The sequence below is a fragment of the Salmo trutta genome, unplaced genomic scaffold, assembly GCF_901001165.1.
Source record: "Salmo trutta unplaced genomic scaffold, fSalTru1.1, whole genome shotgun sequence".
Taxonomy (NCBI): Eukaryota; Metazoa; Chordata; class Actinopteri; order Salmoniformes; family Salmonidae; genus Salmo; species Salmo trutta.
The window spans coordinates 1,550-73,638 of NW_021822985.1; the positions used below are offsets into that span (position 1 = coordinate 1,550).

General features: G+C 45.0%; 1 protein-coding gene, 1 non-coding gene and 1 pseudogene across 5 annotated transcripts; 1 reads left to right on the forward strand and 2 right to left on the reverse strand.

The window, feature by feature from the left end:
* Positions 1-10,645: 10,645 nt before the first annotated feature.
* trnaa-ugc (transfer RNA alanine (anticodon UGC)) lies at positions 10,646-10,719 on the reverse strand. The gene has a single exon. It is a non-coding gene; the product is annotated as a tRNA-Ala (tRNA).
* A 935-nt stretch (positions 10,720-11,654) lies between these two features.
* Positions 11,655-54,246, forward strand: LOC115187863 (AP-5 complex subunit zeta-1). 4 transcript variants are annotated; one of them, XM_029746895.1, is made up of 18 exons: positions 11,655-11,783; positions 19,506-19,643; positions 20,476-20,728; positions 23,253-23,397; positions 25,773-25,885; positions 26,187-26,361; positions 27,531-27,671; positions 28,066-28,103; positions 28,759-28,921; positions 29,089-29,267; positions 31,763-31,905; positions 32,732-32,811; positions 33,220-33,258; positions 34,074-34,201; positions 34,398-34,495; positions 49,385-49,517; positions 50,705-50,901; positions 53,944-54,246. In XM_029746895.1, exons 1-18 carry the CDS (start codon positions 11,743-11,745, stop codon positions 54,185-54,187), a joined length of 2,448 nt encoding a protein of 815 aa, XP_029602755.1. In that variant the 5' UTR covers positions 11,655-11,742; the 3' UTR covers positions 54,188-54,246. The 4 variants fall into 4 exon arrangements, with proteins under 4 accessions (XP_029602755.1, XP_029602754.1, XP_029602756.1 ...); XM_029746894.1 differs by lacking the exon at positions 33,220-33,258 and having other exon boundaries at positions 32,732-32,850; XM_029746896.1 differs by lacking the exons at positions 11,655-11,783; positions 19,506-19,643; positions 33,220-33,258 and adding an exon at positions 19,659-19,787 and having other exon boundaries at positions 32,732-32,850.
* Positions 54,247-61,864: 7,618 nt separating this feature from the next.
* On the reverse strand, positions 61,865-62,789 carry LOC115187864 (monocyte to macrophage differentiation factor 2-like; annotated as a pseudogene).
* Between the last annotated feature and the right edge of the window lie 9,300 nt (positions 62,790-72,089).

A 72,089-nucleotide genomic window follows, 5' to 3' on the forward strand; every position in this document is an offset into this window, starting at 1 on the left:
TGAAGAGGGCGCGACAAAGCCTATTCCCCCTCAGGAAACTAAAAAGATTTGGCATGGGTCCTCAGATCCTCAAAAGGTTCTACAGCTGCAACATCGAGAGCATCCTGACCGGTTACATCACTGCCTGGTACGGCAACTGCTCAGCCTCCGACCGCAAGGCACTTCAGAGGGTAGTGCGTACGGCCCAGTACATCACTGGGGCTAAACTGCCTGCCATCCAGGACCTCTACACCAGGCGGTGTCAGAGGAAGGCCCTGAAAATTGTCATAAACCCCAGTCATAAACTGTTCTCTCTACTACCGTATGGCAAGCGGTACCGGAGTGCCAAGTCTAGGACAAAAAGGCTTCTCAAAAAGTTTTCACCCCCAAGCCATAAGACTCCTGAACAGGTACCCGGACTATTTGCATTGTGTGCCCAAAGCACTGTCAACTGTGGGAACTTATATAGAGAGGCGTGTGCCGTTCCAAATCGTTGAATTTACGCACAGGTGGACTTCTAGAAACATCTCACGGATTATCCGGGTCTGAATACTTATGTAGAATAGGTATTTCTGTTTTTATTTTTAATACATTTGCAAAAATGTCTAAAAAAAACTGTTTCACTTCGTCATTATGGGGTATTGTGATGTCATTATTGGGGTATTGTGATGTCATCATGGGGTATTGTGATTTCATCATGGGGTATTGGATGTCATCGATTGGGGTATTGTGCTGTCATCAATGGGTATTGTGATGTCATATTGGGGTATGTGATGTCATCATGGGGTATTGTGATGTCATCATGGGTAGTGTGATGTCATCATGGGGTTTGTGAGGTCATGATGGGGTATTCTGATGTCATTATTGGTGTATTGTGTGTCATCATGGGGTATTGTGATGTCATCATGGGGTATTGTGTGTAGATTGATGGCTGTTGTATTGATTCATCCATTTTGGAATAAGGCTGTAAGGTAACAACATGTTGTATTGATTTCATCCATTTTAGAATAAGGCTGTAAACATGTTGTATTGATTTCATCCATTTTAGAATAAGGCTGTAAACATGTTGTATTGATTTAATCCATTTTAGAATAAGGCTGTAAACATGTTGTATTGATTTCATCCATTTTAGAATAAGGCTGTAAGGTAACAACATGTTGTATTGATTTCATCCATTTTAGAATAAGGCTGTAAGGTAACAACATGTGGCTAAAAGGGGGTCTGAATACTTTCTTGCATTTCACTTGATAAGCAAACTAATGTCGTGCCTTTTCACAAAAACAATCTATGTCCACAAATAAAAGGGTTGATTTCCTCCCAGGAATTGCATTGGTTTATTGACCTCAGCTACTACTTCCTGAGACGTGATGGATGTACAATTCAGCCAATAGCTGTGGTTTTGGTAGAGCGAAATGATTGGGTCAGGAGTTAAAGGTCCGGCCCCCAGAGCTGCTCAAATCAAATTTTTACTTGCGAATCTTTCTACAAATTTACAAAACTTTACGAATCTCTTGATACATGACAACAGGGACATAACTCAGAGTCCGAGCATATCAGACCTGTATATAATTCTAAATGAGGCTTGTTGAATGTATTCAGATGTTACAGGTCTGAGACCGGAAACATTCTCTCTGTGTGTGTGTGTTGTGTGTGTGTGTGTGTGTGTGTGTTGTGTGTGTTGTGTGTTGTGTGTGTTGTGTGTGTGTGTGTGGTGTGGGTGGTGTGGGTGCAAACATGAGATATAAAAGCTCCATTGTTCAGTGAAGTCTGGAGGCATATGATATCTGGGTTAAACCGTGGGAAGAGAAAACAATAGAGGTAGGCGAGAGAGAGCCAGAGAGAGTTGGTGGTGGAGTGGAGACAAAACACATCCCTGAGGAGAGCCTGTGTTGGTGTTGAGTGGGGGACAAAATACATCCCTGGAGGAGAGCCTGTGTTGGTGGTGGAGTGGGGACAAAACACATCCCTGAGGAGAGCCTGTGTTGGTGGTGGAGTGGGGACAAAACACATCCTGAGGAGAGCCTGTGTTGGTGGTGGAGTGGAGACAAACACATCCCTGAGGAGAGTCTGTGTTGCTGGTGGAAGTGGGGACAAAACACATCCCTGAGGAGAGCCTGTGTTGGTGGTGGAGTGGGGACAAAACACATCCCTGAGGAGAGCCTGTGTTGGAGTGGGGGCAAAACACATCCCTGAGGAGAGCCTGTGTTGGTGTTGGAGTGGGGACAAAACACATCCCTGAGGAGAGCCTGTGTTGGTGGGTGGCGTGGGACAAAACACATCCCTGAGGAGAGCCTGTGTTGGTGGTGGAGTGGAGACAAAACACATCCCTGAGGAGAGCCTGTGTTGGTGGTGGAGTGGAGACAAAACACATCCTGAGGAGAGTCTGTGTTGCTGGGTGGAGTGGGGACAACAACACATCCCTGAGGAGAGCCTGTGTTTGGTGGTGGAGTGGGGACAAAACACATCCCTGAGGAGAGCCTGTGTTGGAGTGGGGACAAAACACATCCCTGAGGAGAGCCTGTGTTGGTGTTGGAGTGGGGGACAAAACACATCCCTGAGGAGAGCCCTGTGTTGGTGGTGGCGTGGGGGACAAAACACATCCCTGAGGAGAGCCTGTGTTGGTGGTGGAGGTGGAGACAAAACACATCCCTGAGGAGAGCCTGTGTTGGTGTTGGAGTGGGGACAAAACACATCCCTGAGGAGAGCCTGTGTTGGAGTGGGGCCAAAACACATCCCTGAGGAGAGCCTGTGTTGGTGTTGGAGTGGGGACAAAACACATCCCTGAGGAGAGCCTGTGTTGGAGTGGAGACAAACACATCCCTGAGAGAGCCTGTGTTGGTGGTGCGTATGTCCGACACGTGGGGACCTATTCTGACTCGGCTGGTGACCGTTGGCTCAGGAAGTCCAACAGCCACAAACCAGCCCCAATCTAAGGAGACAAACACATCCCTGAGGAGAACCAGCCCCCATCTAAGGAGACAAAACACATCCCTGAGGAGAACCAGCCCCCATCTAAGGAGTAGTTCCCGAATGAGTCTCTGTGCCAGAATGTAGGGCTACGATCTGTAACTATACTGACTATATACACTATATACTTACTGTACTATACTATACTGTACTATACTGACTATATACACTATATACTTACTGTACTATACTATACTGTACTATACTGACTGTATACACTATATACTTACTGTACTATACTATACTGTACTATACTGACTGTATACACTATATACTTACTGTACTATACTATACTGTACCTATACTGACTGTATACACTATATACTTACTGTACTATACTATACTGTACTATACTGACTGTATACACTATATACTTACTGTACTATACTATACTGTACTATACTGACTGTATACACTATATACTTACTGTAACTATACTATACTGTACTATACTGACTGTATACACTATATACTTACTGTACTATTACTGTACTATACTATTCTGACTGTATACACTATATACTTACTGTACTATACTATACTGTACTATACTGACTGTATACACTATATACTTACTGTACTATACTATACTGTACTATACTGATTGTATACACTATACTTACTGTACTATACTATACTGTACTATACTGACGGTATACACTATATACTTACTGTACTATACTATACTATCTGGACTGACTGACTGTATATACTATATACTTACTGTACTATACTATACTATACTATTCTGACTGTATATACTATGTGCTTACTGTACTATAGTATACTGTAACTAATACTGACTGTATACACTATATACTTACTGTACTATACTGACTGTATACACTGTAGACTTACTGTACTATCTATAACTATACTATACTGACTGTATATACTATATACTTACTGTACTATACTGTACTATACTGACTGACTGTATATATTATATACTTACTGTACTATACTATACTATACTGACTGTATACACTGTATACTTACTGTACTATACTGTACTATACTATTCTGACTGTATATACTATATACTTACTGTACTATATCGTACTGTCCTATACTGACTGTATACACCGTATACTTACTGTACTATACTTACTGTATATACTATATACTTACTGTACTATACTATACTGTACTATACTGACTGTATATACTATATACTTACTGTACTATACTATACTGTACTATACTGACTGTATATACTATATACTTACTGTACTGTACTATACTGACTGTATATACTATGTGCTTACTGTACTATACTGGCTGTATATACTAACTATATACTATACTACAATATACTAACTGTATATACTATATACTGACTGTATGTACTATACTATACTGTACTGACTGCATGTACTATATACTTACTGTACAGTACTACAATGTACTATACTGACTGTATGTACTATATACTTACTGTACTGTACTATACTATACTGTACTGACTGCATGTACTATATACTTACTGTACAGTACTACACTGTACTATACTGACTGTATGTACTATATACTTACAGTACTGTACTGTACTGACTATGTACTATATACTTACAGTACTGTACTATACTGACTCAGTATTAGTATCACTTTGGAACTTTCACTGAACATGTAGAAAACCTGAATGGGCCTTCAGTTGGTAGAGCAACGCCAGCATGGTGTGTTATATATACTGGCCTTCCCTGTGGTTCAGTTGGTAGAGCAATGCCAGCATGGTGTGTTATACATACTGGCCTTCCCTGTGGTTCAGTTGGAAGAGCAACGCCAGCATGGTGTGTTATACATACTGGCCTTCCCTGTGGCTCAGTTGGTAGAGCAACGCCAGCATGGTGTGTTATATATACTGGCCTTCCCTGTGGTTCATTTGGTAGAGCAACGCCAGCATGGTGTGTTATATATACTGGCCTTCCCTGTGGTTCAGTTGGTAGAGCAACGCCAGCATGGTGTGTTATATATACTGGCCTTCCCTGTGGTTCAGTTGATAGAGCAACGCCAGCATGGTGTGTTATATATACTGGCCTTCCCTGTGGTTCAGTTGGTAGAGCAACGCCAGCATGGTGTGTTATATATACTGGCCTTCCCTGTGGTTCAGTTGGTAGAGCAACGCCAGCATGGTGTGTTTATGATATACTGGGCCTTCCCTGTGGTTCAGTTGGTAGAGCAAACGGCCAGCATGGTGTGTTATATATACTGGCCTTCCCTGTGGTTCAGTTGGTAGAGCAACGCCAGCATGGTGTGTATATATACTGGCCTTCCCTGTGGTTCAGTTGGTAGAGCAACGCCAGCATGGTTGTTATATATACTGGCCTTCCTGTGTTCAGTTGGTAGAGCAACGCCAGCATGGTGTGTTATATATACTGGCCTTCCCTGTGGCTCAGTTGGTAGAGCAACGCCAGCATGGTGTGTTATATATACTGGCCTTCCCTGTGGTTCAGTTGGTAGAGCAACGCCAGCATGGTGTGTTATATATACTGGCCTTCCCTGTGGTGCAGTTGGTAGAGCAACGCCAGCATGGTGTGTTATATATACTGGCCTTCCCTGTGGTTCAGTTGGTAGAGCAACGCCAGCATGGTGTGTTATACATACTGGCCTTCCCTGTGGTTCAGTTGGTAGAGCAACGCCAGCATGGTGTGTTATACATACTGGCCTTCCCTGTGGTTCAGTTGGTAGAGCAACGCCAGCATGGTGTGTTATACATACTGGCCTTCCCTGTGGTTCAGTTGGTAGAGCACCACGCCAGCATGGTGTGTTATACATACTGGCCTTCCCTGTGTTCAGTTGGTAGAGCAACGCCAGCATGGTGTGTTATACATACTGGCCTTCCCTGTGGTTCAGTTGGTAGAGCACGCCAGCATGGTGTGTTATATATACTGGCCTTCCCTGTGTTCAGTTGGTAGCAACGCCAGCATGGTGTGTTATACATACTGGCCCTCCCTGTGGTTCAGTTGGTAGAGCAACGCCAGCATGGTGTGTTATATATACTACTGGCCTTCCCTGTGGTTCAGTTGGTAAGCACGCCATGGTGTTATATACGGCCTTCCCTGTGGCTCATTGGTAGACAACGCCACATGGTGTGTTATATAACTGGCTTTCCCTGTGGTTCAGTTGGTAGATCAGGTGTTTACACGCCAGCATGGTGTTTACAACGCCACATGGTGTGTATATATACTGGCTTCCCTGTGTTCAGTTGGTAGAGCATGGTGTTTTACAACGCCAGCATGGTGTTTCAACGCCAGCATGGTGTTTACAACACCAGCATGGTGTGTTATACATACTGGCCTTCCCCGTGGCTCAGTTGGTAGAGCATGGTGTTTACAATGCCAGGGTTGTGGGTTCGATTCCCACGGGGGGGGGGCCAGTGCAAAAAAATGTTTTTTTAAATGCATGAAATGAAATGTATGCATTCACTTCTGTACGTCGCTCTGAATAAGAGCGTCTGCTAAATGACTAAAATGCAAAACCAGCAGATAGTCCTCCAGTTCACTATCTCTCTGTTTTCTCTTCTCTCCTCTCCATCGTTTTGGTTAAACTGAGACACATTAACTATTAGATAATTAAACTATTTAATCATTACATCGTTACCCAGCTGTTTGCTTAGCAGGTTAAACAGAAATGATGAAAGTTATTTACCTGACAAGACGACGAACTGACTGTAGAGAGTCGCTGACAACCCATGCATCTAATGCTGCTCTGAGAGAGAGAGAGAGAGAGAGAGAGAGAGAGGTGTAGAGAGAGAGACATAGAGAGACAGAGAGAGACAGAGAGAGAGAGAGAGAGAGAGAGACAGAAGAGAGAGAGAGGAGAGAGAGAGAGAGAGAGAGAGAGAGAGGAGAGAGACAGAGAGAGAGAGAGAGAGAGAGAGAGAGAGGTGTAGAGAGAGAGAGAGGTTTACTCCATTCTAAGCAAACTGATGTTTATCTGAGGACAGATCAGCTGGACTGAGAAGTGAATTCATACTAACCGAAATGTCACCTGCCACAGACACAGAAAGAGCGGGGCGGGGTGAGGGTGAAAATAACAGTGCATCACGCTGAGCGGCAGGTGTGAAAGAACGCAATAAAAACGCCCCTTTGAACTGAGATAGAGAGAGGGGGGAGGGAGGGAGAGAGAGAGAGAGAGAGAGAGAGAGAGAGAGAGAGAGAGGAATAGGGGGAGGGGGAGAGAGAGAGAGGAGAGAGAGAAAAATAGAGGGAGGGGGAGAGAGAGAGAGAGAGAGAGAGAGAGAGAGAGGAGAGAGAGAGAGGAAGAGAGAGACAGAGAGAGACGGGAGGGAGAGAGAGGAGAGGAGACAGAGAGAGAGAGAGAGAGGTAGAGAGAGAGAAATAGAGGGAGGGGGAGAGAGGAGAGAGAGAGAGAGAGAGAATCAATTGTTCTTAAATTTTATTTCCCATATTTGTCACCATTTCCATTTGACATGAAGTTTGGTTCAGAAGTTACAGCTCTCTCTAGACTCCCCAGTCTATTCAGCGGATCTGGAAGGGACCCTGCGGAGGGTAGTTTGGCTCTACCTCGTTCCGTTTTGCATAGACTGTGACGTCATCGTGGCGAGCCCACTGAGGCCCTGCAGTGGCTCCATAATCTACCCATAAAACCTAGCAGACAAACAGGGAAATGGTTACAATGGTTTTTCCACCATTCATTTCTCCCATAGGGATTTAAGAAACACTTTAATGTTTTATTTATTTATCCTTTATTTAACTAGACAAGTCAGTTAAGAACAATTTCTTATTTTCAATGACGGCCTACTGGGGAACAGTGGGTTAAATGCCTTGTTCAGGGGGCAGAACGACAGATTTGTACCTTGTCAGCTCAGGGATTCGAACGTTCAGTTACTAGTCCAACGCTCTAACCACTAGGCTACGCTGTGTTTACCCTGGCGATGGTAACCATGGAGACTGACCCTGGCCTGACGTTTTGGTAACCATGGAGGCTGACCCTGGCGATGGTAACCATGGAGGCTGACCCTGGCCTGATGTTTTGGTAACCATGGAGGCTGGCCCTCCTGGCCTGACGTTTTGGTAACCATGGAGGCCGACCCTGGCCTGACGTTTTGGTAACCATGGAGGCTGACCCTCCTGGCCTGACGTTTTGGTAACCATGGAGGCTGACCCTGGCCTGATGTTTTGGTAACCATGGAGGCTGACCATGGCCTGATGTTTTGGTAACCATGGAGGCTGACCCTCCTGGCCTGACGTTTTGGTAACCATGGAGGCTGACCCTGGCCTGACGTTTTGGTAACCATGGAGGCTGACCATGGCCTGACGTTTTGGTAACCATGGAGGCTGACCCTCCTGGCCTGACGTTTTGGTAACCATGGAGGCTGACCCTGGCGTGACGTTTTGGTAACCATGGAGGCTGACCCTGGCCTGACGTTTTGGTAACCATGGAAATCTGCACCTCATCTCTAGCTGACACCTTTGTTAACAGGTATTGATCCTGCAGGTTCATCTCTAACAGGTATTGATCCTGCAGGCCATCTCTAACAGGTATTGATCCTGCAGGTCATCTCTAACAGGTATTGATCCTGCAGGTCATCACCTTTACTAACAGGTATTGATCCTGCAGGTCATCTCTAACAAGTATTGATCCTGCAGGTCATCTCTAACAGGTATTGATCCTACAGGTCATCTCTAACAGGTATTGATCCTACATGTCATCTCTAACAGGTATTGATCCTACAGGTCATCTCTAACAGGTATTGATCCTGCAGGTCATCTCTAACAGGTATTGCTCCTACAGGTCATCTCTAACAGGTATTGATCCTACAGGTCATCTCTAACAGGTATTGATCCTGCAGGTCATCTCTAACAGGTATTGATCCTACAGGTTCATCTCTAACAGGTATTGATCCTACAGGTTCATCTCTAACAGGTATTGATCCTACAGGTCATCTCTAACAGGTATTGATCCTACAGGTCATCTCTAACAGGTATTGATCCTGCAGGTCATCTCTAACAGGTATTGATCCTACAGGTCATCTCTAACAGGTATTGATCCTACAGGTCATCTCTAACAGGTATTGATCCTGCAGGTCATCACCTTTACTAACAGGTATTGATCCTACAGGTCATCTCATCTCTAACAGGCATTGATCCTGCAGGTCATCTCTAACAGGTATTGATCCTGCAGGTCATCACCTTTACTAACAGGTATTGATCCTGCAGGTCATCTCTAACAAGTATTGATCCTGCAGGTCATCTCTAACAGGTATTGATCCTACAGGTCATCTCTAACAGGTATTGATCCTACAGGTCATCTCTATCAGGTATTGATCCAGCAGGTCATCTCTAACAGGTATTGATCCTACAGGTCATCTCTAACAGGTATTGATCCTACAGGTCATCTCTAACAGGTATTGATCCTGCAGGTCATCTCTAACAGGTATTGATCCTACAGGTCATCTCTAACAGGTATTGATCCTACAGGTCATCTCTAACAGGTATTGATCCTGCAGGTCATCTCTAACAGGTATTGATCCTACAGGTTCATCTCTAACAGGTATTGATCCTACAGGTCATCTCTAACAGGTATTGATCCTACAGGTCATCTCTAACAGGTATTGATCCTACAGGTCATCTCTAACAGGTATTGATCCTGCAGGTCATCTCTAACAGGTATTGATCCTACAGATCATCTCTAACAGGTATTGATCCTGCAGGTCATCACCTTTACTAACAGGTATTGATCCTACAGGTCATCTCATCTCTAACAGGCATTGATCCTGCAGGTCATCTCTATCAGGTATTGATCCAGCAGGTCATCTCTAACAGGTATTGATCCTACAGGTCATCTCTAACAGGTATTGATCCTGCAGGTCATCTCTAACAGGTATTGATCCTGCAGGTCATCTCTAACAGGTATTGATCCTGCAGGTCATCTCTAACAGGTATTGATCCTGCAGGTCATCTCTAACAGGTATTGATCCTGCAGGTCATCTCGAACAGGTATTGATCCAGCAGGTCATCTCTAACAGGTATTGATCCTACAGGTCATCTCTAACAGGTATTGATCCTACAGGTCATCTCTAACAGGTATTGATCCTGCAGGTCATCTCTAACAGGTATTGATCCTGCAGGTCATCACCTTTACTAACAGGTATTGATCCTGCAGGTCATCTCTAACAAGTATTGTGTCAATTTAAAAGTTGCACAAGACAGTTAAAACTTGCCAGTTGACAGAATTGTCCATTTAAAACGTATTCGGGATCGGTGTTCCTTCCACGGGACGGTTGAGCCAACAAAGGCTAATGCGATTAGCATGAGATTGTAAGTAACAAGAAAATTTACCAGGACAAAGACATATCTGATATGGGCAGAAAGCATAAATTCTTTTAATCTGACCGTACTGTCCAATTTACAGTAGCTGTTACAGTGAAATAATACCATGCTATTGTTTGAAGAGAGTGCAGAATTTTGAACGTGAAAAGTTATTAATAAACAAATATTTGGCCAGTATTGATACAACATTTTGAACAGAAATACAAGGGTTCATTGGATCAGTCTAAAACTTTGCACATACACTGCTGCCATCTAGTGGCCAGAATCTAAATTGCACCTGGGCTGGAATATGGCCTTTCTCTTGCATTTCACATTTTAGTCATTTAGCAGACGCTGTTATTCAGAGCGACTTACAGTAGTGAATGCATACATTTCCATACATTTCATAGATTTTTTTCTGTGCTGGCCCCCTGTGGGAATCGAACCCACAACCCTGGCGTTGCAAACACCATGCTCTACCAGCTGAGCTACAGGGGGCATTTCAAAGATGATGGTACAACATTTTTTTACAAAAGAACAGTTTTTTTTTTGTATTATCTTTTATCAGATCTAATGTGTTATATTCTACTACATTCCTTTCACATTTCCACAAACTTCAAAGTGTTTCCTTTCAAATGGTACCAAGAATATGCATATCCTTGCTTCAGGGCCTGAGATACAGGAAGTTAGATTTGGGTCATTTTAGGAGGAAATTGAAAAAAGGGGGCTGATCCTTATTATATTATGGAGAGATGTACTGCAGGGATTCTTTACTTATTATAGAAAGAAGTTGAAACTATTTTATGTAATTCATTTCATTATTCTTTTGACCAAATTTCATATTCACAACTGTACATTTACAAACAAAACATTTTATTACCTTGCAAAAATAAATTGAACATTATTTTAAGAATGAAATACTCTGGTGACTAAAAAGCTGTTAGAATTATCAATGTGCCCCTTTAAGGTCCGTGTGTAATGTGATATTGTTCCCCTTAGCCCAAATGTCCTTTGTATATTCTTTATATATACTTGTGTTCCCCATATACTTTTTGTATTGATTTGATGTTAATAAAATAATAATACAAAATAATATATATATTTTTGTAATTCGTTGGCAGCCATATTGGATTTTCTATGATGTCCCTGGACCAGTGACCACGTCCGTGAAGATGGCCGAGTGGCGCAGCGGTCTAAGGCACTGCATCTCAGTGCAAGAGGCATTACTACAGTCCCTGGTTCAAATCCAGGCTGTATCACATCCGGCCATGATTGGGAGTCCCCATAGGGCGGCGCACAATTGACCCAGCGCCATCCGGTTTTTCCCGGGGTAGACCGTCATTGTAAATAAGTATTTGTTCTGACTTGCCTCGTTAAATACTGGTTAAAAACTACAGCGTAATGAAATACGTCATTAACGGGGCAGACTCGCTGACAACGCGGAACTAGAGGAGGATTCACGTGATTGTCAGTCGGACATGTTTCCCGAGCGGACAATTTACAAATTGTTTGGACGGCTACGATGTATTCAGCAGGAACAGAGAGTTTGATCAAACAAGCCAGGTAAGACCCGGCAGTTAGCGGTGTTCAGAACAGAGTCAAGCCGAGGAAAGGACACTGTTCTCCGCCTGCTTCTGTCCGTCGTACCCCACTGCTGTCATGTTGTTTGGTGTGAGTTTGCTCTTGTCACCTCGCAACCACAAACCCGAGTTGTAAGGTACACTGAACAAAAATATAAACGCAACATTTTCTAAGATTTTTAGTGAGTTCATTTTCTAAGATTTTTTGTGAGTTCATATAAGGAAATCAGTCAATTGAAATAAATTATTTTAGGCCTTAATCAATAGATTTCACATGACTGAGAATACAGATATGGATCTGTTGGTAACAGATACAAAAAAAAAAAGGGGGGCAGGGGCGAAAATCTGATATCCACTTTGGAGGGGACAATTACATGACATTTTCTCAAGAGCAATTCCTGAGGGGGACACCAAAAGTAGTGCTGTAACACAGCCTACATTGTAATATGGTAAATGTATATTGAGGAACCAAAGAAATAAGGTGTTTGCCGTACTCCTAACTACCGGTACCCAAAACTACACAACTAATCGCAACAGCAATACCATTGCCTTTAACAAATCTTAGTTCAGTCACCAGTTTAAGTTGAGAGTGGGGGTATCCATGGCATTTTCCAATTAAATGGAGAACCTTTCATAATGTTGCCAAACAAAGACTCAACAAACTTACCTGAGACTCCCTGTCTCTGCCAGTCTGTCCCCAACTCTGCTGTCTGTGTGCCATCTGTTGCCTGCTCTGCCTAATGACATCATTGTGAAACATTTCCATTAGAATTTCATTTCTTTCTTATGAACATTTTATCAACTAGTCTTTGAGATATTAGGCTACTAGGGTTCTTACTTTGCGTTTTGGTGTACTGAAAAATACTCTGATGTCCGTCTTTTATTTTTCTGCCATTTTTCTACCTGGCTGGCTACACACACACACAGTGTGTAGGTTATTTACAGTAGGAGATGGGCTTCTATCATCTTCAATCATTCTATTTGGGCTTCGATCTAAAAGGTAGCTAGCAAATGTGAAACGGATTAAAATGACAAGAGTTGACAGCTGTATGAGTTCACCATTTACACAACATATGCTGCAACCTTTTGTAATTTTAATAGTTTGTTTCATATTGGCTGGCTTCCAACAATAGCTGAATTTGCAAAGCTAGCGAGCACCAATTCAGTTTCAGTGGTGTTTGCTATAATCTTTGCTACCCGTGTTAAATAAAGGTGAAATAAAATAAATAAATAAAAGTTCCCTTGCGACAATTTAGCTTTTGCAACGAGACCATTAAATATATTTAAGACAATGGTAGAAGAGAGTGTAGTTCTGTTCAGTTTATCTCTAACCTTATCACAGGGACTTTGAAGCACTAACTTACATCATCTGCATGCTGATTCCATCTTTGATGACGAAATGGAATAGGTACTAGCTAGCTTAATAGTTAATATTTGTGCGCTAGCTCTGCATATTCAGCTAGTGTGCGTGATTGACTGGATGAACCTCACGTCAGTTACGTAGCAAGCTAAGGAACTGGCAGTGGATCAAACCATTGTGAGGCAAAGGGCGGGGGGTCGCAATCTTTGAAACTTAAAAACGCACTATTAAGTGTCTATAATCAGCACAATTGCTTTCATTGCGTATTATTAATATTATTTAAATTACATAGTTATGTTTCAGTGATATATTGGGGGGGACAAATCATATTTTTCCCAGGATGGGGGGGGTCGTGTCCCCCCCGGGATTTCCGCCCCTGGGTAGGGGTGTGGATCAGAAAACCAGTCAGTATCTGTTGTGACCACAATTGTCCTCATGCAGCTCATCTCCTTCACATAGAGTTGATCAGGCTGTTGATTGTGGAATGTTGTCCCACTCTTCAATATTAAATAAAATACAAATGGCTGTGAGAAGTGGCTGGATATTGGCGGGAACTGGAACACGCTGTCAAACATGTCGATCCAGAGCATCCCAAACATGCTCAGTGGGTGACATGTCTGGTGAGTATGCAGGCCATGGAAGAACAGGGACATTTTCAGCTGCCAGGAATTGTGTTCATATTGTCGTGTCTTTGGCTATGCCGGATTAAGTGATATGACATGCTATTCTATAAAATCCTTTTTCTGTAATTAATATCACCTGATTGAGCTAATCATGTAAATGTAATTAACTAGAAAGTCGGGGCACCACGAAAGAGTGTTTATAGAGCTGTTATCTTCCGAATAAACTCTGAAAGACTTAATAGCAGTCAATATTAATCGTCACCTTATTTCAGTCTCATCTGAAAGTTGTAAATTCTTAGTTATCTTCACGAACTCTGGCTAACAAGTTGAATCATCAATACAAAATTGGGTTTAATTATTTATTTCCTAAATACCTAACTAATCACACAGAATTACATATACACAGAATGCAAATTATGTCCAAATTATGTCATACAGAAAACGTCCCTGGTGGACAGAACCTGTATGACGGCTTGTTACACAAAGAGAGGGGTTGGGCTTGAGTGAAAGAGCGGGAAGACTGAGGAACAAAGGGAGAAGCTAAACTTTCGTAAATACAGTATCTTATGCATTCTAAATTACCGCCCATTTGGAAAAGGAAAATGCAATAAATATTTACTCTGAGCTGCGCTTCGGTAGATTGGTCGTAGATGCTGGTCGTGTTGGCCAACAGAGATCTTGCTGTCCTCGGAAGAATGTCTCTGGTGGTAAATTGGATACGTTGTAGTATCTTCGTTGTGTGTTAGACTGCATACGTCGTCCGTCCTTTCCTAGCCCACGTTTACAGCTGCTGTTGCTAACTCAACGGTTAGGATGTCTCACTTCTTTAGTGAATAAGAGTTCAAAGTTCATACCATTCACAACCAAAGCTCACGCTGAGGTTGGCTTAGTTCTGTAGTTGACATGTTAGTCCTTTTTAACGTATGGACCGTCGTCCTATCGTCCTTGGAACAGGAGGTTACATTTTCATCAAGGGCTTATATAGTGGAGGGAGAAAAGGGTGTGTTTCATAGTTTATAACCCATGTCTCTTCACAGGGGCGGGCCACTGATTGAGCAGGGCTCTAACCTTATGAAAACCCAATTCTCTCATTTGGAAGCTAAAATTACATTTAATCTTTTCACAAATAGTTTCATTTAAATTGCATTTAAATTTCACAACAATTCCATGTGAATCTGATAACTATAATGTGTAGACTTTCCCAGATACAGTTTATGTCGTCCTGTCATCAGTCATAATGTCTCAGATGACAACTGATCTGGCATCATATTCATTAAGTACCAATGCATATTTTCAGCTGGTTCTATTACCGAAATATGGTTCCTTTCCCCCCCACTTGTTTGATGTTCCCAGACTCTCTATGTTTAACAAAGGCTATTCAAGAGTCCTTCAGTAGAGTGCAGAGTGAGAGAGTCAGAGAGAGAGAGAGAGAGAGAGAGAGAGAGAGAGAGAGAGAGAGAGAGAGAGAGAGAGAGAGAGAGAGAGAGAGAGAGAGAGAGAGAGAGAGAGAGAGAGAGAGAGAGAGAGAGAGAGAGAGAGAGAGAGAGAGAGAGAGAGAGAGAGAGAGAGAGAGAGAGAGAGAGAGAGAGAGAGAGAGAGAGAGAGAGAGAGAGAGAGAGAGAGAGAGAGAGAGAGAGAGAGAGAGAGAGAGAGAGAGAAAGGTATTTATGGGGGGTCATAAACCTTACCCACAGGCCAACCTCATGACATTATCCTTGCGACATGGGGCCGTGCATTATCATGCTGAAACATGAGGTGATGGCAGTGGATGAATTTTGGCTCCCGAGTGGCGCAGCGGTCTAAGGCACTGCATATCAGTGCAAGAGGCGCCACTACAGTCCCTGGTTTGAATCCAGGCTGTATCACATCCGGCTGTGATTGGGAGTCCCATAGGGCGGCGCACAATTGGCCCAGCATCGTCCGGGTTTGGCCCAGGGTAGGCCGTCATTGTAAATAAGAATTAGTTCTTAACTGACTTGCCTAGTTAAATAAATAAAAAATTAAATGATTGGCACGACGATGGGCCACGGTATCTCTGTACATTAAAATTGCCATTGATAAAATGCAATTGTGTTTGTTGTCGGTAGCTTATGTCCGCCCGTACCATAACCCCACCGCCACCATGGGGAACTCTGTTCACAGTATTGACATCAGCAAACCGTTCGCCATCAGCCCGGTGCAGTAGAAACGTGGATTAATCCGTGGAGAGCTTCTCCAGTGTGCCAGTGGCCATCGAAGGTGAGTCGGTCACGACCCTGGTGAGGATGAAGAGCACACTTCTCCAGTGTGCCAGTGGCCATCGAAGGTGAATCGGTCACGACCCTGGTGAGGATGAAGAGCACACTTCTCCAGTGTGCCAGTGGCCATCGAAGGTGAATCGGTCACGACCCTGGTGAGGATGAAGAGCACACTTCTCCAGTGTGCCAGTGGCCATCGAAGGTGAGTCGGTCACGACCCTGGTGAGGATGAAGAGCTCCTCCAGTCGGTCACGTGGATTAATCCGTGGAGAGCTTCTCCAGTGTGCCAGTGGCCATCGAAGGTGAGTCGGTCACGACCCTGGGGATGGATGACGACGACACACGAATGAGCTTCCCTGAGACTGTTTCTGACAGTTTGCGCAGGAAATTATTTGGTTGTGCAAACCCAGTTTCATCAGCTTGTACTGTATTTACATAGTACTATGTAGTAACCAAAAAAGAGTTAAACAAATCAAAATATTTTATATTTCATATTTTTCAAAGTAGCCACCCTTTGCCTTAATGACAGCTTTGCACGCTCTTGGCATTCTCTCAACCAGCTTCATGAGGTAGTCACCTGGAATGCATTTCAATTAACTGGTGTGCCTTGTTAAAAGTTAATTTGTGGAATTTCTTTCCTTCTTAATGTGTTTGAGCCAATCAGTTGTGTTGTGACAAGGTAGGAGTGGTATACAGAAGATAGCCATATCTGGTAAAAGACCAAGTCCATATTATGGCGAGAACAGCTGAAATCAGCAACAGGAACAGCGGTGCACGACAAGCGGGAGCGAAGGGCACTGGGCCCTGTTGTGTTACCGGATAGCAGCTCAAACTCTCCCCATTGAGCTGTAGACTGGATCACGGTCACATCCAGATGTTTACTACCAATATTCCACGTTATTTCTAGTGTTGGCTGCTATCCTACTCAAAATAACATGAAGGGGGATGGAACAAATCGGCCACGTTAGCTACTTCCGGGGACGTGATGCAACTGCCCGGTGGGAAGCAACTCGCATCAGCAAGCACCTTGATACAGCACCCTGATACAGCACCCTGATACAGCACCCTGATACAGCACCTTGATACAGCACCTTGATACAGCACCTTGATACAGCACCCTGATACAGCACCCTGAAACAGCACCCTGATACAGCACCTTGATACAGCACCTTGATACAGCACCTTGATACAGCACCTTGATACAGCACCTTGATACAGCACCCTGATACAGCACCCTGATACAGCACCTTGATACGTCCAAGTTTTAACTAGGCATCAACAGGATGACTGACTGAACCCAGTTCAGCCTCTCCCTTGTAACTGCGCGTCCATGTCACACGTGGCTCGTCAAACTGCGAACTCTTTGTTGATACGATGCTGAAACATCAATCCATGGGTGAGTCAGTGACAGTTTTATTGGTGCCGAAATGTAAATAGTCCTGGTGGCCATTTTATTAGTTTAGATGTTCAGCAGTTTTATGGCTTGGGGGTAGAAGCTGTTAAGGAGCCTTTGGGTCCTAGACTTGGCGCTCCGGTACCGCTTGCAGTGTGGTAGCAGAGAGAACAGTCTGACTTGGGGGGTAGAAGCTGTTAAGGAGCCTTTGGGTCCTAGACTTGGCGCTCCGGTACCGCTTGCAGTGTGGTAGCAGAGAGAACAGTCTGACTTGGGGGGATAGAAGCTGTTAAGGAGCCTTTGGGTCCTAGACTTGGCGCTCCGGTACCGCTTGCAGTGCGGTAGCAGAGAGAACAGTCTGACTTGGGTGACTGGAGTCTTTGACAACTTTTTTAATTGTATTACTTACCGTTCATTTGGTCTGCTTTTCAATGCAGAAGTACCTTTTTACCCCCACTCCATCAATAAAATAATACAAGTTTTCCTTACACAAGTTGATTAGTGGACCAATCACCCAGTTTATATTAGTGGACCAATCACCCAGTTTATATTAGTGTGACCAATCACCCAGTTTATATTAGTGTGACCAATCACCCAGTTTATATTAGTGTGACCAATCACCCAGTTTATATTAGTGTGACCAATCACCCAGTTTATATTAGTGTGACCAATCACCCACTTTGTATTAGCGTGGACCAATCACCCACTTTGTTTTAGCGTGGACCAATCACCCACTTTGTATTAGCGTGGACCAATCACCCAGTTGGTTTTAGCCTCTTGTCGTGTTCAGTGGATGAACTGGCCGTTTTCTCAGTCTTTTCTTCTTCTCCTGAGTAGTAACAGCAGTTCCGGCGCTAGCTGTTCCGGCGCTAGCTGTTCAGGCTCTAGCTGTTCAGGCTCTAGCTGTTCAGGCTCTAGCTGCCCAGGCTCTAGCTGCCCAGGCTCTAGCTGCCCAGGCTCTAGCTGCCCAGGCTCTAGCTGCCCAGGCTCTAGCTGTTCAGGCTCTAGCTGTTCAGGCTCTAGCTGTTCAGGCTCTAGCTGTCCAGGCTCTAGCTGCCCAGGCTCTAGCTGCCCAGGCTCTAGCTGCCCAGGCTCTAGCTGCCCAGGCTCTAGCTGCTCAGGCTCTAGCTGTTCAGGCTCTAGCTGTTCAGGCTCTAGCTGTTCAGGCTCTAGCTGTTGCAATTCAAAAAGAGACACGTTTGCTTATGTGAGTAAAATGTAGTGTCATAAAGCATAGAACACCAGACTAGCCTGACATGTAGCTAGCATCTGTAAACGGGGCATATAACACCAGACTAGCCTGACATGTAGCTAGCATCTGTAAACGGGGCATATAACACCGGACTAGCCTGACATGTAGCTAGCATCTGTAAACGGGCATATAACACCAGACTAGCCTGACATGTAGCTAGCATCTGTAAACGGGGCATATAACACCAGACTAGCCTGACATGTAGCTAGCATCTGTAAACGGGCATATAACACCAGACTACCCTGACATGTAGCTAGCATCTGTTAACGGGGCATATAACACCAGACTAGCCTGACATGTAGCTAGCATCTGTAAACGGGGCATATAACGCCGGACTAGCCTGACATGTAGCTAGCATCTGTAAACGGAGCATATAACACCAGACTAGCCTGACATGTAGCTAGCATCTGTTAACGGGCATATAACACCGGACTAGCCTGACATGTAGCTAGCATCTGTAAACGGGCATATAACACCAGACTAGCCTGACATGTAGCTAGCATCTGTAAACGGGGCATATAACACCAGACTAGCCTGACATGTAGCTAGCATCTGTAAACGGGCATATAACACCAGACTAGCCTGACATGCAGCTAGCATCTGTAAACGGGGCATATAACACCAGACTAGCCTGACATGTAGCTAGCATCTGTAAACGGGCATATAACACCAGACTAGCCTGACATGTAGCTAGCATCTGTAAACGGGGCATAATAAGACCAGACTAGCCTGACATGTAGCTAGCATCTGTTAACGGGCATATCGTCGTTAGCTAGAGTCTAACAGAGTGCCTCGGCTACTCATTGACCCTGTAAGTGACGGCTGTGATGTTGTTTCCAGGGAGATCGGGGAGGTGGAGCTCCAGAAGTTCTACAGCCGGATCACCAAGCAGCTGGCGGGTAAAGAACACGGCCATGATGTCATCGACTCACTCCAGAGACTACACCTGATCATGGCCTCAACCAAGTACACTAGGAGGTACCCTACACCCTAAACCCTACACCCTAACTGACTACACCTGATCATGGCCTCAACCAAGTACACTAGGAGGTACCCTACACCCTAAACCCTACACCCTAACTGACTACACCTGATCATGGCCTCAACCAAGTACACTAGGAGGTACCCTACACCCTAAACCCTACACCCTAACTGACTACACCTGATCATGACCTCAACCAAGTACACTAGGAGGTACCCTACACCCTAAACCCTACACCCTAACTGACTACACCTGATCATGACCTCAACCAAGTACACTAGGTGGTACCCTTCACCCTAAACCCTAACTGACTACACCTGATCATGACCTCAACCAAGTACACTAGGAGGTACCCTACACCCTACACCCTAAACCCTAACTGACTACACCTGATCATGGCCTCCACCTAGTACACTAGGAGGTACCCTACACCCTAAACCCTACACCCTAAACCCTAGCACCAAGTACACTAGGAGGTACCCTAAACCCTACACCCTAAACCCTACACCCTACACCCTAAACCCTAGCACCAAGTACACCTGGATGTAAGACTGTGTCTCTCTGGTCCTGGAGAGGGTTGTCATATCTGTAAAGAATGGAAGACCATAGTTTCATTCTCATGTGTATTATAGCTGGGCTGGAACAAAAACCTGCACACTTGCCTTCCCCATGCTATTGGGTGGTCGCAGGAGCCTGTTGTCATGGTAGCCTGTTGTCGTGGTAGCGTGTTGTCGTGATAGCGTGTTGTCATGGTAGCGTGTTGTCGTGGTAGCGTGTTGTCGTGGTAGCGTGTTGTCATGGTAACCCGTGTGTATGCGTTGTCCACAGGCTGCCAGTGGAGCTGCATCAACGTCTGCTGTCGTTTTGTGTGTCTTCCTCTGTGGAGCAGCTGACTGTGTTGACCTCAGCAGTACTCAGAGAAACACTGCCCCCCTCTGGCCCGGAGCAGATCTACACCCTCCATGACTACAGCCCATTAACCAGTCAGAGAAACACTGCCCCCTCTGGCCCGGAGGAGATCTACACTCTCCATGACCACAGCCCATTAACCAGTCATACTGCTGCGTTAGTACTGTCACAGGTACACACATCCATACTGAATTAGGCTCGTGCCAATTCCCCATAAATGGTTAACCTCTCTAGGATATGTGGGACGAAATCGTCCCACCTAGTCAACAGCCAGTGGAATCGAGTGGCGCGATATTCAAATACCTTAGAAATGCTATTACTTCAATTTCTCAAACATATGACTATTTTACACCATTTTAAAGACAAGGCTCTCGTTAATCTAACCACATTGTCCGATTTCAAAAAGGCTTTACAACGAAAGCAAAACATTAGATTATGTCAGGAGAGTACCCAGCCAGAAATAATCAGACACCCATTTTTCAAGCTAGCATATAATGTCACAAAAACCAAAACCACAGCTAAATGCAGCACTAATCTTTGATGATCTTCATCAGATGACACTCCTAGGACATTATGTTATACAATACATGCATGTTTTGTTCAATCAAGTTCATATTTATATCAAAAACCAGCTTTTTACATTAGCATGTGACGTTCAGAACTAGCAAACATACCGAAAACTTCCGGTGAATTTACTAAATTACTCACGATAAACGTTCACAAAAAACATAACAATTATTTTAAGAATTATAGATACAGAACTCCTTTATGCAATCGCGGTGTCCGATTTTAAAATAGCTTTTCGGCAAAAGCACATTTTGCAATATTCTGAGTAGATAGCTCGGCCATCACGGGCTAGCTAATTTGACACCCACCAAGTTTGGCGTTCACTAAACTCAGAATTACTATTAGAAAAATTGGATTACCTTTGCTGTTCTTCGTCAGAATGCACTCCCAGGACTTCTACTTCAATAACAAATGTTGTTTTGGTTCAAAATAATCCATAGTTATGTTCAAATATCCTCTGTTTTGTTCTTGCGTTCAAGACACTATCCGAACGGTGACGCGCGGACGCGTATCGTGACAAAAAAAATGCGAAATATTCCATTACCGTACTTCGAAGCATGTCAAACGCTGTTTAAAATCAATTTTTATGCGATTTTTCTCGTAAAATAGCGATAATATTCCGACCGGGAGACGTCTTTTTTGTTCAAAGACTGAAAATGTAAAATGGCCTCTTCACGTCCACGCGTGCACCCCGTCTCATTGTTCTCAGATCGACCACTATCCAAATGCGCTACTGTTTTTCAGCCACTATCCAAACGCGCTAATGTTTTTCAGCCAGAGCCTGCAAAGCCACGATTCAGCTTTTTGCCGCCTTCTGAGATCCCATGGGAGCCGTAGGAAGTGTCACGTAACAGCAGAGATCCACTGTAATGGATAGAGATAATCAAGAAGGGCAAGAAATGGTCAGAGAGGGCACTTCCTGTACAGAATCTTCTCAGGTTTTGGCCTGCCATATGAGTTCTGTTATACTCACAGACACCATTCAAATAGTTTTAGAAACTTTAGGGTGTTTTCTATCCACAAGTATTAATTATATGCATATCATAGCTTCTGAGTTTGAGTAGGAGGCCGTTTAAAATGGGCACAATTTTTTTTCAAAAATCGCTGTAGCGCCCCCTATCTTAGGGGAACGCCAAGAGGTTAACGTCTCCCATATATGAAATGGAGGGTTGTGTCAAAATATTTTATTGTAAAAGTGGTTAAATTGATAAATATTGTGACACACACCCCCCCTTTAACTCATTATTTTTGGTAGGCGTTCAATACACAAGTTAAATGTTCTCTCATTCAGTGCTGTGTGGTCCTGCCTGACAACAATACATACAGTAAACCCTGTTTTTTTGTGTCCGTAGCGATTGGAATCTGTAAGACAGGTGTTACTGTATGTATTTCTGCCAGGCAGGACCAGACAGGAATGAAAGAGAGAACATTGGACTCAGGAAGTTGTGTATTGAACAGCTACCATAAAGTCAAGTTTACATTCATCATAAATGTTCATAGTTGATATTTCAGCATATTGTATCTGTGTGTTTTACAGGTCCTAAATGCTTTAAGATATTCTAATGCAGTTTTTTGTGAATGTAGGGCAGACAGCTGACTCCCTGTATTCCTAATTTGAGCAGTATCAGAGCTTTTTACACAGCCGTCCATTTCATATAAGGTTGGACTTTGTTATACCTCGGGTAGAGGACTCAAAACATAAAGCCCTTTTAGAGGATTGGCCACTAGCCTATGAAACTCTCTCTCTGTGTCGTCTGTGTCTGTGTCTGTGTCTGTGTCTGTGTCTCTGTCTCTGTCTGTGTCTGTGTGTCTGTGTCTCTGTCTGTGTCTGTGTGTCTGTGTCTCTGTCTGTGTCTCTGTCTGTGTCTGTGTCTCTGTGTCTGTGTCTGTGTCTCTGTCTGTGTCTGTGTCTGTGTCTGTCTGTGTCTCTCTCTCTCTCTTTCTCTCTTTCTCTCTTTCTCTCTTTCTCTCTCTCTCTCTCTCTCTGTGTCTCTGTGTCTTTCTCTCTCTTTCTGTGTCTCTCTCTCTGTCTTTCTGTGTCTCCCTCTCTCTCTCTCTCTCTCTCTCTCTCTCTCTCTCTCTCTCTCTCTCTCTCTCTCTCTCTCTCTCTCTCTCTCTCTCTCTCTCAGGCGGGGTCTAAAGAAGACCTGTCAGCTCTCTCCTCTCTCCTCCTGCGAAGTTTGGATGGACGACCAGCAGGCATCCTCTCTCACCTTCACACTCTGCCTCTTCTCAACAGCATCATCACCTACTGCCCAGAGAGCCTTACTGAAGGTAAACAGATACAAGCGTGTATCTGTGTGTGAGAAATAGCAGAGAGCTTGTGATTATGGGATTCTCCCTCGTTGTGTGTCTGTCGTTCTCTGCAAACATCAAAGCAGTAACTTGCTCCTTCAGGTTCAGGCTCTACATCATTCAGCCTCATCTCTGGGCCTGGAAGCCCGTTCCACTCCTTTAATCAGGGACTGATTTAGACCTGGGACACCAGGTGGGTGATTCCCCTCTGAACAGGGACTGATTTAGACCTGGGACACCAGGTGGGTGATTCCCCTCTGAACAGGGACTGATTTAGACCTGGGACACCAGGTGGGTGATTCCCCTCTGAACAGGGACTGATTTAGACCTGGGACACCAGGTGGGTGATTCCCCTCTGAACAGGGACTGATTTAGACCTGGGACACCAGGTGGGTGATTCCCCTCTAATCAGGGCCTGATTTAGACCTGGGACACCAGCTGGGTGATTCCCCCTCTAATCAGGGACTGATTTAGACCTGGGACACCAGGTGGGTGATTCCCCTCTAATCAGGGCCTGATTTAGACCTGGGACACCAGCTGGGTGATTCCCCTCTGAACAGGGACTGATTTAGACCTGGGACACCAGGTGGGTGATTCCTCTCTAATCAGGGACTGATTTAGACCTGGGACACCAGGTGGGTGATTCCCCTCTAATCAGGGCCTGATTTAGACCTGGGACACCAGGTGGGTGATTCCCCTCTGAACAGGGACTGATTTAGACCTGGGACACCAGGTGGGTGATTCCCCTCTAATCAGGGCCTGATTTAGACCTGGGACACCAGCTGGGTGATTCCCCCTCTAATCAGGGACTGATTTAGACCTGGGACACCAGGTGGGTGATTCCCCTCTAATCAGGGCCTGATTTAGACCTGGGACACCAGGTGGGTGATTCCCCTCTGAACAGGGACTGATTTAGACCTGGGACACCAGGTGGGTGATTCCTCTCTAATCAGGGACTGATTTAGACCTGGGACACCAGGTGGGTGATTCCCCTCTGAACAGGGACTGATTTAGACCTGGGACACCAGGTGGGTGATTCCCCTCTAATCAGGGACTGATTTAGGTGGGTGATTCCCCTCTGAACAGGGACTGATTTAGACCTGGGACACCAGGTGGGTGATTCCCCTCTAATCAGGGACTGATTTAGACCTGGGACACCAGGTGGGTGGTTCCCCTCTGAACAGGGACTGATTTAGACCTGGGACACCAGGTGGGTGATTCCCCTCTAATCAGGGACTGATTTAGACCTGGGACACCAGGTGGGTGATTCCCCTCTGAACAGGGACTGATTTAGACCTGGGACACCAGGTGGGTGTAATGATCAGGTAGAACAGAAAACCAGCAGGGTCCAGACCTCGTAGGGTCAGAGTTGAATACCTCTGGTCTACAACATCTTTAGAGTACGACCCTACTTCACACAGGAAGTGGCGCAGGTTTTAATCCAGACACTTGTCTTCTCCTTTCTGGACTACTGCAACTCCCAACCCTATGGGAGGCAGCTCCCGCTCAGCCCAGTCCAAGCGCTTCTCTGTCCTGGTACCTCAATGGTGGAACCAGCTTCTCCCTGAAGCTAGGACAGCAGAAACCCTGCCCATCTTCCCCCTGAAGCCAGGACAGCAGAGTCCCAGTCCATCTACCCCCTGAAGCTATGACAGCAGAGTGTCTGCCCATTTTCCCACCTGAAGCTAGGACAGCAGAGACCCTGTCCACCTTCCCCACTGAAGCTAGGACAGCAGAGTCCCTGTCCATCTCCCCCCAGAAGCTAGGACAGCAGAGTCCCTGTCCATCTCCCCCCTGAAGCCAGGACAGCAGAGTCCCTGTCCATCTCCCCCCTGAAGCCAGGACAGCAGAGTTCCTGTCCATCTGCCCCCCTGAAGCCAGGACAGCAGAGACCCTGTCCATCTTCCCTGTCCATCTTCCCCCTGAAGCCAGGACAGCAGAGACCCTGTCCATCTTCCCCCTGAAGCTAGGACAGCAGAGACCCTGTCCATCTTCCCCCCTGAAGCCAGGACAGCAGAGACCCTGTCCATCTTCCCCCCTGAAGCCAGGACAGCAGAGTCCCTGTCCATCTTCTAAAAACATCTAACTTTGCTGATAGCTACTTTATTGAGGAAAGATGTACTTGCTATGACTGTAATATGTGGTTTTCCACCTAGCTATCTGAATATACTAACTACTGTAATATGTGGTCGTCCCACCTAGCTATCTGAATATACTAACTACTGTAATATGTGGTCGTCCCACCTAGCTATCTGAATATACTAACTACTGTAATATGTGGTTGTCCCACCTAGCTATCTGAATATACTAACTACTGTAATATGTGGTGTGTGTGTGTGTGTGTGTGTGTCTAGATCATGTGACCCTGCTCAGTAAGAGGCTTGTTGATTGGCTGCGCTACGCCAGCGTTCAGCAGGGAGGTGTGGCTTCGTCAGGAGGGTTTTTCACTGGCCCTCGAATACGTCAGGTGACCTTTAATTAATTAACCAATCAAATCACTGCATTATATTTACATACACAACTGTAATGAAACATGTGGACGTTCTGAATGTATTTTCTAAATGGTGTGTGTGTGTGTGTGTGTGTGTTCTCTCTGTGTGTGTGTGTGTGTGTTCTCTCTCTCTCTGTGTGTGTGTGTGTTCTCTCTCTGTGTGTGTGTGTGTGTGTGTGTGTGTGTGTGTGTGTGTGTGTGTGTGTGTGTGTGTGTGTGTGTGTGTGTGTGTGTGTGTGTGTGTGTGTGTGTTCTCTCTCTGTGTGTGTGTGTGTAGCCGGGGCCAGTGGTGGAGCTGGATGGCTGTGTGTGTGGGGATTTCTTCACGGTGCTGTGTGTCAGCCAAGCCTTCTCAGATGACCAATGGATGAACCTCTACAGTTTCTCTCTGCTACGCCATTGGCTGATCACATACCACAACGTAACGGACGGCAACAACAGCACAGACGCAGGTGTGTGGGGGGGGGGTTCTCCTTCTTCCACGGTCGGGGGGGTTCTCCTTCCATGGTAAGGTGTGTGTGCGGGGGGGGGTTGGCTAGCTGACTGGCTAGCTGGCTGACTGGCTGGCTAGCTGACTGGCTGGCTAGCTGACTAGCTAGCTGACTGGCTTGCTGACTGGCTTGCTGACTGGCTAGCTGACTGGCTAGCTGGCTAGCTGACTGGCTAGCTGACTGGCTGGCTAGCTGACTGGCTGGCTGACTGGCTGGCTGGCTAGCTGACTGGCTAGCTGGCTGGCTGGCTAGCTGACTGGCTAGCTGACTAGCTGACTGGCTAGCTGACTAGCTGACTGGCTAGCTGGCTGGCTGGCTGGCTAGCTGGCTAGCTAGCTGACTGGCTAGCTGACTGGCTGGCTAGCTGACTGGCTAGCTGACTGGCTGGCTAGCTGGCTGGCTGACTGGCTGGCTGGCTAGCTGACTGGCTGGCTGGCTAGCTGACTGGCTGGCTAGCTGACTAGCTGACTGGCTAGCTGACTAGCTGACTGGCTAGCTGACTGGCTGGCTAGCTGATTAGCTAACTTATGGCTAGCTGACTGGCTAGCTGACTGGCTGGCTGACTAGCTGACTGACTGGCTGGCTGACTGACTGGCTGACTGACTGACTGGCTGACTAGCTGACTGACTGGCTGACTGGCTGACTAGCTGACTGACTGGCTGACTAGCTGACTGGCTGACTAGCTGACTGGCTAGCTGACTGACTGGCTGACTAGCTGACTGACTGGCTGGCTGGCTAGCTGACTGGCTGGCTAGCTGACTGGCTGGCTAGCTGACTAGCTGACTGACTGGCTTGCTGACTGGCTGACTGACTGGCTAGCTGACTGGCTGACTGACTGTCTAGCTGATTGACTGGGTAGCTGACTGACTGGCTGGCTAGCTGACTGACTGGCTGGCTGACTGGCAGTCTAGCTGACTGGCTTGCTGACTGATTGGCTGACTACTGGCTGGCTGACTGTCTATTAGATGGCTCAGACCTTCAGCCTACCTGTCTCTTCAAATCAACTATTTGCATGTAATCATGTCATGGATTTGTTTCATTGGTGTTATGCTCATTTTACAGTGTGTTGCTTTAACTGGTCAGTCCAGTCCGTCCCTGACCTTTAACCCTTGACCTCTCTGTGGCCCCAGATGACAGGTCGGAGGTGGACGGCTCTGTGGTTTCCATGGTTTCAGCCACCTCCTCCTCCAGCAGACTCCTTCCTCCTAAAGAACGTCTGAGAGAGAAGAGTTTCGAGTACTGCCAACGCCTCATAGAACAGAGTGACCGCAGTATGTACCCTACACCCTAACCCCTACACTACTGCCTCGTAGAACAGAGTGACCGCAGTATGTACCCTACACCCTAACCCCTACACTACTGCCTCATAGAACAGAGTGACCGCAGTATGTACCCTACACCCTAATCCCTACACTACTGCCTCATAGAACAGAGTGACCGCAGTATGTACCCTACACCCTAACCCCTACACTACTGCCTTGTAGAACAGAGTGACCGCAGTATGTGCCCTAACCCCTACACTACTGCCTCATAGAACAGAGTGACCGCAGTATGTACCCTACACCCTAACCCCTACACTACTGCCTCATAGACCAGAGTGACCGCAGTATGTTTGGAAATCCCAATGTGTCCCTGTGTTGTAAAGACTGTTTTCTTCTGTTTCAGAGGCGCTGAAGAGAACAGACACAGAGCTCCAGAAAGCAGTGAGTCATACTGCTGTAGAAACCCTGTCCCCTACAATCACACACCATACAGTCATACTGCTGTAGTAACCCTGTCAATCACACACCATACAGTCATACTGCTGTAGTAACCCTGTCAATCACACACCATACAGTCCTACTGCTGTAGAAACCCTGTCAATCACACACCATACAGTCATACTGCTGTAGTAACCCTGTCCCCTACAATCACACACCATACAGTCATACTGCTGTAGTAACCCTGTCCCCTACAATCACACACCATACAGTCATACTGCTGTAGTAACCCTGTCCCCTACAATCACACACCATACAGTCATACTGCTGTAGTAACCCTGTCCCCTACAATCACACGCCATACAGTCATACTGCTGTAGTAACCCTGTCCCCTACAATCACACGCCATACAGTCATACTGCTGTAGTAACCCTGTCCCCTACAATCACACGCCATACAGTCATACTGCTGTAGTAACCCTGTCCCCTACAATCACACACCATACAGTCATACTGCTGTAGTAACCCTGTCCCCTACAATCACACACCATACAGTCATACTGCTGTAGTAACCCTGTCAATCACACACCATACAGTCATACTGCTGTAGTAACCCTGTCCCCTACAATCCTCTCTGTGTGTGTGTGTGTGTGTCTCAGTGCCTGGTGGAGGCCGTGTGTATCCTGGACGGTGTGTGTGTAGAGGACGCTGGTTGTGTGTATCGTGCGTTCCCGTGTGTGAAGTCGCTGTTCGGCCGTCTGAACTCTGACCTGTCCTGCAGCCGAGTCCTCCTGCCCATCGCTCAGTTCTACCTGAACCACGGTGAGGGGGGGGGGGGGGTGTGTGGAGGATACAGTTAGTGTGTACTTACTGTGTGTGTGTGTCAACGTGTGAAGGATAGAGTTAGTGTGTACTTACTGTGTGTGTGTGTGTGGTGTGTGTGTGGTGTGTGTGTGTGTCTCTGTCTCTCTGTGTGTGTGTGTGTGTAGGCGAGGCTGCAGCGGTGGACAGTGAGTGTGTGTGGAGGTGTGTGTTCGGAGTTCTCCCGGCCGAGTGTTTCAACGACCCCTATCTGGCCCACGAGACGCTGTCGTTCATCAGAGCCAATCAGCTGCAGCTACACTCCTCCGTACCGCTGTACTCCCACTACTTCCCTAACCTGCTCAAGGTAACGCCCCGCCCCCTTTATAACACTGTGGACCCACTACTTCCCTGGTATCTGACTATGTGTTGTAGTTCCTAGCGTGGGACAGTCCAGGCCTGGTATCTGACTATGTGGATGTGTTGTAGTTCCTAGCGTGGGACAGTCCAGGCCTGGTATCTGACTATGTGGATGTGTTGTAGTTCCTAGCGTGGGGACAGTCCAGGCCTGGTATCTGACTATGTGCTGTAGTTCCTAGCGTGGGACAGTCCAGGCCTGGTATCTGACTATGTGGATGTGTTGTAGTTCCTAGCGTGGGACAGTCCAGGCCTGGTATCTGACTATGTGTTGTAGTTCCTAGCGTGGGACAGTCCAGGCCTGGTATCTGACTATGTGTTGTAGTTCCTAGCGTGGGACAGTCCAGGCCTGGTATCTGACTATGTGGATGTGTTGTAGTTCCTAGCGTGGGACAGTCCAGGCCTGGTATCTGACTATGTGGATGTGTTGTAGTTCCTAGCGTGGGACAGTCCAGGCCTGGTATCTGACTATGTGGATGTGTTGTAGTTCCTAGCGTGGGACAGTCCAGGCCTGGTATCTGACTATGTGGATGTGTTGTAGTTCCTAGCGTGGGACAGTCCAGGCCTGGTATCTGACTATGTGTTGTAGTTCCTAGCGTGGGACAGTCCAGGCCTGGTATCTGACTATGTGGATGTGTTGTAGTTCCTAGTGTGGGACAGTCCAGGGCTGGTATCTGACTATGTGGATGTGCTGTAGTTCCTAGCGTGGGGACAGTCCAGCCCTGGTATCTGACTATGTGTTGTAGTTCCTAGCGTGGGGACAGTCCAGGCCTGGTATCTGACTATGTGTTGTAGTTCCTAGCGTGGGGACAGTCCAGGCCTGGTATCTGACTATGTGGATGTGTTGTAGTTCCTAGCGTGGGACAGTCCAGGGCTGGTATCTGACTATGTGGATGTGTTGTAGTTCCTAGCGTGGGACAGTCCAGGCCTGGTATCTGACTATGTGTTGTAGTTCCTAGCGTGGGACAGTCCAGGCCTGGTATCTGACTATGTGTTGTAGTTCCTAGCGTGGAACAGTCCAGGCCTGGTATCTGACTATGTGGATGTGTTGTAGTTCCTAGCGTGGGACAGTCCAGGCCTGGTATCTGACTATGTGGATGTGTTGTAGTTCCTAGCGTGGGACAGTCCAGGCCTGGTATCTGACTATGTGTTGTAGTTCCTAGCGTGGGGACAGTCCAGGCCTGGTATCTGACTATGTGGATGTGTTGTAGTTCCTAGAGTGGGACAGTCCAGGCCTGGTATCTGACTATGTGGATGTGTTGTAGTTCCTAGCGTGGGGACAGTCCAGGCCTGGTATCTGACTATGTGTTGTAGTTCCTAGCGTGGGACAGTCCAGGCCTGGTATCTGACTATGTGGATGTGTTGTAGTTCCTAGCGTGGGACAGTCCAGGCCTGGTATCTGACTATGTGGATGTGCTGTAGTTCCTAGCGTGGGGACAGTCCAGGCCTGGTATCTGACTATGTGTTGTAGTTCCTAGCGTGGGGTCAGTCCAGGCCTGGTATCTGACTATGTGTTGTAGTTCCTAGCGTGGGACAGTCCAGGCCTGGTATCTGACTATGTGTTGTAGTTCCTAGCGTGGGACAGTCCAGGCCTGGTATCTGACTATGTGGATGTGTTGTAGTTCCTAGCGTGGGACAGTCCAGGCCTGGTATCTGACTATGTGGATGTGTTGTAGTTCCTAGCGTGGGACAGTCCAGGCCTGGTATCTGACTAGCGTGGCATTTTTTTGCCTTTACCTCCATTATCTCACATCATTTGCTCACATTGTATATAGTCTTATTTTTTTCTACTGCATCATTGATTGTATGTTGTTTTACTCCATGTGTAACTCTGTGTTTTTGTATGTTGTCGAACTGCTTTGCTTTATCTTGGCCAGGTCGCAATTGTAAATGAGAACTTGTTCTCAACTTGCCTACCTGGTTAAATAAAGGTGAAATAAATAAAAAAAATAAAAATGTGTTGTAGTTCCTAGCGTGGGGACAGTCCAGGCCTGGTATCTGACTATGTGGATGTGTTGTAGTTCCTAGTGTGGGACAGTCCAGGCCTGGTATCTGACTATGTGTTGTAGTTCCTAGCGTGGGACAGTCCAGGCCTGGTATCTGACTATGTGGATGTGTTGTAGTTCCTAGCGTGGGGACAGTCCAGGCCTGGTATCTGACTATGTGGATGTGTTGTAGTTCCTAGCGTGGGGACAGTCCAGGCCTGGTATCTGACTATGTGGATGTGTTGTAGTTCCTAGTGTGGGACAGTCCAGGCCTGGTATCTGACTATGTGTTGTAGTTCCTAGCGTGGGACAGTCCAGGCCTGGTATCTGACTATGTGGATGTGTTGTAGTTCCTAGCGTGGGGACAGTCCAGGCCTGGTATCTGACTATGTGGATGTGTTGTAGTTCCTAGCGTGGGGACAGTCCAGGCCTGGTATCTGACTATGTGGATGTGCTGTAGTTCCTAGCGTGGGACAGTCCAGGCCTGGTATCTGACTATGTGGATGTGCTGCCCTCTCTGATCACGGCTGGGACTGCAGTGGAGCTGCTACACTCTCTACTGGACTTGCCCTGTCTCACTGCTGCGCTCACCCTACAGCTCAGGTACACACACACACACACGTACAGACACACACGTACAGACACAGCTGAACTCTGAAGTTTACATACACCTTCGCCAAATACATTTCAACTCACTTTTTTCACAATTCCTGACATTTAATCCTAGTAAAGAGTCCCTGTCTTAGGTCAGTTAGGATCACCACTTTATTTTAAGAATGTGAAATGTCAGAATAATAGTAGAGAGAATTATTTATTTCAGCTTTTATTTCTTTCATAACATTCCCACTGGGTCAGAAGTTTACATACACTCAATTAGTATTTGGTAGTATTGCCTTTAAATTGTTTAACTTGAAGGTAGGCCTTGAAATACATCCACAGGTACACCTCCAATTAACTCTAATGATGTCAATTAGCCTATCAGAAGCTTCTAAAGCCATGACAACATTTTCTGGAATTTTCCAAGCTGTTTAAAGGCACAGTCAACTTGGTGTATATAAACTCCTGACCCACTGGAATTGTGATACAGTGAATTATAAGTGAAATAATCTGTCTGTAAACAATTGTTGGAAAAATGATTTGTGTCATGCACAAAGTAGATGTCCTAACCGACTTGCCAAAACTATAGTTTGTTAACAAGACATTAGTGGAGTGGTTGAAAAACGAGTTTTAATGACTCCAACCTAAAGTGGATGTAAACTTCCGACTTCAACTGTACACACAGTAAATACGTAGTGTATTCTAAGTTATCTCTGTAAGATGGCGTAATAACAAATCAATCAATAACATTCACAATGTTCCTAGAAGCATTTCAGGGAAACATCAGAGCAGTGCAGAATACACATGTAACACAGTGATCTGTGCCCGTCAGGTCTGCTTGCTTCCCTGTGTCTGAGCCAGGGGGCCGTGGTCTGTCATCGCTGGAAGCTTTCCGAAGCCCCGCCCATAGAGGCCTCTTCCTGTTCCTGTTGAGAGGGGAGGCAGGGTCTGGTAATACTACTGATACTACTGATACTACTGTAATGCCACTACTACTGTACTACTATAATACCAATACTGTAATACCACTACTATAATACTGTAATACCACTACTACTGTACTACTATAATACCAATACTGTAATACCACTACTACTGATACTACTGTAATACTGCACCATAGAGGCCTCTTCCTGTTCCTGTTGAGAGGGGAGGCAGGGTCTGGTAATACTACTGATACTACTGTAATACCACTACTACTGTACTACTATAATACCAATACTATAATACCACTACTCCTGTAATACTGTAATACCACTACTGTAATATTACTAGTGTTTGTGTTACCATGGTAACTGTGTTGAAGCCCTGCCCATAGAGGCCTCTTCCTGTTCCTGTTGAGAGGGGAGGCAGGGTCTGGTAATACTACTGATACTACTGATACTACTGTAATACCATCATTACTACTGTACTACTATAATACCAATACTGTAATACCACTACTATAATACTGTAATACCATCACTACTACTGTACTACTATAATACCAATACTGTAATACCACTACTATAATACTGTAATACCATCACTACTACTGTACTACTATAATACCAATACTGTTATACCACTACTACTGTAATACTATAATACCACTACTGTAATATTACTAGTGTTTGTGTTACCATGGTAACTGTTGAAGCCCCGCCCATAGAGGCCTGTTCCTGTTGATAGGGGAGGCAGGGTCTGGTAATACTACTGATACTACTGTAATACTGTAATACCACTACTACTGTAATACCACTACTACTGATACTACTGTTATACCACTACTACTGTAATACTACAATACCACTACTGTAATATTACTAGTGTTTGTGTTACCATGGTAACTGTGTTGAAGCCCCGCCCATAGAGGCCTCTTCCTGTTCCTGTTGAGGGGAGGCAGGGTCTGGTAATACTACTAATACTACTGTAATACCATCACTACTACTGTAATACTGTAATACCACTACTACTGTAATACCACTACTACTGTAATACTATAATACCACTACTGTAATACTATAATACCACTACTGTAATACTATAATACCACTACTGTAATACTATAATACCACTACTGTACTACTGTGAAACACCTACTGTAATATATACCTACTGTAATACCACTACTGTAATACTATGATACCACTACTGTAATACCACTACAGTAACATTACTGTATTTCTCCCCAGGTGATACCATGGACAGACTGAGCGTACTCCATGACCTGCTGATGGAGGCAGCTGATTGGTCCAGAGTCATCCAATCAGCTCAAAGTGTTCCAGTGCTGCTGCACGTCTACTTCAACACAGTTACCACGGTAACACACACACACACACACACACACACACACACACACACACACACACACACACACACACACACACACACACACACACACAGGCTGCAACCAGAATAAGTCAGAGATAAAACATGCATTTTGTGTATATAAGTACTGTGTGTGTGTGTGTGTGTGTGTGTGTGTGTGTGTTACCGTGGTAACTGTGTGTGTGTAGGTATCAGATGAGAGGCTGCTGGCCCAGCTGGTGTTGGTGCTGCTGGAGAGAAGCAGCCTGTTGCTGAACATCCCCAGATACACTGCAGAGATACACCGGTTAGTCCACACTGGTCAATACCGGGTCAATACACACACACTGGTACACCGGTTAGTACACACACTGGTACACCGGTTAGTACACACACTGGTACACCGGTTAGTACACACACTGGTACACCGGTTAGTACACACACACTGGTACACCGGTCAATACACACACACTGGTACACCGGTTAGTACACACTGGTCAATACCGGGTCAATACACACACACTGGTACACCGGTTAGTACACACACACTGGTACACCGGTTAGTACACACACTGGTACACCGGTTAGTACACACACTGGTACACCGGTTAGTACACACACTGGTACACCGGTTAATACACACACTGGTACACCGGTCAATACACACACACACACTGGTAACACCGGTTAGTACACACACTGGTACACCGGTTAGTACACACACTGGTACACTGGTCAGTACCACACACTGGTACACCGGTTAGTACACACCTGGTACACCGGTCAATACACACACACTGGTACACCGGTTAGTACACACTGGTACACGGTTAATACACACCACTGGTACACCGGTTAATACACACACTGGTACACCGGTTAGTACACACACTGGACACCGGTTAATACACACACTGGTAAAAAACACCGGTTAATACCCACACTGGTACACCGGTTAATACACACACGGTCCACCGGTTAATACACACACTGGTACACCGGTTAATACACACACACTGGTACACCGGTTAATACCCACACACTGTGGTTACACCGGTTAGTACACACACCAATGGTACACCGGTTAGTACACACACCATGGTACACCGGTTATTACACACACACTGGTACACCGGTTAGTACACAACACTGGTACACCGGTTAGTACACACACACTGGTACACCGTTAGTACACACACACTGGTACACCGGTTAGTACACACACACTGGTACACCGGTTAGTACACACACACTGGTACACCGGTTAGTACACACACACTGGTACACCGCGTTAGTACACACACACTGGTACACCGGTTAGTACACTACACACACTGGTACGTACACCGTTAGAGTACACACACCTGGTACACCGGTTAGTACACACACACTGGTAAACCGGTTAGTACACCACACACTGGTACACCGGTTAGTACACACACACTGGTACACCGGTTAGTACACACACACTGGTACACCGGTGTACACACACACTGGTACACCGGTTAGTACACACACCTGGTACACCGGTTAGTACACAAACACTGGTACACCGGTTAATACACACACTGGTACACCGGTTAATACACACACACTGGTACACCGGTTAGTACACACACACTGGTACACCGGTTAGTACACACACACTGGTACACCGGTTAGTACACACACACTGGTACACGGTTAGTACACACACCCTGGTACACCGGTTTAGTACACACACCTGGTACACCGGTTAGTACACACCCACTGGTTACACCGGTTAGTACACACACACTGGTACACGGTTAGTACACACACACTGGTACACCGGTTAGTACACACACACTGGTTACACCGGTTAGTACACACACACTGGCTACACCGGTTAGTACACACAACTGGTACACCGGTTAGTACACACACACTGGTACACCGGTTAGTACACACACACTGGTACACCGGTTAGTACACACACTGGTACACCGGTTAGTACACACACACTGGTACACCGGTTAGTACACACACACTGGTACACCGGTTAGTACACACACACTGGTACACCGGTTAGTACACACACACTGGTACACCGGTTAGTACACACACACTGGTACACCGGTTAGTACACACACACTGGTACACCGGTTAGTACACACACTGGTACACCGGTTAGTACACACACACTGGTACACCGGTTAGTACACACACACTGGTACACCGGTTAGTACACACACACTGGTACACCGGTTAGTACACACACACTGGTACACCGGTTAGTACACACGCTGGTACACCGGTTAGTACACACGCTGGTACACCGGTTAGTACACACGCTGGTACACCGGTTAGTACACACACACTGGTACACCGGTTAGTACACACACACTGAGAAAATGTGTACATGTAGGTAGGGGTGAAGGCTACAGGTTAGTCCAGGTAATGTGTACATGTAGGTAGGGGTGAAGGGTACAGGTTAGTCGAGGTAATGTGTACATGTAGGTAGGGGTGAAGGGTACAGGTTAGTTGAGGTAATGTATACATGTAGGTAGGGGTAAAGGGTACAGGTTAGTTGAGGTAATGTGTACATGTAGGTAGGGGTGAAGGGTACAGGTTAGTTGAGGTAATGTATACATGTAGGTAGGGGTAAAGGGTACAGGTTAGTTGAGGTAATGTGTACATGTAGGTAGGGGTGAAGGGTACAGGTTAGTTGAGGTAATGTGGACATGTAGGTAGGGGTGAAGTGACTGCATAGATAATAAACAGCGAGTATGTATTTTTTTTATTTATCCTTTAATTAACTGGGCAAGTCAGTTAAGAACAAATAATTATTTACAATGACGGCCTCCCAAAAGGCCTCCTGCCGGGACGGGGGCCTGCGATTAAAAATATTAAATAAATAAACGTAACAGCAGTGTACAAAACCAATGGAGGGGGGTCAATGTAATAGTCTGGTGGCCTTGTCCATCCACTCCATCACAGGAGAGTGGTGGAGTACTGATCAGATGACCTGGCCGCCACAATCACCGGACCTCAACCCAATTCAGATGGTTTGGACCGCAGAGTGACGGAGTACTGATCAGATGACCTGGACTCCACAATCACCTGACCTCAACCCAATTCAGATGGTTTGGGATGAGTTGGACCGCAGAGTGATGGAGTATTGATCAGATGACCTGGACTCCACAATCACCTGACCTCAACCCAATTCAGATGGTTTGGGATGAGTTGGACCGCAGAGTGATGGAGTACTGATCAGATAACCTGGACTCCACAATCACCTGACCTCAACCCAATTCAGATGGTTTGGGATGAGTTGGACCGCAGAGTGATGGAGTACTGATCAGATGACCTGGACTCCACAATCACCTGACCTCAACCCAATTCAGATGGTTTGGGATGAGTTGGACCGCAGAGTGAAGGAAAAGCAGCCACCAAGTGCTCAGCATATGTGGGAACTCCTTCAAGATTGTTGGAAAAGCATTCTTCATGAAGGTGGTTGAGAGAAAGGGGGGGCCACTTTGAAGAATATAAAATATATTTTAATTTGTTTAACACTTTTTTGGTTACTACGTCTTCACTAATATAGTAAAACAATTAAAAAATAAGGCAACACTGGAATGAGTAGATTATGGGGTATTGTGATGTCATTATGGGGTATTGTGATGTCATTATGGGGTATTGTGATGTCATTATGGGGTATTGTGTGTAGATTGCTGAGGATTTGTTTTATTTCATCCATGTTAGAATGAGGCTGTAACAGTTTCAACTGTTCTGCCTGCGGCTATGGAACCCTGACCTGTTCACCGGACGTGCTTGTTGCACCCTCGACAATTACTATGATTATTATTATTTGACCATGCTGGTCATCTATGAACATTTTAACATCTTGACCATGTTCTGTTATAATCTCCACCCGGCACAGCCAGAAGAGGACTGGCCACCCCTCATAGCCTGGTTCCTCTCTAGGTTTCTTCCTAGGTTTTTGGCCTTTCTAGGGAGTTTTTCCTAGGGAGTTTTTCCTAGCCACCGTGCTTCTTTCACATGCATTGCTTGCTCTTTGGGGTTTTAGGCTGGGTTTCTGTACAGCACTTTGAGATATCAGCTGATGTACGAAGGGCTATATAAATTTGATTTGATTTGATTATGGGGTATTGTGACGTCATTATGGGGTATTGTGATGTCATCATGGGGTATTGTGATGTCGTCATGGGGTATTGTGATGTCGTCATGGGGTATTGTGATGTCATCATGGGGTATTGTGATGTCATCATGGGGTATTGTGATGTCATCATGGGGTATGGTGTGTAGATTCCTGAGGATTTGTTTAATTTCATCCATTTTAGAATAAGGCTGTAACGTAACAAAATGTGGAAAAAGTCAAGGGGTCTGAATACTTTCCGAAGGCGCTGTACTAAGCTGATATCTGACGTGCTGCTCCTTCTTTTTCCGTAGTGTATTTCTGTATTGTTTTAGTGATTCACCGTAGTGAAGGCGTAGACTCAGGTTTTCTGTGTCTCTATGTTTTTGGTTGGACAGGTTTCTCAATTTCTTTCTTAGGTTTTTGCATTCTTCATCAAACCATTTGTCATTATCTAAGGTTGTCTGCTTGAAATGTTTAGATTTGATAGGGGAGCTGAAACGTCAGACTGTTTAGGCTTTCTACTGCCAAGTTTACACCTTCACTATGGTAGTGTGGTGGATGGGACTACCAGCTCTCTGTAACCTAGAGGACAACCAGTGGGTCCATCTCATTTATACCACCTGGTAGTGTGGTGGATGGGACTACCAGCTCTCTGTAACCTAGAGGACAACCAGTGGGTCCGTCTCCTCTATACCACCTGGTAGTGTGGTGAATGGGACTACCAGCTCTCTGTAACCTAGAGGACAACCAGTGGGTCCGTCTCCTCTGTACCATGTTTCTTGTAGGATGAAAGTGTCTGTATTTCCAATGTCTTTGATGAAGTCTGGGTTCCTGCTCTTTAAGGCTAAAGGCAGATGACCTCTGACCTTGTATATTCCAGGATGAGATAGTAAAAGCTTTGTGTTCCATAGTGTCTAGTGTTGGTTTTAGGACGATACCTGACAAACACATCTTCGTTGACCGAAAGTAACGTCTTCATATCTCAATGTTCTACTGCTTGAGTTCCTCTTCCTGTTATAGAATATTAGATCCATTTCCTCTTCCTGTTATAGAATATTAGATCCATTTCCTCTTCCTGTTATAGAATATTAGCTCAATTTATTCTTCTTGTTATAGAATATTAGATCCATATCCTGTTCCTGTTATAGAATATTAGCTCCATAGTATTGTGTTCCTCTTATAGAATATTAGCTCCATATCCTGTTCCTCTTATAGAATATTAGCTCCATATCCTGTTCCTCTTATAGAATATTAGATCCATATCCTGTTCCTCTTATAGAATATTAGCTCCATAGTATTGTGTTCCTCTTATAGAATATTAGCTCCATATCCTGTTCCTCTTATAGAATATTAGCTCCATATCCTGTTCCTCTTATAGAATATTAGCTCCATAGTATTGTGTTCCTCTTATAGAATATTAGCTCCATAGTATTGTGTTTCTCTTATAGAATATTAGATCCATATCCTGTTCCTCTTATAGAATATTAGCTCCATATCCTGTTCCTCTTATAGAATATTAGCTCCATAGTATTGTGTTCCTCTTATAGAATATTAGCTCCATAGTATTGTGTTCCTCTTATAGAATATTAGCTCCTTATCCTGTTCCTCTTATAGAATATTAGCTCCATATCCTGTTCCTCCTATAGAATATTAGATCCATAGTATTGTGTTCCTCTTATAGAATATTAGCTCCATAGTATTGTGTTCCTCTTATAGAATATTAGCTCCATATCCTGTTCCTCTTATAGAATATTAGCTCCATATCCTGTTCCTCCTATAGAATATTAGATCCATAGTATTGTGTTCCTCTTATAGAATATTAGCTCCATATCCTGTTCCTCTTATAGAATATTAGCTCCATATCCTGTTCCTCTTATAGAATATTAGATCCATATCCTGTTCCTCTTATAGAATATCAGCTCCATAGTATTGTGTTCCTCTTATAGAATATTAGATCCATATCCTGTTCCTCTTATAGAATATTAGCTCCATAGTATTGTGTTCCTCTTATAGAATATTAGATCCATATCCTGTTCCTCTTATAGAATATTAGCTCCATATGCTGTTCCTCTTATAGAATATTAGCTCCATAGTATTGTGTTCCTCTTATAGAATATTAGCTCCTTATCCTGTTCCTCTTATAGAATATTAGATCCATATCCTGTTCCTCCTATAGAATATTAGATCCATAGTATTGTGTTCCTCTTATAGAATATTAGCTCCATATCCTGTTCCTCTTATAGAATATTAGCTCCATATCCTGTTCCTCCTATAGAATATTAGATCCATAGTATTGTGTTCCTCTTATAGAATATTAGATCCATATCCTGTTCCTCCTATAGAATATTAGATCCATAGTATTGTGTTCCTCTTATAGAATATTAGCTCCATATCCTGTTCCTCTTATAGAATATTAGCTCCATATCCTGTTCCTCTTATAGAATATTAGATCCATATCCTGTTCCTCTTATAGAATATCAGCTCCATAGTATTGTGTTCCTCTTATAGAATATTAGATCCATATCCTGTTCCTCTTATAGAATATTAGATCCATATCCTGTTCCTCTTATAGAATATTAGCTCCATAGTATTGTGTTCCTCTTATAGAATATTAGCTCCATATCCTGTTCCTCTTATAGAATATTAGCTCCATATCCTGTTCCTCTTATAGAATATCAGCTCCATAGTATTGTGTTTCTCTTATAGAATATTAGATCGATATCCTGTTCCTCTTATAGAATATTAGCTCCATAGTATTGTGTTCCTCTTATAGAATATTAGATCCATATCCTGTTCCTCTTATAGAATATTAGATCCATATCCTGTTCCTCTTATAGAATATCAGCTCCATAGTATTGTGTTCCTCTTATAGAATATTAGCTCCATAGTATTGTGTTCCTCTTATAGAATATTAGCTCCATATCCTGTTCCTGTTATAGAATATTAGCTCCATATCCTGTTCCTCTTATAGAATATCTCAGTTTTGTCACCAAAGCCCCATATACTACCCACCACTGTGACCTGTATGCTCTCGTTGTCTGGTCCTCGCTACATATTTGTCGCCAAACCCACTGGCTCCAGGTCATCTATAAGTCTATGCTAGGTAAAGCTCCGCCTTATCTCAGCTCACTGGTCACCATAGCAACACCCGTAGCACGCTCTCCAGCAGGTATATCTCACTGGTCATCCCCAAAGCCAATTCCTCCTTTGGCCGCCTTTCCTTCCAGTTCTCTGCTGCCAATGACTGGAACAGACTACAAAAATCGCTGAAGCTGGAGACTTATATTTCCCTCACTAACTTTAAACATCAGCTATCTGAGCAGCTAACCGATCGCTGCAGCTGTACATAGTCCATCTGTAAATAGCCCATCCAATCTACCTACCTCATCCCCATATTGTTTTTATTTACTTTTCTGCTCTTTTGCACACCAGTATCACTACTTACACATCATCATCTGCACATCTATCACTCCAGTGTTCATTTTCTAAATTGTAATTATTTCGCCACTATGGCCTATTTATTGCCTTACTTCCCTAACCTTACTTCATTTGCACACACTGTATATATATTTTTCTATTGTGTTATTGACTGTACGTTTGTTTGTGTAACTCTGTGTTGTTGTTTGTGTCGCACTGCTTTGCTTTATCTTGGCCAGGTCACAGTTGTAAATGAGAACTTGTTCTCAACTGGCCTACCTGATTAAATAAAGGACTTGTTCTCAACTGGCCGACCTGGTTAAATAAAGGACTTGTTCTCAACTAGCCGACCTGGTTAAAGAAAGGACTTGTTCTCAACTGGCCGACCTGGTTAAATAAAGGACTTGTTCTCAACTAGCCGACCTGGTTAAAGAAAGGGCTGGTCTGGATTGTCCATGAGGAGCTTCTCTTTGTACTCTTTCGGTGCCTTGTCATTTTTAATATCTAAAGGGTGATGTACTATGGGGATCTCTTCACAGTACCCTGTAGATGGAGGGTATTACCCTGTAGATGGAGGGTATTACCCTGTAGATGGAGGGTATTACCCTGTAGATGGAGGGTATTACCCTGTAGATGGAGGGTATTACCCTGTAGATGATGCGGAGGGTATTACCCTGTAGATGATGCGGAGGGTATTACCCTGTAGATGGAGGGTAGTACCCTGTAGATGGAGGGTAGTACCCTGTAGATGATGCTGAGGGTATTACCCTGTAGATGGAGGGTATTACCCTGTAGATGGAGGGTATTACCCTGTAGATGGAGGGTATTACCCTGTAGATGGAGGGTATTACCCTGTAGATGGAGGGTATTACCCTGTAGATGGAGGGTATTACCCTGTAGATGATGCGGAGGGTATTACCCTGTAGATGATGCGGAGGGTATTACCCTGTAGATGGAGGGTATTACCCTGTAGATGAGGGTATTACCCTGTAGATGATGCGGAGGTTATTACCCTGTAGATGGAGGTTATTACCCTGTAGATGGAGGTTATTACCCTGTAGATGGAGGGTATTACCCTGTAGATGGAGGGTATTACCCTGTAGATGGAGGGTATTACCCTGTAGATGGAGGGTATTACCCTGTAGATGGAGGGTATCACCCTGTAGATGGAGGGTATTACCCTGTAGATGATGCGGAGGGTATTACCCTGTAGATGGAGGGTATCACCCTGTAGATGGAGGGTATTACCCTGTAGATGATGTGGAGGGTATCACCCTGTAGATGGAGGGTATTACCCTGTAGATGATGTGGAGGGTATTACCCTGTAGATGATGTGGAGGGTATCACCCTGTAGATGGAGGGTATCACCCTGTAGATGGAGGGGTATCACCCCTGTAGATGGAGGTATCACCCCTGTAGATGGAGGGTAATCACCCTGTAGATGGAGGGTATCACCCTGTAGATGGAGGTATCACCCTGTAGATGGAGGTATCACCCTGTAATGGAGGGTATCACCCTGTAGATGGAGGTATCACCCTGTAATGGAGGGTATCACCCTGTAGATGGAGGGTATCACCCTGTAGATGGAGGGTATCACCCTGTAGATGGAGGGTATCACCCTGTAGATGGAGGGTATTACCCTGTAGATGGAGGTATTACCCTGTAGATGGAGGGGGTATTACCCATGATAGATGGAGGGTATTACCCTGTAGATGGAGGGTATACCCTGTAGATGGAGGGTATTACCCTGTAGATGGAGGGTATTACCCTGTAGATTGGAGGGTATTAACCCTGTAGATGAGGAGGGTATTACCCGCTAGATGATGCGGAGGTATTCCTGTAGATGATCGGAGTTATTACCCTGTAATGATGCGGAGGTATTACCCTGTAGATGATGCGGAGGTTATTACCCTGTAGATGAATGCGGAGGTTATTACCCTGTAGATGATGCGGAGGGTATTACCCTGTAGATGATGCGGAGGTTCTTACCCTGTAGATGATGCTGGGAGGTATTACCCTGTAGAGGATGTGGAGGGTATACCCTGTAGATGGAGGAGGTTATTACCACTGTAGATGATGGTGAGGTTACCTGTAGATGAGTGAGGGTTATTTACCCTGTAGCTGAGGGTTATACCCTGTAGATGGAGGGTATTTACCCTGTAGATGGAGGGTATTACCCTGTAGATGAGGGTATTACCCTGTAGATGGGAGGTATTACCCTGTAGATGGAGTGGTATTACCCTGTAGATGTGAGGGTATTACCCTGTAGATGATGCGGAGGGTATTACCCTGTAGATGATGCGGCGGTTATTACCCTGATAGATGATGCGGAGGTTATTACCCTTGGAGATGATGCGGAGGTTATACCTGAGATGATTCGGAGGTTATTACTGTAGATGATGCGGAGTTATTACCCTGTAGATGATGCGGAGGTTATTACCCTGTAGATGATGCGGAGGTTATTACCCTGTAGATGATGCGGAGGTTATTACCCTGTAGATGATGCGGAGGTTATTACCCTGTAGATGATGCGGAGGGTATTACCCTGTAGATGATGCGGAGGGTATTACCCTGTAGATGATGCGGAGGGTATTACCCTGTAGATGGAGGGTATCACCCTGTAGATGGAGGGTATCACCCTGTAGATGGAGGTTATTACCCTGTAGATGGCGGAGGGTATTACCCTGTAGATGCGGAGGGTATTAACCTGTAGATGGAGGGTAGTACCCTGTAGATGAGGGTAGTACCCTGTAGATGATGCTGAGGGTATTACCCTGTAGATGGAGGTATTACCCTGTAGATGGAGGGTATTACCCTGTAGATGGAGGGTATTACCCTGTAGATGGAGGGTATTACCCTGTAGATGGAGGGTATTACCCTGTAGATGATGCGGAGGGTATTACCCTGTAGATGATGCGGAGGGTATTACCCTGTAGATGGAGGGTATTACCTGTAGATGATGCGGAGGTTATTACCCTGTAGATGATGCGGAGGTTATTACCCTGTAGATGGAGGTTATTACCCTGTAGAATGGAGGTTATTACCCTGTAGATGGAGGGTATTACCCTGTAGAGGAGGGTATTACCCTGTAGATGGAGGGTTATTACCCTGTAGATGGAGGGTATTACCCTGTAGATGGAGGGTATTACCCTGTAGATGGAGGGTATTACCCTGTAGATGGAGGGTATTACCCTGTAGATGGAGGGTATCACCCTGTAGATGGAGGGTATTACCCTGTAGATGGAGGGTATTACCCTGTAGATGGAGGGTATCACCCTGTAGATGGAGGGTATTACCCTGTAGATTGATGTGGAGGGTATCACCCTGTAGATGGAGGGTATTACCCTGTAGATGGAGGGTATTACCCTGTAGATGGAGGGTATCACCGGACCTGTAGATGGAGGGTATTACCCTGTAGATTGATGCGGAGGGTATTACCCTGTAGATGGAGGGTATCACCCTGTAGATGGAGGGTATTACCCTGTAGATGATGTGGAGGGTATCACCCTGTAGATGGAGGGTATTACCCTGTAGATGATGTGGAGGGTATCACCCTGTAGATGGAGGGTATCACCCTGTAGATGGAGGGTATCACCCTGTAGATGGAGGGTATCACCCTGTAGATGGAGGGTATCACCCTGTAGATGGAGGGTATCACCCTGTAGATGGAGGGTATCACCCTGTAGATGGAGGGTATCACCCTGTAGATGGAGGGTATCACCCTGTAGATGGAGGGTATCACCCTGTAGATGGAGGGTATCACCCTGTAGATGGAGGGTATCACCCTGTAGATGGAGGGTATCACCCTTGTAGATGGAGGGTATTACCCTGTAGATGGAGGGTATTACCCTGTAGATGATGAGGAGGGTTATTACCCTGTAGATGATGTGGAGGGTATTACCCTGTAGATGATGTGGAGGGTCCCTGTAGCTGGAGGTTATTACCCTGTAGATGGCGGGTATTCCCCTGTAGATGGAGGGTATTACCTGTAGATGGAGGGTATTACCCTGTAGATGGAGGGTATTACCCTGTAGATGGAGGGTTTACCCTGTAGATGGAGGGTATTACCCTTGCTAGATGATGCGGAGGGTATTACCCTGTAGATGATGCGGAGGGTATTACCCTGTAGATGATGCGGAGGTTATTACCATGTAGATGATGCGGAGGTTTATTACCATGTAGATGATGCGGAGGTTATTTACCCTGTAGATGATGCGGAGGTTATACCCTGTAGATGATGCGGAGGTTATTACCCTGTAGATGATGCGGAGGTTATTACCCTGTAGATGATGCGGAGGTTATTACCCTGTAGATGATGCGGAGGTTATTACCCTGTAGATGATGCGGAGGTTATTACCCTGTAGATGGAGGTTATTACCCTGTAGATGGAGGGTATTACCCTGTAGATGATGTGGAGGGTATTACCCTGTAGATGATGTGGAGGGTATTACCCTGTAGATGATGTGGAGGGTATTACCCTGTAGATGGAGGGTATTACCCTGTAGATGGAGGGTATTACCCTTGTAGATGGAGGGTATTACCCTGTAGATGGAGGGTATTACCCTGTAGATGGAGGGTATTACCCTGTAGATGGAGGGTATTACCCTGTAGATGGAGGGTATTACCCTCGTAGATGATGCGGAGGGTATTACCCTGTAGATGATGCGGAGGGTATTACCCTGTAGATGATGCGGAGGGTATTACCCTGTAGATGATGCGGAGGTTATTACCCTGTAGATGATGCGGAGGTTATTACCCTGTAGATGATGCGGAGGTTATTACCCTGTAGATGATGCGGAGGTTATTACCCTGTAGATGATGCGGAGGTTATTACCCTGTAGATGATGCGGAGGTTATTACCTGTAGATGATGCGGAGGGTATTACCCTGTAGATGATGTGGAGGGTATTACCCTGTAGATGATGTGGAGGGTATTACCCGTAGATGGAGGGTATCACCCTGTAGATGGAGGTTATTACCCTGTAGATGATGCGAGGGTATTACCCTGTAGATGATGCGGAGGGTATTACCCTGTAGATGATGAGGAGGGTATTACCCTGTAGCTGATGAGGAGGGTATTACCCTGTAGCTGATGCGAGGGTATTACCCTGTAGCTGATGCGGAGGTATTACCCTGTAGCTGATGCGGAGGGTATTACCCTGTAGCTGATGCGGAGGGTATTACCCTGTAGCTGATGCGGAGGTATTACCCTGTAGCTGATGCGGAGGGTATTACCCTGTAGCTGATGCGGAGGGTATTACCCTGTAGATGATGCGGAGGGTATTACCCTGTAGATGATGCGGAGGGTATTACCCTGTAGATGATGCGGAGGTTATTACCCTGTAGATGATGCGGAGGTTATTACCCTGTAGATGAGCGGAGGTTATTACCCTGTAGATGATGCGGAGGTTATTACCCTGTAGATGATGCGGAGGTTTTACCCTGTAATGATGCGGAGGTTATTACCCTGTAGATGATGCGGAGGTTATTACCCTGTAGATGATGCGGAGGTTATTACCCTGTAGATGATGCGGAGGTTATTACCCTGTAGATGATGCGGAGGTTATTACCCTGTAGATGATGCGGAGGTTATTACCCTGTAGATGATGCGGAGGTTATTACCCTGTAGATGATGCGGAGGTTATTACCCTGTAGATGATGCGGAGGGTATTACCCTGTAGATGATGCGGAGGGTATTACCCTGTAGATGGAGGGTATTACCCTGTAGATGGAGGGTATTACCCTGTAGATGGAGGGTATTACCCTGTAGATGATGCTGAGGGTATCACCCTGTAGATGGAGCTGAGGGTATCACCCTGTAGATGGAGGGTATCACCCTGTAGATGGAGGGTATCACCCTGTAGATGGAGGGTATCACCCTGTAGATGGAGGGTATCACCCTGTATGGAGGTATCACCCTGTAGATGGAGGGTATCACCCTGTAGATGAGGGTATTACCCTGTAGATGATGCGGAGGGTATTACCCTGTAGATGGAGGTATACCCTGTAGATGATGAGGAGGTTATACCCTGTAGATGATGAGGAGGTTATTACCCTGTAGCTGATGAGGAGGGTATTACCCTGTAGATGATGCGGAGGTTATTACCCTGTAGATGATGAGGTATCACCCTGTAGATGATGCGGAGGGTATCACCCTGTAGATGACGGAGGGTATCACCCGTAGCTGATGCGGAGGGTATCACCCTCTGATGGGCGAGGGTATCACCCTGTAGATGATGCGAGGGTATCACCCTGTAGATGATGCGGAGGGTATCCCCTGTTATGATGCGGAGGGTATCACCCTGTATATGTCCTTGTAAAATAATCCACCTTTTTATACAACCCCTCAGTCTATCTTTTGGTAAAAACATGCTGAACAATTCAGGAGCTCATCTGCTCATTACACTCTCGGTTAACTAACTCTCTTTTCTCTCTCCCTCTCTCTTCTCGTTTCTCTCCAGTCTTCTTCTCTCCTCTTCTCCTCCTCAGTTCTCTCCTCTCTCTCTCCTTTCTTTCTCTCCTCCCGTTCTCTCTCTCTCCTCTCTCTCTCCTCTCTCTCTCCTCTCTCTCCTTCTTCTCTCTCGTCTCTCTTCTCTCGTCTCTCCTATCTCTTCTCTCTCTCCTATCTCTCTCCTCTCCTCTCTCCTCCTCCTCTCTCCTCTCTCCTCGTTCTCTCCGTTTCTCTCCTCGGTTCTCTCCTCTCCTCCCTCTCTCTCTCGCTCGTTTCTCTCCTTTCTCTCTCGTTTCTCTCTCTCTCTCTCGTTTCTCTCCTCCCTCTCTCTCTCGTTCTCTCCCTCTCTCTCGTTCTCTCCTCTCTCTCGTTTCTCTCCTCTCTCTCGTTTCTCTCTCCTCTCTCTCGTTCTCTCTCCTCTCCTCTCGTTCTCTCCTCTCTCGTCTTTCTCTCTCCTCTCTCTCTCGTTTCTCTCTCCTCCTCTCTCTTCAGTTTCTCTCTCCTCTCTCTCTCTCTCTCTCTCTCTCTCTCTCGTTTCTCTCTCTCCTCTCTCTCTCGTTTCTCTCTCCTCTCTCTCTCGTTTCTCTCTCTCGTTTCTCTCTCTCGTTTCTCTCTCTCGTTTCTCTCTCTCGTTTCTCTCTCGTTTCTCTCTCTCGTTTGCTCTCTCATCGTTTCTCTCGTTTCTTCTCGTTTTCTCTCCTCTCCTCTCGTTGCTCTCTCTCGTTTCTCTCCTCTCTCACGCTCTCTCCCTCGTGTTCTCTCTCCTCGTTTCTCTCCCTCTCTCTCTCTCGGTTCTTTCCCTCTCTCTCTCCCTCTCCTCTCGCTCACTCGTTTCTCTCTCCTCTCTCTCCTCGTTTCTCTCTCCTCTCTCTCGTTTCTCTCTCGTTTCGTCTCGTTTCTCTCGTTTCCTCTCTCTCGTTTCTCTTCTGCGCTCTCTCGTTTCTTTCTCCTCTTCTCGTTCTCCCTCCTCTCGCCTTGTTTCTCTCCTCTCGTTTCTCTCCTCTCTCTCCTCCTTTTTCTCTTTCTCCTCTCTCTCTTCTCCTCTTTCTCTCATTTCTCTCTCGTGTTCTCTCTCCTCTCTCTCGTCGTTTCTCTCTCTCGTTTCCTCTCCTCTCTCGTTTCTCTCTCGTTCTCTCTCGTCTCTCTCTCCTCTCTCTCGTTTTCTCTCTCCTCTCTCTCTCATTCCCTCTCTCTCGTTTCTCTCTCTAGAGTTTTTAGCCACCACTTGTTGAAGCTGTGTAAGCTCCACCCCTCTCTGGTTGTTGACCAATCACGGGAGCTGCTAGAGTTTGCTGGAACCACCACTAACATCAACAGCAAAGAAGACCTGTACACACATGTGGTGAGAACTATACACTATAATATATACTATAATATATACTATAATATAAACTATAATATACACACATGTGGTGAGAACTATATACTACAATATATACTATATACTATAATATATACTATATACTATAATATATACTATAATATATACTATATAGTATAATATACACATGTGGTGAGAACTATATACTATAATATATACTATAATATATACTATATACTATAATATATACTATAATATATACTATATACTATAATATATACTATATACTATAATATATACTATAATATACACACATGTGGATGACGTAATCTATATATACAATATATAGTATATACTATAATATATACTATATACTATAATATACATATACTATAATATACACACATGTGGTGAGAACTATTAAGTATACTATAATATATACTTAATATACACTAGCTACTATATACTATAATATATACACACATGTGGTGAGAACTATATACTATATACTACTAATATATACTATAATATACAATATATACCATAATATATACTATATACTATAATATACACACATGTGAGAACTATATACTATAATATATACTATATATACACTATATACTATATATATACTATATACTATAATATACAGTATGTACTATAATATATACTAATCTATACTATATACTATAATATACACTATAACTTTAATATACACTAAACTATGATATATTAATATATACTATAATATACCACTAATACTATAATATATACTATACTGATAACATACCCTATATACTATATATACAGAATATACTATTACGATAATCTACTCTATATACTATACTATTTAATATACTCTGTATACTATACTATATTTACACACGGTGAGTGAGAACCTATATACTATAATATATACTATATACTATAATATACACACGTGGTGAGAACTATATACTATAATATCACACACATGTGGTGAGAACTATATACTATAATATACACTATAATATACCACACTATACTATATTATAAACAAAGTGAGAGAGAAACCTTTAGAGACACATGGTGACAGATCGAGACTGAGTGTGTGTCTATCTTGTTAACTGTGTGTGTGTGTGTGTGTCTCTGTGTGTATCTGTGTCTCTGTGTGTCTCTCTGTGTGTGTATCTGTGTATCTGTGTATCTGTGTATCTGTGTGTGTGTAGGTGTGGGTACTCGGTGAGTACCTGTCGGTGTCATTTGACTCTCGGTGTTCTGTGGATCTGGTTACTTCCTGTTTCGAGACATTGGAGGCAGTCCTCTTCGAGATCACTTCCTCTGGAAGCCCCTCCCCCAGGGTGGTTACCTCCTTACTGAGCGCGCTCGCTAAACTGGCTTCCCGTTCCCATGACCTCATACCCAGGTAACACACACACACACCACACACACACACACACACACACACACACACACACACACACAATGGGCTTCCTGTTCCCTGCTGTCCTACAGGCTCACTGCTGTCCCTCACTGCTGTCCAACAGGCTCACTGCTGTCCTACAGGCTCACTGCTGTCCCTCACTGCTGTCCTACAGGCTCACTGCTGTCCTACAGGCTCACTGCTGTCCCTCAAGCTGTCCCTCACTGCTGTCCAACAGGCTCACTGCTGTCCCTCACTGCTGTCCTACAGGCTCACTGCTGTCTAACAGGCTCACTGCTGTCCCTCACTGCTGTCCTACAGGCGCTCACTGCTGTCTAACAGGCTCACTGCTGTCTAACAGGCTCACTGCTGTCTAACAAGCTCACTGCTGTCCTACAGGCTCACTGCTGTCCTACAGGCTCACTGCTGTCCAACAGGGCTCACTGCTGTCCCTCACTGCTGTCCTACAGGCTCACTGCTGTCCTACAGGCTCACTGCTGTCCTACAGGCTCACTGCTGTCCCTCACTGCTGTCCTACAGGCTCACTGCTGTCCCTCACTGCTGTCCTATAGGCCTCACTGCTGTCCTACAGGCTCACTGCTGTCCCTCACTGCTGTCCTACAGGCTCACTGCTGTCTAACAGGCTCACTGCTGTCCCTCACTGCTGTCCCACTGCTGTCCTACAGGCTCACTGCTGTCCCTCACTGCTGTCCTACAGGCTCACTGCTGTCTAACAGGCTCATTGCTGTCCTACAGGCTCATTGCTGTCCTACAGGCTCACTGCTGTCCCTCACTGCTGTCCTACAGGCTCACTGCTGTCCTACAGGCTCACTGCTGTCTAACAGGCTCATTGCTGTCCTACAGGCTCATTGCTGTCCTACAGGCTCACTGCTGTCCCTCACTGCTGTCCTACAGGCTCATTGCTGTCCTACAGGCTCATTGCTGTCCTACAGGCTCACTGCTGTCCTACAGGCTCACTGCTGTCCTACAGGCTCACTGCTGTAACAGGCTCACTGCTGTCTAACAGGCTCATTGCTGTCCTACAGGCTCACTGCTGTCCTACAGGTCACTGCTGTCCTACAGGCTCACTGCTGTCCTACAGGCTCAATGCTGTCCTCCAGGCTCACTGCTGTCCTCCAGGCTCACTGCTGTCCTCCCAGGCTCACTGCTGTCCTACAGGCTCACTGCTGTCTACACGGCTCACCTGCTGTCCAACAGGTCATGCTGTCCCTCTCTGCTGTCCTACAGGCTCACTGCTGTCTAACAGGCTCACCTGCTGTCCTACAGGCTCACTGCTGTCCCTCACTGCTGTCCTACATGCTCACTGCTATCTAACAGGCTCACTGCTGTCCTACAGGCTCACTGCTGTCCAACAGGCTCACTGCTGTCCCTCTCTGCTGTCCTACAGGCTCACTGCTATCTAACAGGCTCACTGCTGTCCTACAGGCTCACTGCTGTCCCTCTCTGCTGTCCTACAGGCTCACTGCTGTCCTACAGGCTCACTGCAGTCCTATAGGCTCACTGCTGTCCCTCACTGCTGTCCCTCAAATCAAAATTCAAATCAAATGTATTTATATAGCCCTTCGTATATCAGCTGAAATCTCAAAGTGCTGTACAGAAACCCAGCCTAAAACCCCAAACAGCAAGCAATGCATGTGAAAGAGGCACGGTGGCTAGGAAAAACTCCCTAGGAAAAACTCCCTAGAAAGGCCAAAAACCTAGGAAGAAACCTAGAGAGGAACCAGGCTCTGAGGGGTGGCCAGTCCTCTTCTGGCTGTGCCGGGTGGATATTATAACAGAACATGGTTCAAGATGTTAAAATGTTCATAAATGACCAGCATGGTCAAATAATAATAATCATTGTAGTTGTCGAGGGTTTGCACCAAGCACGTCGGTGAACAGGTCAGGGTTCCGTAGCCGCAGGCAGAACAGTTGAAACTGGAGCAGCAGCATGGCCAGGTGGACTGGGGACAGCAAGGAGTCATCATGCCAGGTAGTCCCGAGGCATGGTCCTAGGGCTCAGGTCCTCCGAGAGAAAGAAAGGAAGAGAGAATTAGAGAGAGCATATTTAAATTCACACAGGACACCGGATAAGACAAGAGAATACTCCAGATGTAACAGACTGACCCTAGCCCCCCGGCACATAAACTACTGCAGCATAATACTGGAGGCTGAGACAGGAGGGATCAGAAGACACTGTGGCCCCATCCGATGATACCCCCGGACAGGGCCAAACAGGCAGGATATAACCCCACCCCACTTTGCCAAAGCACAGCCCCCACACCTCACTGCTGTCCTACAGGCTCACTGCTGTCCCTCACTGCTGTCCTACAGGCTCATCTGCTGTCCTACAGGCTCACTGCTGTCCTACAGGCTCACTGCTGTCCTACAGGCTCACTGCTGTCCCTCACTGCTGTCCTACAGGCTCGCTGCTGTCCTACAGGCTCGCTGCTGTCCTACAGGCTCACTGCTGTCCTACAGGCTCACTGCTGTCCTACAGGCTCACTGCTGTCCCTCACTGCTGTCCTACAGGCTCGCTGCTGTCCTACAGGCTCGCTAGGGCCAAACAGGCAGGATATAACCCCACCCACTTTGCCAAAGCACAGCCCCCACACCTCACTGCTGTCCTACAGGCTCACTGCTGTCCCTCACTGCTGTCCTACAGGCTCTCTGCTGTCCTACAGGCTCACTGCTGTCCTACAGGCTCACTGCTGTCCTACAGGCTCACTGCTGTCCTACAGGCTCACTGCTGTCCTACAGGCTCGCTGCTGTCCTACAGGCTCGCTGCTGTCCTACAGGCTCACTGCAGTCCTATAGGCTCACTGCTGTCCCTCACAGCTGTCCCTCACTGCTGTCCTCCAGGCTCACTGCTGTCCTACAGGCTCACTGCTGTCCTACATGCTACAGTCACACAATTACACACACTACAGCCGTTCCTTACTCTGTGTGTGTGTGTGTGTGTGTGTGTGTGTGTGTGTGTGTGTGTGTGTGTGTTGTGTGTGTGTGTGTGTGTGTGTGTGTGTGTGTGTGTGTGTGTGTGTGTAGGGTTTCTCTGTTCCTCTCTAAGCTTCGTAACGGAGCAGTCTCCTGGTGTGGCAGTGAGGAGGACGTTGTCGCCGTAGTGACCAGAGGGGAGGAGTTATGGTCGCTGCTGAAACTTCCGAGCGTGGCGCTGAGTGTTCTAACCCCGCCTCCTCTCACCACTTCCCCCCGTTGGCATGGAGACGCCAACGCAGCGCTGCCACCGAGACTCAGAACACTGACTGGCCTCACACACGCTAAAATATAATCGCAATTTCACATAGACCTTAAATGATGTATGTTTTCAATAAATTGACTTGTAAATGACTTTGTAAATATCTTGTTATTATACAGTGAGCGCCAAAAGTATTGGGACTGTGACACTTTTTTGTTGTTGTTGTGCACAAAATAATCTGAAACAAAACAAACAGCAAATACATCCAACCAGTCTATAGAGTCACCAGCTTGATGTAGTTACTGAGTGCTGTGAATACGGGACCAAATACTCAACTTTTGACTGATGTAATACACACAAGTTAATTTTTCCCAATAACTTTTGGTCCTCTAAAATGAGGGGGGACTATGTACAAGAAATGCTGTAAATCTCTTTTAATCAACAGTTTCTCTGATATAAATCTCTTAGTTCCTGAGTCAAGATCATAGATACAGTTATACTAGATAGGACTGACTGAGCTATCTAGATATAGTTATACTAGACAGGACTGACTGAGCCATCTAGATATAGTTATACTAGACAGGAATGACTGAGCCATCTAGATATAGTTATACTAGACAGGACTGACAGACATCTACAGTGCCTTCAGAAAGTATTCATTTTGTGTTACAGCCTGAATTTAAAATAGATTATATTGAGATTATTTGTCACTGGCCTCTACACACAATACCCCATAATGTCAAAGTGGAATTATGCTTTTTGAAGTTTTTACAAATTAATACAAAATGAAAAGCTGAAATGTCTTGTCAAAAAAAAACTATTCAACCCCTTTGTTATGGCTAAATAAATTCAGGAGTAACACTGTGTTACCTTTATACTGACACCTTTAAGGGGTAATACTGTACCTTTATACTGACACCTTTAAGGGGTAACACTGTTACCTTTATACTGACACCTTTAAGGGGTAATACTGTTACCTTTATACTGACACCTTTAAGGGGTAACACTGTGGTACCTTTATACTGACACCTTTAAGGAGTAATACTGTACCTTTATACTGACACCTTTAAGGGGTAATACTGTGGTACCTTTATACTGACACCTTTAAGGAGTAACACTGTTACCTTTATACTGACACCTTTAAGGGGTAACACTGTTACCTTTATACTGACACCTTTAAGGGGTAACACTGTTACCTTTATACTGACACCTTTAAGGGGTAATACTGTGGTACCTTTATACTGACACCTTTAAGGGGTAATACTGTGGTACCTTTATACTGACACCTTTAAGGGGTAACACTGTTACCTTTATACTGACACCTTTAAGGGGTAATACTGTGTTACCTTTATACTGACACCTTTAAGGGGTAATACTGTGGTACCTTTATACTGACACCTTTAAGGGGTAATACTGTGGTACCTTTATACTGACACCTTTAAGGGGTATACTGTGGTACCTTTATACTGACACCTTTAAGGGGTAACACTGTGTTACCTTTATACTGACACCTTTAAGGGGTAACACTGTGTTACCTTTTATACTGACACCTTTAAGGGGTAATACTGTGGTACCTTTTATACTGACACCTTTAAGGGTAATACTGTGTTACCTTTTATAATGACACCTTTAAGGGGTAATACTGTGGTACCTTTATACTGACACCTTTAAGGGGTAATACTGTGGTACCTTTATACTGACACCTTTTAAGGGGTAATACTGTGTTACCTTTATACTGACACCTTTAAGGGGTAATACTGTGGTACCTTTTATACTGACACCTTTAAGGGGTACTACTGTGGTACCTTATAACTGACACCCTTTAAGGGGTAATACTGTGGTACCTTTATACTGACACCTTTAAGGGGTAATACTACGTTAACCTTTATACTGACACCTTTAAGGGTTAATACTGTGTTACCTTTATACTGACACCTTTAAGGAGTACTACTGTGTTACCTTTATACTGACACCTTTAAGGGGTAATACTGTTACCTTTATACTGACACCTTTAAGGGTAATCTGTGTTACCTTTATACTGACACATTAAGGAGTAATACTGTGGTACCTTTACACTGACACCTTTAAGGGTAATACTGTTACCTTTATACTGACACCTTTAAGGAGTAATACTGTACCTTTATACTGACACCTTTAAGGGTTAATACTGTTACCTTTATATGACACCTTTAAGGAGTTAATACTGTACCTTTATACTGACACCTTTAAGGGGTAATACTGTTACCTTTGTACTGACCCTTTAAGGAGTAATACTGTACCTTTATACTGACACCTTTAAAGGGTAATACTGTGGTACCTTTATACTGACACCTTTAAAGGGTAATACTGTGGTACCTTTAAGGATTAAAGTAAGTATAAAGGTACCACAGTATTACTCCTTAAAGGTGTCAGTATAAAGGTAACAGTATTACTCCTTAAAGGTGTCAGTATAAAGGGTAACAGTATTACCCTAAAGGTGTCAGTATAAAGGTACAGTATTACTCCTTAAAGGTGTCAGTATAAAAGGTACCACAGTATTACCCTTAAAGGTTGTCAGTATAAAGGTAACACAGTATTACCCCTTAAAGGTGTCAGTATAAATGGTACCACAGTATTACTCCTTAAAGGTGTCAGTATAAAGGTAACAGTATTACTCCTTAAAGGTGTCAGTATAAAGGTAACAGTATTACCCCTTAAAGGTGTCAGTATAAAGGTACAGTATTACTCCTTAAAGGGTCAGTATAAAAGGTACCACAGTATACCCCTTAAAGGTGTCAGTATAAAGGTAACACAGTATTACCCCTTAAAGGTGTCAGTATGAAGGTACAGTATTACCCCTTAAAGGTGTCAGTATAAAGGTACCACAGTATTACTCCTTAAAGGTGTCAGTATAAAGGTCACACAGTATTACTCCTTAAAGGTGTCAGTATAACGGTACCACAGTATTACCCCTTAAAGGTGTCAGTATAAAGGTGTCAGTATAAAGGTACCACAGTATTACCCCTTAAAGGTGTCAGTATAAAGGTAACAGTATTACTCCTTAAAAGTGTCAGTATAAAGGTATAGTATTACTCCTTAAAGGTGTCAGTGTAAAGGTAACACAGTATTACTCCTTAAAGGTGTCAGTAATAAAGGTAACAGTATTACTCTTAAAGGTGTCAGTTAAAGGTACCACAGTATACTCCTTAAAGGTGTCAATATAAAGGTAACACAGTATTACTCCTTAAGGTGTCAGTATAAAGAGGTTGACTGTAGTGCAGGTCAGGTCTTCCTTCTGGTAGTTCATTGATTCCTGTCTCTAATTGGACAGAGATCCTTCTGGTAGGTTCATTGGTTCCTGTCTCTAATTGGGAAGAGAGAGAGATCCTTTGGTAGTTAATTGATCTCCTGTCTCTAATTGGACAGAGATCCTTCTGGTAGTTCATTGATTCCTGTCTCTAATTGGACAGAGATCCTTCTGGTAGTTCATTGTTCCTGTCTCTAATTGGACAGAGATCCTTCTGGTAGTTAATTGATTCCTGTCTCTAATTGGACAGAGAGAGAGATCCTCTCTGTAGTTCATTGATTCGTCTCTAATTGGACAGAGATCCTTCTGGTAGTTCATTGATTCCTGTCTCTAATTGGACGAGATCCTTCTGGTAGTTCATTGATTTCCTGTCTCTAATTGGACAGAGATCCTTCTGGTAGTTCATTGATTCATGTCTATAATTGGACAGAGATCCTCTGGTAGTTCATTGATTCTGTCTCTAATTGGACAGAGATCCTTCTGGTAGTTCATTGTTTTCCTGTCTCTAATGGACAGGAGATCCTCTGGTAGTTAATTGATTCCTGTCTCTAATTGGACAGAGAGAGAGATCATTCTGGTAGTTCATTGATTCCTGTCTCTAATTGACAGAGAGAGATCCTTCTGGTAGTTAATTGCTTCCTGTCTCTAATTGGACAGAGATTCCTTCTGGTAGTTCACTGATTCCTGTCTCTAATTGGACAGAGAGAGAGATCCTTCTGGTAGTTCATTGATTCCTGTCTCTAATGGACAGAGATCCTCTTGGTAGTTCACTGATTCCTGTCTCTAATTGGACAGGGAGAGATCCTTCTGGTAGTCATTGATTCCTGTCTCTAATTGGACAGAGATCCTTCTGGTAGTCATTGATTCCTGTCTCTAATTGGACAGAGATCCTTCTGGTAGTTCACTGATTCCTGTCTCTAATTGGACAGAGATCCTTCTGGTAGTTCATTGATTCCTGTCTCTAATTGGACAGAGATCCTTCTGGTAGTTAATTGATTCCTGTCTCTAATTGGACAGAGAGAGAGAGATCATCCTGGTAGTTAATTGATTCCTGTCTCTAATTGGACAGAGAGAGATCCTTCTGGTAGTTCATTGATTCCTGTCTCTAATTGGACAGAGATCCTTCTGTAGTTCATTGATTCCTGTCCTCTAATTGGACAGAGATCCTTCTGGTAGTTCATTGATTCCTGTCTCTAATTGGACAGAGATCCTTCTGGTAGTTCATTGTTTTCCTGTCTCTAATTGGACAGAGATCCTTCTGGTAGTTAATTGATTCCTGTCTCTAATTGGACAGAGAGAGAGATCATTCTGGTAGTTCATTGATTCCTGTCTCTAATTGGACAGGAGAGAGATCCTTCTGGTAGTAATTGATTCCTGTCTCTAATTGGACAGAGATCCTTCTGGTAGTTCACTGATTCCTGTCTCTAATTGGACAGAGAGAGAGATCCTTCTGGTAGTTCATTGATTCCTGTCTCTAATTGGACAGAGATCCTTCTGGTAGTTCACTGATCCTGTCTCTAATTGGACAGGGAGAGATCCTTCTGGTAGTTCATTGATTCCTGTCTCTAATTGGACAGAGATCCTTCTGGTAGTTCATTGATTCCTGTCTCTAATTGGACAGAGATCCTTCTGGTAGTTCACTGATTCCTGTCTCTAATTGGACAGAGATCCTTCTGGTAGTTCATTGATTCCTGTCTCTAATTGGACAGAGATCCTTCTGGTAGTTAATTGATTCCTGTCTCTACTTGGACAGAGAGAGAGAGAGCGATCCTCTGGTAGTTAATTGATTCCTGTCTCTAATTGGACAGAGAGAGATCCTTCTGGTAGTTCATTGATTCCTGTCTCTAATGGACAGAGATCCTTCTGGTAGTTCATTGATTCTGTCTCTAATTGGACAGAGAGAGAAATCCTTCTGGTAGTCATTGATTCCTGTCTCTAATTGGACAGAGATCCTTCTGGTGTTCACTGTCCTGTCTCTAATTGGACAGAGATCCTTTGGTAGTTCATTGATTCCTGTCTCTAATGTGACAGAGCTCCTTCTGGTAGTTCATTGATTCCTGTCTCTAATTGGACAGAGATCCTTCTGGTAGTTCATTGATTCCTGTCTCTAATTGGACAGAGATCCCTTCTGGTAGTTAATTGATTCCTGTCTTCTAATTGGACAGAGAGAGAGATCCTTCTGGTAGTTCATTGATTCCTGTCTCTAATTGGACAGAGATCCTTCTGGAGTTCATTGATTCCTGTCTCTAATTGGACAGAGATCCTTCTGGTAGTTCATTGGATTCCCTGTCTCTAATTGGACAGAGATCCTTCTGGGTAGTTCATTGATTCCTGTCTCTAATTGGACAGAGATCCTTCTGGTAGTTCATTGTTTCCTGTCTCTAATTGGACAGAGATCCTTCTGGTAGTTAATTGATTCTGTCTCTAATTGGACAGGAGCGAGAGATAATTCTGGTAGTTCATTGATTCCTGTCTCTAATTGGACAGAGAGAGATTCCTTCTGGTAGTTAATTGATTCCGTCTCTAATTGGACAGAGATCCTTCTGGTAGTTCACTGATTCCGTCTCTAATGGACAGAGAGAGAGATCCTTCTGGTAGTCATTGATTCCTGTCTCTAATTGGACAGATATCCTTCTGGTAGTTCACTGATTCCTGTCTCTAATGGACAGGGAGAGATCCTTCTGGTAGTTCATTGATTCCTGTCTCTAATTGGACAGAGATTCCTTCTGTAGTTCATTGATTCCTGTCTCTAATTGGACAGAGATCCTTCTGGTAGTTCACTGATTCCTGTCTCTAATTGGACAGAGATCCTTCTGGTAGTTCAATGATTCCTGTCCTTAATTTTGGGACAGAGATCCTTTCTGGTAGTTAATTGATTCCCCTGTCTCTAATTGACAAGAAGAGAGAGAGATCATTCCTGGTAGTTAATTGATTCCTGTTCTCTAATTGCGACAGCGAAGAGATCCTTCTGGTAGTTAATTGATTCCTGTCTCTAATTGACGAGCTCCTTCTGGGTTAGGTTCACTGCTTCCTGTTCTCTAATTGGGACAAGAGGAGAGAGCTTCCTTCTTGTAGTCATTTGATTCCTGTCTCTAATGGACAGAGATCCTTCTGGTAGTTCACTGATTCCTGTCTCTAATTGGACAGGGGAGAGGATCCTTCTGGTAGCTAGTTCATTGATTCCTGTCTCTAATTGGACAGAGATCCTTTATGGTTAGTTCAATTGATTCCTGTCTCTAATTGGACAGAGATCCTTTCTGGGTAGGTTCACTGATTTCCTGTTCCCTAATTGGGACAGAGATCCTTCTGGTAGTTCATTGATTTCCTGTCTCTAATTGGACAGAGATCCTTCTGGTAGTTCATTGATTCCTGTCTCTAATTGGCAGAGATCCTTCTGGTAGTTCACTGATTCTGTCTCTAATTGGGACAGGGAGAGGATCCTTCTGGTAGTTCATTGATCCTGTCTCTAATTGGACAGAGATCCTTCTGGTAGTTCATTGATTCCTGTCTCTAATTGGACAGAGATCCTCTGTAGTTCACTGATTCCTGTCTCTAATTGGACAGAGATCCTTTCTGGTTAGTTCATTGATTCCTGTCTCTAATTGGACAGAGATTCCTTCTGGTAGTTCATTGATTCCTTGTCTCTAATTGGACAGAGAGAGAGATCCTTCTGGTAGTTCATTGATTCCTGTCTCTAATTGGACAGAGATCCTTCTGGTAGTTAATTGATTCATGTCTCTAATTGGACAGACAGAGATCCTTCTGATAGTTCATTGATTCCTGTCTCTAATTGGACAGAGATCCTTCTGGTAGTTCACTGATTCCTGTCTCTAATTGGACAGAGATCCAAATCAAATCAAATTCTCATTTTATTGGTCACATGGTTAGCAGGTGTTAATGCGAGTGTAGTGAAATGCTTGTGCTTTTTAGTTCCGACAGTGCAGTAATATATAACAAGTAATTTAACAATTTCACAACAACTACCAATACAAGTGTAAGGGAATGAATAAAACTATTGTACATAAAAATTATGAATGAGTGATGGCCGAACGGCATAGGCAGGATGCAGTAGATGGTATAGAGTACAGTATATAGATATGAGATGAGTAATGTAGGGTATGTAAACATTATATAAAGTGACATAATTTAAAGTGGCTAGTGATAAATTTATTACATCAATTTTTTATTATTAAAGTGGCTGGAGATGAGTCAGTATGTTGGCCAGCAGCCACTCAGTGTTAGTGATGGCTGTTTAACAGTCTGATGGCCTTTGAGATAGAAGCTGTTTTTCAGTCTCTCGGTCCCAGCTTTCATGCACCTGTACTGACCTCGCCTTCTGGATGATAGCAGGGTGAACAGGCAGTGGCTCGGGTGGTTGTTGTCCTTGATGATCCTTCTGGTAGTTCATTGATTCCTGTCTCTAATGGACAGAGATCCTTCTGGTATTTAATTGATTCCTGTCTCTAATTGGACAGAGATTCCTGTCTCTAATTGGACAGAGATCCTTCTGGTAGTACATTGATTCCTGTCTCTAATTGGACAGAGAAAGAGATCATTCTATTACTACTACAACTAATAATAAACAGTCAGACCAGATCACTGTTTAGCTAGCACCACGTTAGGTGTGTGTTTGTGTGTGTGTGTGTGTGTGTGTGTGTCTCAGTGTCCAGGTGTGTACAGGTGTCTCCAGATAGTCGTAGTAGTGTGTAGCTGCTCCCATGGCAACGAACAGGTGCCAGATGGCGTGAGCCGAATGGGACGACTCCATCGCTCTTAAAGAAGGCCACACCCACTACATAGAAAATCCCGCCCACCGCCAGCTCACACAAACCTGCCGTGTCCGCCTGCACACACACACACACACACACCACACACACAACACACACACACACCACACACACACACACACCACACACACACACACACCACGGTCAGGGCTTAGGGGGATAAACTACTTTGAAAATTGGAACATTGACTTTAGGTAAATGTTTCTGGACGATCAATTGGTGTGTGTGTGTGTGCGTGTGTTACCATGGACAGGATGACCAGTGCAGGCCCCGCCCCCATGGCCACGTATCCTAGTAACTCCACCAGTTTATACCTGCAGGGAGTGACATCACCTCAGATCATTAACGTCAGGGATAGTGGTGTGCGTGTGTTAGTGTGTGTGTGTGTGTGTGTGAGTGCGTGTGCGAGTGCGAGTGTGTGTGTGTGTGTGTGTGTGTGGTGTGTGTGTGTGTGTGTGTGTGTGTGTGTGTGTGCGCGCATGCGTGTGCGCGTGTGTGTGTGTGTGCGTGTGTGTGTGTGGTACCTCTCGTGGAAGTAGAAGACATATGTGGAGCCGATAACTGCCATGATCCAGATAATCCACCGCATGTGACATGACCACGGACCCAACTCCCTCAGCATTAAACCTGCAAACACCCAACTCCCTCAGCATTACCTGGAAACAACCCAACTCCCTCAGCATTACCTGGAAACACCCAACTCCCTCAGCATTAACCTGGAAACACCCAACTCCCTCAGCATTAACCTGGAAACACCCAACTCCTCAGCATTAACCTGGAAACACCCAACTCCCTCATTATTAACCTGCAAACACCCAACTCCCTCAGCATTAACCTGGAAACACCCAACTCCCTCAGCATAACCTGGAAACACCCAACTCCCTCAGCATTAACCTGGAAACACCCAACTCCCTCAGCATTAACCTGGAAACACCCAACTCCCTCAGCATTAACCTGGAAACACCCAACTCCCTCAGCATTAACCTGGAAACCACTGACCATGACCCAACTCCCTCAGCATTAACCTGGAAACACATGGCCATGGACCCAACTCCCTCAGTATTAACCTGGAAACACATGACCCAACTCCCTCAGCATTAATCTGGAAACACAAGGACCATGGACCCAACTCCCTCAGCATTAACCTGGAAACACATGACCATGGACCCAACTCCCTCAGTATTAACCTGGCAAACACATGACCCAACTCCCTCAGCATTAACCTGGAAACACATAACCCAACTCCCTCAGCATTAATCTGGAAACACATGACCATGGACCCAACTCCCTCAGCATTAACCTGGAAACACCCAACTCCCTCAGCATTAACCTGGAAACACCCAACTCCCTCAGCATTAACCTGGAAACACATGACCATGGACCCAACTCCCTCAGCATTAACCTGGAAACACATGACCATGGACCCAACTCCCTCAGCAATTAACCTGGAAAACACCATGACCATGGACCCAACTCCCTCAGTATTAACCTGGAAACACCCCAACTCCCTCAGCATTAACCTGGAAACACATGGACCATGGACCCCAACTCCCTCAGTATTAACCTGGAAACACATGGCCATGTGACCCAACTCCCTCTATTATTACCTGGAAACACATGACCATGGCCCCAACTCCCCTCAGCATTACCTGGGAAACACATGACCATGGACCCAACTCCCCTCAGTATTAACCTGGAAACACATGACCATGGGCTCAGGTACGGGGAGCTTCATATGGAAGGTGTGTGACCGTGGGATTGGTGGAATAATGGGTGTAACATCAGCGCTTGTGATTGGCAGACAAGTTTTGATTGAGCGACGTTTTTGTTGTTAACGCCGTTTTCATTGGCTCAGTTCCTGTGTAGCGATAATGATGCTTCGTTTACGTTGCATGGTTAGGAGAATTAACGTAGCAGGTTAAGAGAATTAACGTACTGTAGCAGGTTAGGAGAATTAACGTAGCAGGTTAGGAGAATTAAGTAGCAGGTTAGGAGAATTAAAGTAGCAGGTTAGGAGAATTAACGTGGCAGGTTAGGAGAATTAACGTAGCAGGTTAGGAGAATTAACGTAGCAGGTTAGGCAGAATTAACGTAGCAGGTTAGGAGAATTAACGTAGCGGTTAGGGAATTAACGTAGCAGGTTAGGAGAATTAACGTAGCAGGTTAGGAGAACTAACGTAGCAGGTTAGGAGAATTAACGTAGCAGGTTAGGAGAATTAACGTAGCAGGTTAGGAGAACTAACGTAGCAGGTTAGGAGAATTAACGTGGCAGGTTAGGAGAATTAACCGTAGCAGGTTAGGAGAATTAACTTAGCAGGTTAGGAGAATTAACGCAGCAGGTTAGGAGAATTAACGTAGCAGGTTAGGAGAATTAACGCAGCAGGTTAGGAGAATTAACGTAGCATGTTAGGAGAATTATAACGTAGCAGGTTAGGGAGAACTAACGTAGCAGGTTAGGAGAATGAGGTTTAAGTTTAGGAAAAGGGTTAGGCTTAGCTAAAATGCTCTCACAGGCGCAGCCAAAAAAACGTTATTGAGTGGCAACAAATCTGCCCAATTAGCGGTTTGATTCCATACTCCCTCTCCTGTTGATATGCCCATTTATGTTGACATATACACACATATACACACACACACACACACACACACACACACACACACACACACACCCACACACACACACACACCCACACACACACCTACCAGGGGGTACACACACAACCTACCAGGGGGTGCACACACACACACACACCTACCAGGGGGTGTACACACACACACCTACCAGGGGGTGTACACACACACACACACACACACACCTACCAGGGGGTGTACACACACACACACCTACCAGGGGGTGTAGGAAGCAGCGATGAAGAAGTAGATGGCCATTCTGTCACACATGTGGAAACGCTGCTCCACTATACTGTAGAGAGACCACAGTTATTACACACACAGTTATTATACACACAGTTATTACACACAGTTATTATACAGTTATTACACACACAGTTATTATACACAGTTATTACACACAGTTATTACACACAGTTATTACACACACAGTTATTATACACACAGTTATTACACACAGTTATTACACAGTTATTACACACACAGTTATTATACACACAGTTATTACACACAGTTATTACACACAGTTATTACACAGTTATTACACACACAGTTATTACACACAGCTATTACACACACAGTTATTATACACACAGTTATTACACACACAGTTATTACACACAGTTATTACACACAGTTATTACACACACAGTTATTACACAGTTATTACACACACAGTTATTATACACACAGTTATTACACACAGTTTTACACACAGTTATTACACAGTTATTACACACACAGTTATTACACACAGTTATTACACACACAGTTATTATACACACAGTTATTACACACACAGTTATTACACACAGTTATTACACACAGTTATTATACACACAGTTATTACACACACAGTTATTACACACAGTTATTACACACAGTTATTACACACACAGTTATTACACACACAGTTATTATACACACAGTTATTACACACAGTTATTACACACACAGTTATTATACACACAGTTATTACACACAGCTATTACACACAGTTATTACACAGTTATTACACACACAGTTATTACACACAGCTATTACACACACAGTTATTATACACACAGTTATTACACACACAGTTATTACACACAGTTATTACACACAGTTATTATACACACAGTTATTACACACACAGTTATTACACACAGTTATTACACGCAGTTATTATACACACAGTTATTATACACACAGTTATTATACACACAGTTATTACACACAGGTTATTATACACACAGTTATTACACACACAGTTATTATACACACAGTTATTATACACAGTTATTACACACACAGTTATTACACACAGTTATTACACAGTTATTATACACAGTTATACACACAGTTATTATACTCAGTTATTATATAGTTATTACACACACAGTTATTATACACACAGTTATTACACACCAGTTATTACACACACAGTTATTACACACAGTTATTACACACAGTTATTATACACAGTTATAACACACAGTTATTACACACACAGTTATTACACACAGTTATTCCACACACAGTTATTATACACAGTTATTACACACAGTTATTACACACATAGTTATTATACACACAGTTATTACACACACAGTTATTACACACAGTTATTACACACAGTTATTACACAGTTATTACACACACAGTTATTACACACAGTTATTACACACACAGTTATTACACACACAGTTATTACACACACAGTTATTACACACAGTTATTACACACACAGTTATTACACACAGTTATTACACGGCAGTATTATACACACAGTTATTACACACACAGTATATATACACACAGTATTATACACAGTTATTACACACAGTTATTACACAGTTATTACACACTGTTATTATACTCAGTTATTATATAGTTATTACACACACCAGTTATTATACACACAGTTATTACATACAGTTATTACACACAGTTATTACACACAGTTATTATACCGTTATTACACATCAGTATTACACACACAGTTATTCCACACACAGTTATTATACACAGTATTATACACACAGTTATTACACACATAGTTATTATACACACAGTTATTACACACACAGTTATTATACACACAGTTATTACACACACAGTTATTACACACAGTTATTACACACAGTTATTACACACCAGTTATTACACAGTTATTACACAGTTATTTTACACACACAGCTATTATACACACAGTTATTACACAGTTATTATACACAGTTATTACACACAGTTATTACACACAGTTATTATACACAGTTATTACACACAGTTATTATACACCACAGTTATCACACACAGTTATTATACACGCAAGTTATTACACAGTTATTACACACAGTTATTTATACACAGTTATTATACACAGTTATTACACACAGTTATTACACACAGTTATTATACAGTTATTATACACACAGTTATTACACACAGTTATTACACACAGTTATTACACACAGTTATTACACACAGTTATTATACACACAGTTATTACACAGTTATTACACACACAGTTATTACACACACAGTTATTACACACACAGTTATTACACACAGTTATTACACACAGTTATTATACACACAGTTATTACACACAGTTATTACACACACAGTTATTACACACAGTTACTATACACAGTTACTATACACAGTTATTACACACAGTTATTACACACAGTTATTACACACAGTTATTATACACAGTTATTATACAGTTATTATACACACAGTTATTACACACAGTTATTACACACAGTTATTATACACAGTTATTATACAGTTATTATACACAGTTATTATGAACAGTTATTATACAGTAATAAAGTTATTATACACAGTTATTACAGTTATTGCAAACAGTTATTATACACACACAGGTATTATAAACAGTATTATACACACACAGGTGTTATAAACAGTTATTATACACAGTTATTATAGTACATTCAGTCCCCCACTTCACCCGCCTCCTCGAGTTTCTTTTTGTGAAGAAGGAGGGAGGTCTGCGCCCGTTCATTGACTATCGAGGTCTCAATCAAATCACGGTGTGGTACAGTTACCCGCTACCTCTCATCGCCACAGCGGAGGTGCAGGGTTTTTTTAGGGTTTTCCAATTACTACGGAGGTTTATCCGGGGTTTTTGGCCAGGTGGCTGCTCCCATTACCTCACTGCTGGGCACCTGAGAGCTCTGTTTACCTCGGCTCCGTGCTGGCCCATCCGGATCCCTCTTTGGCGTTCATTGTGGAGGTGGACCCGTCCGAGGCTGGGATAGGAGCTGTGCTCTCTCAGCACTCGGGCACGTCACCGAAGCTCCGCCCCTGTGCTTTCTTCTCGAAGAAGCTCAGCCGGACAGAGCGGAACTATGATGTGGGGGACCGGGAGCTGTTGGCTGTGGTTAAAGCTTTGAAGGCGTGGAGACATTGGCTTGAGGGGGCTAAACACCCTTTTCTCATCTGGACCTGACCACCGCAACCTGGAGTACATCCGAGCAGCGAGGAGACTGAATCCTCGGTCAGGCTAGTGTGGGCCATGTTCTTTACCCGTTTTTTGTTTACCCTGTCCTACAGACCAGGTTTCCCAAAATGTGAAGGCAGACGCACTGTCCCGGCTGTATGACACAGAGGAGAGGGCCCATGGATCAGACTCCCATACTCCCGGCCTTCTGCCTGGTAGCGCCGGTCGTGTGGGAGCTGGACGCGGACATTGAGCAGGCGTTACGTACAGAGCCCACTCCCGTCCAGTGTCCAGCTGGGCGTCTGTACATTCCGTCTGCTGTCCATGACCAGTTGATCTATTGGGCCCACACATCACCATCCTCTGGTCATCCGGGTATTGGTCGGACGGTGCGCTGTCTGACTGGGATGTACTGGTGGCCCACCTTGGCAAAGGACGTGAGGGTTTATGTTTCCTCCTGCTCGGTGTGCACCCAGTGCAAGTCTCCTAGGCACCTGCCCAGAAGTAAGTTACAACCCTTACCCGTTCCACAACGGCCGTGGTCGCACCTATCAGTAGATTTCCTTAACGATCTTCCTCCCTCACAGGGTAACACCGCGATCCTGGTCATTGTGGATCGTTTTTCTAAGTCCTGTCGTCTCCTCCCTTTGCTCGGTCTCCCTACGGCCCTACAGACTGCGGAGGCCTTGTTTACACACGTCTTCCGGCACTACGGGGTGCCTGAGGACATAGTGTCTGATCGGGGTCCTCAGTTCACGTCGAGGGTCTGGAAGGCGTTCATGGAACCACTGGGGGTCTCAGTCAGCCTTACCTCAGGTTTTCACCCAGAGAGTAACGGGCAGGTGGAGAGAGTAAACCAGGATGTGGGTTGGTTTCTGAGGTCCTATTTCCAGGACTGGCCGGGGGAGTGGGCTGCATTCGTGCCCTGGGCAGAGATGGCCCAGAACTCGCTCCGCAACTCCTCCACTAACCTCACCCCCTTCCAGTGTGTATTTGGGTATCAGCCAGTTCTGGCTCCTTGACATCAGCGTCAAACCGAGGCTCCTGCGGTAGACGACTGGTTCCGGCGCGTGGAGGAACCATGGGACGCCGCCCATGTCCACCTTCAGCGTGCCGTGCTGCGCCAGAAAGTGGGCGCAGACCGTCACCGCAGTGAGGCCCGGGTGTTCGCACCGGGGGACCGGGTCTGGCTCTCGACCCGAAACCTGCCCCTCCGCCTGCCCTGCCGGAAGCTGGGCCCGCGGTTTGTGGGGCCATTCAAAGTCCCGAGGAGAGTGAACGAGGTGTGTTACAGGTTACAGCTTCCACCTGATTACCGTATTAACCCCTCGTTCCATGTGTCTCTCCTCAGGCCGGTGGTGGTTGGTCCGCTCCAGGAATCTGAGGTGCAGGAGGTTCCTCCACCCCCGGCGTACTCTGTTCGTTCCATCCTGGATTCAAGACGTCGGGCGGGGGGCCTTCAGTACCTCGTGGAGTGGGAGGGGTACGGATCGGAGGAGAGGTGCTGGGTTCCGGTGGCGGATGTGTTGGACCCTGAACTGCTGCGGGAGTTCCACCGTCGCCGGCCGGATCGCCCTGCGCCTCGCCCTCTGGGTCGTCCCCGAGGCCAGTGACGCGCTGCTGGAGCTGCACGTCGGGGGGGGGGGGGAATGTCACGACTTCCTCTCCTTGTTCAGGCAGCGTTTGGCGGTCGATGTCACTGGCTTTCTAGCCATCGCCGCGTCATTCTTCATGTATCCATTTGTTTTGTCTTGTTCCCTGCACACCTGGTTTTCATTCCCTAATCACACTGCATGTATTTATTCCTCTGTTCCCCTCCATGTCTTTGTGTGATATTTTAATTGTTATGTGTTTCGTGTGTACGCGCCAGGCTGGGTTTTTTCCCGTTAGTATTGGGAAACACTGACAGACTCTCAGAACATAGAGGACCAGGATCCTTCAGTATTGGGGACACTGACAGACTCTCAGAACATAGAGGACCAGGATCCTTCAGTATTGGGGAACACTGACAGACTCTCAGAACATAGAGGACCAGGTTCCTTCAGTATTGGGGAACACTGACAGACTCTCAGAACATAGACAACCAGGATCCTTCAGTATTGGGGAACACTGACAGACTCTCAGAACATAGACAACCAGGATCCTTCAGTATTGGGGAACACTGACAGACTCTCAGAACATAGAGGACCAGGATCCTTCAGTATTGGGGAACACTGACAGACTCTCAGAACATAGAGGACCAGGATCCTTCAGTATTGGGGACACTGACAGACTCTCAGAACCAGGATCCTTCAGTATTGGGGGACACTGACAGACTCTCAGAACATAGAGGACCAGGATCCTTCAGTATTGGGGAACACTGACAGACTCTCAGAACATAGAGGACCAGGATCCTTCAGTATTGGGGAACACTGACAGACTCTCAGAACATAGAGGACCAGGATCCTTCAGTATTGGGGACACTGACAGACTCTCAGAACCAGGATCCTTCAGTATTGGGGAACACTGACAGACTCTCAGAACATAGACAACCAGGATCCTTCAGTATTGGGGACACTGACAGACTCTCAGAACATAGACAACCAGGATCCTTCAGTATTGGGGAACACTGACAGACTCTCAGAACATAGAGGACCAGGATCCTTCAGTATTGGGGAACACTGACAGACGCTCAGAACATAGAGGACCAGGATCCTTCAGTATTGGGGACACTGACAGACTCTCAGAACATAGAGGACCAGGATCCTTCAGTATTGGGAAACACTGACAGACTCTCACAACCAGGATCCTTCAGTATTGGGGACACTGACAGACTCTCAGAACATAGGACCCGGATCCTTCAGTATTGGGAAACACTGACAGACTCTCAGAACATAGACAACCAGGATCCTTCAGTATTGGGGAACACTGGCAGACTCTCAGAACACAGACAACCAGGATCCTTCAGTATTGGGGAACACTGGCAGACTCTCAGAACACAGACAACCAGGATCCTTCAGTATTGGGAAACACTGACAGACTCTCAGAACATAGACAACCAGGATCCTTCAGTATTGGGGAACACTGGCAGACTCTCAGGACACAGAGGACTAGGATCCTTCAGTATTGGGGAACACTGACAGACTCTCACAACCAGGATCCTTCAGTATTGGGGAACACTGACAGACTCTCAGGACATAGAGGACCAGGATCCTTCAGTATTGGGGAACACTGACAGACTCTCACAACCAGGATCCTTCAGTATTGGGGAACACTGACAGACTCTCAGAACATAGGACCAGGATCCTTCAGTATTGGGGAACACTGACAGACTCTCAGAACATAGGACCAGGATCCTTCAGTATTGGGGACACTGACAGACTCTCAGAACATATAGGACCAGGATCCTTCAGTATTGGGGACACTGACAGACTCTCAGAACATAGAGGACCAGGATCCTTCAGTATTGGGGAACACTGACAGACTCTCAGAACATAGAGGACCAGGATCCTTCAGTATTGGGGAACACTGACAGACTCTCAGAACATAGAGGACCAGGATCCTTCAGTATTGGGGAACACTGAGACTCTCAGAACAGAAACCAGGATCCTTCAGTATTGGGGAACACTGCAGACTCTCAGACATAGAGGACTAGGAGCCTTCAGTATTGGGGACACTGACAGACTCTCATAACCAGGATCCTTCAGTATTGGGGAACACTGACAGACTCTCACAACCAGGATCCTTCAGTATTGGGGAACACTGACAGACTCTCAGGACATAGAGGACCAGGATCCTTCAGTATTGGGGAACACTGACAGACTCTCACAACCAGGATCCTTCAGTATTGGGGAACAC

Coding starts and splice junctions, on each gene's coding strand:
- LOC115187863 (XM_029746894.1), top strand. CDS start 11,743: ATGTATTCAGCAGGAACAGAGAGTTTGATCAAACAAGCCAG. Junction 11,784..19,505: donor AGTTTGATCAAACAAGCCAG/GTAAGACCCGGC, acceptor TGTTGTTTCCAG/GGAGATCGGGGAGGTGGAGC. Junction 34,202..34,397: donor ACTTCAACACAGTTACCACG/GTAACACACACA, acceptor GTGTGTGTGTAG/GTATCAGATGAGAGGCTGCT.